The 52,267-nt window shown below is 41.5% G+C and overlaps 1 protein-coding gene across 1 annotated transcript; it reads right to left on the reverse strand.

The window, feature by feature from the left end:
• Positions 1–6,646: 6,646 nt before the first annotated feature.
• On the reverse strand, positions 6,647–51,262 carry fcho2 (FCH and mu domain containing endocytic adaptor 2). Its single transcript, XM_083899797.1, has 31 exons — positions 51,088–51,262; positions 42,203–42,294; positions 38,603–38,677; positions 38,369–38,510; positions 37,674–37,826; positions 37,330–37,434; positions 35,778–35,876; positions 31,836–31,932; positions 27,489–27,533; positions 27,251–27,320; positions 26,329–26,353; positions 26,072–26,128; positions 25,332–25,406; positions 25,061–25,225; positions 22,591–22,615; positions 21,171–21,215; positions 20,353–20,392; positions 19,612–19,697; positions 18,456–18,539; positions 16,989–17,510; positions 16,387–16,502; positions 15,309–15,438; positions 15,044–15,127; positions 14,761–14,820; positions 14,137–14,248; positions 12,767–12,922; positions 11,951–12,083; positions 10,869–11,068; positions 10,197–10,261; positions 9,598–9,762; positions 6,647–8,930 (listed from the first exon to the last, which is right to left on the reverse strand). The coding sequence occupies exons 1-31, from the start codon at positions 51,118–51,120 to the stop codon at positions 8,908–8,910; spliced, it is 3,279 nt and encodes a 1,092-aa protein (XP_083755923.1). The 5' UTR covers positions 51,121–51,262; the 3' UTR covers positions 6,647–8,907.
• Between the last annotated feature and the right edge of the window lie 1,005 nt (positions 51,263–52,267).

The following is a 52,267-nucleotide window of genomic DNA, read 5'->3' on the forward strand; positions in this document are numbered from 1 at the left end:
TGGGGGGAAACCACTATCTCACACACACACACACAGGACCTGTGTGTATCTGTGATTGTACGCGTCTTTGTCGTTGTATATTAGTCGAGACGTTTTTTTTTGTCCACTTCTCACGCTCTGTTCAGGGCTTTTTTAGGGTCGTTTTAGGTGAGGGTTAGACGTGGGATTAAGGATATAACGGAGATCATAAAGGTCGACGGAATGGTTGTCAATCGTTGTCCTCACAACGACAGAAAAGGCAAAAACATGTCTGTGTGTGTCTTTGTTTACGAAAGACTCAGCTCATTTCACTCGGCGCTGATGAACAAAGGGACATAAAACTATACAAAGAATCCATACGAGTGCCGTGTTTAAAGAACCCCCCAGAATTAAAGCTGCACAGATTCTTCCAATTAGCAAAACTCCAAATATTTATGGACTGAACATTTCCTCTATGGAAGGACGGAAGGAAGAGGGAGCGCTCCGAGTGTGTGTGTGTGTGTGTGTCTCCTGTTGATTCATAGTGAGCTGTATTGATCCCCTGAGCCTATACTTTATTTCATTTGACTTCAGCTCTGACACCATCCTTTAAAATCACATAATGACTCATTTCTTCTTCATCTATCTTTGGGGTTGCCACAGCGACACACGTGTCTTGGACGGCTTTTTCTAGCTGGAAGTTTGTAAACAGCTCACTCCTCACACCAAAGTCAACACAAAGAACGTGGTTTTACATCACAGAACACACACTCTTAGAAATAAAAGTGCAACCAAGTAGAACCATATAAGGTTCTTCGGCTTGTCCTCAAAGGATAACCCTATTTGGCTCCAGGTAGAAGCTTTTTATAAAGGTTCTACCTGACACCCTTTTTGGAGGGTTCCACCAAGAACCCTTTTAAAACCCTTTATTCAGGAAAGAGGTTTTAAAAGGTTCTCTGGATCAAAATGGTTCTTTAGTGTTACCAAGAACCTTTGAAAAACCGTTTCTTCAGGAAAGGGTTTTTCAGAAGCAAATGGTTCCAAGTAGAACCTCAGCCCTTGTAGGAACCCTTGGAACCCTTATTTCTAAGAGTGCAGGAGTTGTCAGTGGATTGATATTCATTTTTTAATTTCTATTTTTAAAAGGTGCCATATGTAAGAATGTGGCCAAAAACAGTTACTACACTCAAATTCAAAAGAACCGAGGTATTTTCGTTTTCGTTTTCTCCGCCATTGACGTAACTGGCAACCCCATGGTTGCTCGGCAGCTGAGACTCTACTGACTGCAATGATTGGTATCCGGCGGTAGGTGGCGCCACATGCCAAAACATGATTTCAAAACATAAACATGATTTTCAGTCTGCAAAAGATTTTTTTAATGCAGATATTTTGGCTGTACTGATGAGTTCAGTATGTTATATATAACATTATTCCTGAGTATCTGTGACATATGGATTTTATGGCCAGTAGCTTTATTTTGATTTATCACATAATGCACCTTTAATATTGTTCTAATTAATCTTTAGTATCTCTGTCTGCCCTGGTTTGTGGAGTTTTCTCCATCACCCTCTGCTTTCCATTATATCTTCCTTTTTCCCCCCTTAGGGTTTTTCAGGAGTTCTTCCTTATCCAAACTTATAGGATAAGCAGTCAAAATAAAGCACTCTAAATGTGTGCTGGCAAATAATGTGTGCCTTACGATTGATTTCACTTGACTAGAAAACAACTGAACCTGATTTTTTTTGTTCCCCCTCCCTCCCTACATCATATTTGACGAGAGGCAACTGAATTGAATTGGCACTTTTTACTGGGCCAATAAAGAAAGACTAAAGGGGCAATCATAGGATTTAAAATGTGACCATGTCTTAGTCGCCCCCCCTTCCCCTTCCCCCAAATACACACTCAAAACACTCACCATGACAAATAGTCTGTGACGTGTCTCTGTGAAAATGGCACGGAAGGGTCCACTCCCACTCCTCGGGGCGGGGGGGGGGGTGAACCAGTGGATACGACTCTGAACGTGGCATCACTGCTGCATCTTAATTTCACTTCCACAACGACTCATCACCTTTCTATGACAGCAGTCAGTAGAGTTATTTAATTAGCAATCGATTATTAAGGCGATGATGTGTTTGTGTCGAGGCGATATTTTGTCCAAACCATTTCAAAGTGATAAATTCCCTGTCAGTTGTGTTAAAGGTGCATTATGTAATAAATCTAAAGCAACTGGCCATAAAAATCCTCCTAATATGTCACAGAGACTCAGGAATAATGTTCATATAACAAACTGAACTCATCAACAACAACAGTACAGACAAAATATTTGCATTAAAAAATAGATTTTGCAGACTGCAAATCATGTTTATGTTTTAAAATCATGTTATGGCATGTGGCGCCACCTACCGCCGTCTACCAATCATTGCAGTCAGTAGAGTCTCAGCTGCCGAGCGACCACTGGTTACGTCAGAAAACGGTTCAACCTAAAAGACCTCGGTATTTTGAATTTGAATGTAGTAACCGTTTTTGGCCACATTGTTACATGTGGCGCCTTTAACACTGAATTGTGTTCATATTTTCATAGCCGGGGGGGGAAACAGTTGACAGACCTCTGAGTGGAAAATGTGACAGATGCTTCTGGATGCCAGTGTGACACGCTGAGCATTTGAGTTATTCTACAGAGGTCTTCTGGGTTTTTGGAGTGAGCGGGAGAAGCCGAGGAGAGGGGATTCCATATTAATGCAATAAACTTACACCGTCTTTGTTTGTTCAGATGGTTTTTCTTGTGGCAGAGGGTGGGGGGGGGGGGGGGGCGGGTGGAGGGATCTAATGGGCACATCAATTATAAATTGTGCGTAAATGTTACTGATGTGGGGGCTCGCTCCCTGGATTGCAGAATAACTCATCTCTATGGCTCCGGTGGGAGCTTTGGACAAACACCGCAGCGATGGCGGACAACAAAGACGAAAAACGTCCCCCCGAGCGCCGACTGTTTCACGGAGCTGATTCTGACTTTCAGGGTCTATCAATCGATGCCAGACACAGACGTGTCAACCATCCCAAACGCCTGTTGCAGAGAAGATAACATGATGTGATTATTTTTACATGACAAGATTGAGGTCATTTTAATGTAACACACACCTAACCAGCTTCACTTAAAACTCACTCATCGTGTCAATTGATTCCACAAAGATCCAACTATAAACACATGAAGTTGTGTTTTTATAGTGAGTTGTGTCAGGGAAAGGTCCAACACTGGTGTTACCCCTCATAAAAACCATGACTTTTTTTTACACTTTAACACGTTGTGTTATAAAAACAAAACACAAGGGGTTGATTTGTCTCGTTTAGCATTGCTGGCGCACAGATTCTTTCCACAAGGTTCGCCTCGCTGTTTCTCCCCGTTTTCAGTCTTTATGATATGCTAGGGTTGTTGGAACAGTCAAAGCAAAGCAAAGCAGGCAGGCAGGCACCTGGAGCCCAGGGTTCAGCGGGGGGGGGGGGGACCCCAGAGCAGCTGATCACTGTATACGAGTCCACGGTGGTTTTTCTGAAGACCACCATAAATTTAATGATTTGCATCGTGATCTGTGGGAGACTGGAAGAACGTCATGGTTGGAAAACCTCCAATTGGGTTGAAAGCCATTATCTTGGTTCAGTTTGGTTTGATGATCAGGAGGTTTCTTGAAATGTCCCCAGATGTATGAAGCTAGTTGACGTGGAGCTTATTCCACGTGACCCTCTCTGTGTTTCTCAGGATAGTATTTTTTCGATTTTTTCGACCAAGACTGACGGAGGCAACAGCAACCTGGGGGTTAATAAAGCGAGATGACGAAACAAACTAGGGCCGTCAAAGTCAACGCCGTAAGTCGCTGCGATCGATACGGCCCGAGATTACCCGCGATAAAATAATTTAACGCAGTTAACACGAGGTTGTTTACGCCACGGAAGCCGGAAATTATCCGCGTGAAACGAGAGGGGAGGGATCGTTGGGGCGGAAGGTTTCATTTTAAGAAGCTGTGCGACGGAACCATCGCGAAAAACAAAAGTTACCTGGGTGTCACGGCACAATTTATGAGCAATGACTGGAAGTTGCGGCCCTTTGCCTTGACTGTCAAAAAAAAAAAAACAGATGCGCGACTTATTCAGGAGACGACGAGTGGAAAGTAGGCGGCAAACTAACCGCGCTATAGGCACTGATAGTGTCCGTAATATGATGGCAGCTGCCTGGCGACTTCCGTTTGGACACCTACCACGTGGTTCTCTCTATCATGAAAAATGCGAATGTCTGAGTTTCTAAGGACATTCTCGGGTGGATTTTATTTAGTCATCCATGTTGAGCTTTTATTTTAGGATGACCTGGTTGGCACGTGATAGGCCCGAGTGTCTTAGAAATCACATCGTTCTATGTGTAGTTCTGTGTTTGAGAAGAAAGATGCAATTAATCAAACACACAAACCCTCCATCAGTCGGATCTGATATTTACGCCAACTGCGTGAATACATGCCAAACTATTCCCTCCAATTCTTACAATCACATTGTTCTTTATTACCTGTGACGCCCATGCACTCAGACTCACAGATTGTCCCAAAACGCACGGTCCCACGCGCAAAAAAAGGCCCCGAACACATGCGGACCGACGCAGTTCCAGGATATGACTTCAGCTTCACATATCTCACTCTGGCCTTTCACAGAAAAAATAACATCATACACCAGAGACTGTAAGATCTCTCCACGCTGGTCTGAGTGAGACGGACAGGGAAAAGTCGAGTCACCCGCTGATGGCTCACACATGTTTGCATGTGCGCAGAGGCAGCGCAGACGCCGGATGTCCAACAGCGGAGGAGGAGGAGGAGGAGGAGGAGGAGGAGGAAGAGGTCCACAGGCCCCGGCGACACAAGGCATGACCGAGTGTCTAAATACACACAAGGTGTCGATGTAGTGCTGAGAGCGTATGCACAGTCATGCATACATCCTCCAAGACAAAGCACTGGCTGAATTAAGAGCCGCAGTGCATACAGTACATTGGTAACACATGTGTGTGCTGGTGTTTTCAAACTTTGGTTCCATGCTCTATTATCCTGCATGTCAGACAAAGACGTTAATAGAAACCTTTTGACCATGGATTATGTTCGTGAAAAAGCTGACAACAGATGCGTTGTTTTTATCTCACGACTTCTGACCTTTCAGTTCTCAACATTTCATCAGCAGTATGTGTATATTTTCTTTCATCTGCGCCTGAAACGGATGAATTAAGGTCATTTCAGTGCAACCGTGCAACATCGCAACCTTTTTCCCGAAGCACACCTGCTGAAAATGTCCGTCTTCAGCACCATTTTCAAAATAATAATAAAGAAATAAAGAGGTTTTATTGGGTTTATTGTCATTATTTTACTTCTCCGATGACCTAATGATCATGCAAGGAAGGAAGGAAGCGAGGAAAACTGCCTTTCTATTTCCACAAGCTCATTAATCCATTAAAGATACAATATGTAACATTTCTGCATCAAAACATCTAAACTCATGTTGCACATTTTGTCATGTGGTGCACTTCTGTTTGCCAAATCCATAGAAATCTGGATTTTTGTTCAAGGCAACCGACCGTTTCATTTTCAGTGACGTATATAGTCCTCTTTATTGTCTCTTTTCAAAAAAACTCCCTGTCAAACATCAGAGTAGGGATAGGAATATTTAGTGCTCCTGGATAACCAGCGAGTTGTGTTTTCGTTTTATTGTGCGTCTTTGTAAATAATGGATCAAGACTGCGTGTCTCTCGCCGTGAAGCGCAAACAAACCCGATCCCACGCCGCTTCCCAACACGACGAGGCCCGACTGTTGGATAATGTCACGGCTGACGGGTTTTTGACTTTGTAAAGCTGTGAATATGCCACGGAGAATAAGTAAAACGTCAATATGAGAATCCAGTCGCTAATACAATTACATATGTGACCATGATCACTCCGCATTACCGTAATTACGCGACGGTTTGTGCTATCCGAACAATTTCAACAGTTTCTAAAAGCTGAGAATTTGCATGTCAAAGCCGGCGTGCAGTTATTACGGTAATTTCACTCGTGCAGTTGCATGAAGCCGGAGAATTGGCCCCTTTGAGATGAGAGAGTTGGAAAAAAACGGGTGTACATAGTTTCCATTTTTTTTGTTTTTGCACATTGAGACAAAGACTCTAATATGTTATTTTAAATCTTTTATACTGTTCAAATGTCAAATTCAACACGCACAAATCTGGTGTTTGTTTCCAACTATGGCGTTTCTTATAAATAAAACTTTTTCTACATTTCAGAATGTTTACACACTATTTTAACATGCAGTAAACTGCAAATTACGGATAATGAAAGTTATTCCGGAAAAACAGGCATATAAACACATATATATATCTATCTGTATATATACACACATATATATATACACACATATATATATATACACATCTGTATATATACACACATATACATATATATTTAAATAGACATAATATTTACATATATACATATAATATATGTATATATGGAAATATTATATATATACATATACATAGATATATATATACACATACATATACACATATATAGATACATATATTAGGGTTACAAAAATGACGCAAAACACACTTAAAGTAGTCATTTTCATATATTTGTATATATTCATATATTACACATTTAATACAGGCACAATGAGAAATCATAAGGTAAAGACAACAAAAAGTGGCTGATATTGGTAAATATGTACAATTTATGAGAATCATTTACAAAATTTGTTGCTCTTCATATAGAACATATAAAAGAAAGAAACCAACAAACGTGACCTGAACAAAATGAGCCTTCACAAATTCATCTAGAAAGTTGTTTTTTTTGCGGGGACAGCAAGAACCAGCTTGCTAATACTGAGTGTGATGATCGCAGAATCTGTGGTCTTTTCCTTTATTAAAATAAAAACGCATTAGATTCAAAAATTCGAACTGTGAGAGAAACCACAGCGTCGTGACTCTTTTTTTTTCCCCTGTACAAACGCCTAATGCTACAATGTTTGGATTTCATGTAAACTCATCGAACGACCGAATATTTGGCGGATTTAGGTTCAGCAGACAGAAAATATCTGGCTCTGAAATATCTTCAAAGGCTTCGATTTTTACTAATGTATGATTTCACCAGATATGAGAAGCTGAATGAGTTTAAATCAGCTGTAAAACAGTAGAATGAGTCGTGTTTTTTGCGTCACGGAGGATAAAACTGCGTGTTTGAGGGGACCGACGCTCACCGTATGAAACTCCTGCCTCCTCCTAAAAGGGGTTCATCGATTTTTCTATCACAGCTTTCCAGGCGATTTATTGCATCTGCGCGCATATGCCACATACACCATCAACCAATTTCAGGATCATTGCAAGCATGAGGTCAATGAAGTGACAAACAAGTACTACACTTAGACGTAAGACGGCCTCGACAGCTTCAGCAGCAGCTCTGTGTTCGTTAAAAAAAAAGACGAGACGGAAGCTAAAGCTAATCCCAGCATTCGTTGTGTGAGAGGCGGAACAGATTAGTAATCTATCACAGGGGAACTGGAAATGACAATCGGATGACACGGTGCCGACGAGTCGCGATAAGGCATTTCGATCGTTCCATTTTGGCCTTAACGTGCGCACAGCGAGTACGCGAGAGGTTCGCGGTCGAACGGACGAGAGAAAAGGGAAACGGGTGAGAGAAACGAGCAGAAGCCTATAACGTGACTCGATTCGTTTGTGGAAGACGGTCGTAATAAAAAGGACAAAAAAAAAAAAAGCGTTCCCTTCAGTATCCAAATAACAAAGTAAAAAAAAAAAAACATAACTGGCACAATGTTGGTGCTATTCTCATTAGTTGTGCTGTAGTATAGAAAACACGAAGAGAGAAGTTAAGAGTCAGGCACATCCTCGGGGCACAAATGTAGGATTAAAAACACTGCGGGTTTAAAAAAAAAAGCTACAGCTTGATTTTTTGACTTTTAAAAAGCATCTAACATTTGACACAATGTTTTTACAGTCGAGATGCGGAGCTATTTTATTCGATCAAGAATAAGAATTAAGGGTTTATAAAAGACAAACTACGACTGACAATTTTGACCGATCACAGAGCCCATTTGGGGGCGATTGTTTAAAAAAAAACTCGCCGCACTTTATCACAGAGATGTAGCTTAAATCTGGAAATCGGGTAAGACACTGAAGCACCTTTTTTTTTTTGCCGATAGATCCACAGTCAACGAGGAGGCACTGAGGTCAGGATTTTTCCTTCTGTTTTTTTTTTGTTGTTTTTTTTGCAATTGTTTGAAAGCACTTCAGTGTTATTTTAAAGATAAAGTTTGTGCCACAAGTGTGTGAGAGAGGAAAAGGACGCGGTTCCACCGTCATGGCTACATTTGCACACGATCGTATAGAAAACACAACAAAACTGATTTGAGTGTTAAGTCAGAGCTGAAAAGTCAAGTGTTAATATTTACAGTTCAGAGGGAAAGAAGGAGACGCCTCTTCTTTCCCACACATACATGGTTTTGTTTTAGATTTCAAATAAAGCTCTAAAAGGGGGGGGGGAAAGATAATTAGAAAAAGAGCATGTGAAAGATTGTTAGTGCACTTTTTTCCTTTTTTTTGATGATTTCAAATACAATATAGATTTATATCTAATCCATAAATTGTTTCTGACTATACAAAAGTGAACTGATGAGTTATTAGACTTCATATCTACACAGTTCCTGAAAGCTCATCTTAGTTTTCTTTTATTCTTTTTTCTTTCGTTCTTTTTCTTTTTTAAACAGTGTTCAATACTCAGTGCTGTTTTATTGTAGTGAGATTTTTTTTTTTTGCCTCCTGAGCAAATGCACAGCTGTGCTCAGGTGGGTCCAGAGGTTCAGGACGTCTTACAAAGCTGCAAAATTTGTGTGTGAATCATGAGAGGTGGGAACGCTTCAGCAATCTGCCATATATCGTCCTAAAGGAAAAAGAAAAAAAAAACAGTTTGATTTGATGATACGATACATCCATCCATCTTCTACTGCTTTATCCTCCACACGAGGGTCGCGGGGCCACATAGAGACAAACAGACACATAGAGACAAACAGCCATTCACTCTCACACCTATGTATGTAGCATCCAATTTGCCTAATCTGTATGATTTTGGACTGTGGGAGGAAACTGGAGAACCTGGAGAAAACCCACACCAACATGCAACCTCCGTGCAGAAAGACCCTTGTTTTCCGACTGTAATGGCAAATTCAATTTCTTTGTCTCAGAACTAGAGCCTTTCCCGAACACAGAACACCAGATCCTTTTGTGTATTGTGTATTGTATATTATATTGTGTGCACCTTCCTACAACATCCCTGATACCTGCAGTAGACAAAGAGGTGTGAAAACATGGCCTGGAAAGGCAGACTCCTTTGTCTATTGGAGGAATGCGAAAGGGGAGTTGCCCTGGTATAAATGTGGAGGGCTCGCTATGCTCTGGGTCTTTCTCCAGCAAGGATCACGAGTGTGAAGAATGACCTTTTCTTTGCAAAGAAAATAAAACCCGACCAGGTCTCAAACCCTGGTCTTCATGCTGCAAAGACAAGAGTACTAATCACTCCACCATCCGTGTGGCCCAGCATGAAAACATACCCGTGGCAAATCTCTTCTTGCTGAGGGAAAGTCTGTATCCAGTCCCCAGTAAATCCATGTCCACTCCAGACAGAGTGCTGCTTTCACTCATGAACTGCACTGCCAGAGTGGACGGGTTCGTCGGGCCACTCGACAACTCAAACTTGGCCCTCAGAGAGCCGGCACCTGAGGTCAAACACAAACACAAACAATGGCACTTATACTGATCCTGTTGTTTTTATGGGAGATTAAACATGTTACATTCAAATCCTGGCTTCACTAATAACGTGCAACACCAATAATGTTTTGGTTTGGTGTTTCGGTGAGTTGCACCGCACTTTATCACAGCACGTACTTGGGTCAGAAAAAGGTTTCTATGAGCACTTCTTGGTGTTTTCCGCCACAGTGCTGCTGTATGAAGTTGTTTCACTTTACTTGCGCGATGTGCTTCTTCATTGCCTCAGTAACTGAGCTAAATTGCATCACTCTGTTTGCAGCATGATAATGTCCCAATATTTAAACTGCAATAGTATGTAATCTTTTGACAGGGGTTTGAATTTAGCTTACATTTAAGTTACGTAATACAGCTTTAACTCCTTTCTCAGGAAATCATTTCTTACCTTCATTTTCAGACTTTTCTGAGATGTCGCCGAGCTTCCACAAACACTTGTTCTGCTCTGAATTCCTAAAATTCCGAAAGAAAATGAACCTCAAACCCTTGTGGACTTAAAAATGTAAAGCTCAAGACACCAAAAACATTATGCAAGTCACTCACTTTAAAATTTGAAAGGTGTTTCTCGGATTTCACGTTCACAAAAACAGACAGAAATCAAAAAGTGTGTTTTGTGACGTCAGAACAGCTTAGTCTTTTCAGTTCATTCATGAATCAAAGGATTAACTGGAGGACCATTTAAAAAAAACTCCCTTTTTTTCAATATTGATGTTTAAATCTGCCATCTGTCCTTTTCACTTTTGTTTTGTTCCGTTTAAAACTTTGCTTTCTTTAAAGCACTTTGGCTCAACTCCTGTTGTTTTTAACTTGTTGTATTAACAACAAAACTAACAGAAAAAAGTGTGTTTTGTGATGTCAAAGACTTGAACTTTGAGTCCAAGTTTGAAAGGATTCCCACTAAATGTTCTTGAGAAAACAAAACACCATTAACTGATGGCAGGCGTTCAGGCATAAAAAATACCTTCAGTTGTCGAACTAAGACACAAACATTCTTCAGTGCATCAAACTTCCTGTGCTGCTGCTGCTGCTGCTGCTGCTACAATCAAACATCACATCTCACCACATGGAGTTGGGCAGCGACTGCATGGAGGTGACTCCTCCGTCAACGGGCACTAAGATCTGTACGTTAGTGAGAGGCCCAGGAGAGGCCATGGAATCCGGGTTGTAGCGATAATCGACCCTCAAGTCCGTCGTGGTTGCTGTGCACTTCCAGTACACGGCCAGGTTCAGAGGAGTGGAATGGATCCCATCGGACAGCACCTGGACACGGGCAGCGAGCGGTTAGTTATTTAACCTCTAAAGCCAAGAAACTATGTGAACACAGTTGAAGTGGAATGCAGCAGCCTGAGTCTATACTTAGAACAATCCACCGTTTTTTAAACACACATTTTGGATTTGCTGCTGTGAAAACAGAAATTAGAGGCAAAGTAAAATAAATCAAAAGCCGTTTCCTCAATTTGACACAAACCAGAGCAAAGATTAATTCTTTTTATCAGATCATAAAGGGATTTTAAGCCTTAAATTCATTCATACATAGTGTACAAGTGGACTAACAATGACTGTTCATTTCTCTATCTTTGAATCATGTTGAAAAAGGCAGATTTACACACGGTTATATAATTTAGCTGGAAACTTGTCCACGCTACACCAGGCAGTGCGTCTGACGGCTATTTTGCAGCTAACTTGGCAAACCCATTTCCATAGTTAAGCTAGCGAGGCTACGGTTAGCATTAGCGTAGGGCTAACATAATACAAACACTGTGCAACCTCAGTAGACACAACACCATTTTTTTACCAAGTTTTCGATTAGCATTAGCGTAGCTAGCTGTTTTGTGACTGTCACAAAACATACTTCCTACAGATACCACACTTAAAAACTCACAGATTAATGTCAATCCTATCTGATCCATAACATTTAAAAATATCAGATTATTATAAGATTATTACAAACTGAGGCTGCACGGACAAACACAAACAGCACTTTGACAATATTGTGATATCAGTGTTTGTTAATGTTCATCAAAGAGTCATCAGGTGTCTATGAAGTGAAGCACTTTGGGTAAAATATGCTTTCAGACAGCTTTCTTTCACGACATTTGTTCAATCTGGATTACACTGGCGGCTCAGCGCTGGCTCACAGACCTGGTATTTTAGGATGTCCACATTATAGTAGGAAGCTGAAGGAGTCTGATCTAAGGCTTTTCTGAGGTAGGACGTCAGTGCTTGCATGTTGAACCAGAAGTCCTTGGAATCCGAGTCGCTTTGGGAAGGATCGCTAGGTAAAAAGGCAAACGGTTAGAAAGACAACACACGCACATGCACACACACGGAATAATCAGGGGCTCAATTATTCATCGCGCTGCTTGGCTGTGTGTGTAAAGCTCTGATAGCATGGAAAGAATTACCCCGCTACATCCAACCATCTAATAAATCATGAATTCCATTGAATTCAATTAGGCCAGCCATGTGGTCTTGAAGGAACAAAAATGAACTGGTCAAAACGTTTGTGTTTTAAAATAGGTCCCCCCGTATTTAATGACATGTTAAAAACCTGACTGTACGTGAGGGTAAATACACACTTAAACCTTTGACTAAGACAAAATAGGTGTGAGTGTTAAATGAAGCAGCTGTTAAATAAACTCTCCTGTTCTTTGCTATTTTTGGGCACAAAGTATTTCAGAAGAGACATGGGCTGTTGAGAACCTGGCTGTTAATGTCTGGTGGAAAATACTTCCCTGACAATTTAATGATAGGTTTACGTCGGATTACTAATTGAATTTCCTGCTGCTGACGCAAACTACATTTCCTTCATTCTCACTTGCATCATCGAGGCTAAACCCCCTCCTTCGACTTAACCGCAGCTCAAACAACTTATCAGCTCATCAACTCTGGAACCGTCTTTTCGTCGCAGCGCAAACACGGCAGTTTGTCTTCATCCGTTTCCCGGATAACCCTCACCTGTAAATCAGCTGCTGGTTGGGGAGGATCTGCTCCATCCTGCCGATGTTCTTCAGTTTGAAGGTGAGGACGGCCGGCGAGGGGTTACTGGTGAACACCTTGATGATGCCAGTGGGGAACGACAGCGTCATGTCTCCTGTGATCTTCACAATGCACCTGTAGAGTGCGGCAACAGGAGAACAAATGATGCACCACGTAAGAGGGAAGAGATTCAACTTTTTCACCTTGGGTTACTCTTTATAAATATATTATATTTTAATCAATAAGGAGCTGTGTGAAAATCACAAAAATCTTACATTTAAAGACTTAGACTTAATTTATTATCAGTATTGTTAATTCTTTCAGCTCGTTTTCTTTTCATCACTTTAACTAAATACATATTTAGTATTATATATATTTGTACATATTTTTGTATTATTATTAGCCCACTAATCCACTCTTTATATATATATATATATATATACACACATATATATACATACATATATACACATATACATATATATATACACATACATACATACATATATACACATACATACATATACATACACATACATACATATATACACATACATAGGTATATACATATATAGATATACATACACATACATACGTATATACATATATATCCACATACATACGTACATATATATGTAAATATATATAAACATATACACACATACGTGTACATGTATGTGTATATATATATATATATATATATATATATATATATATATTTATTTATATACATACATTTAAGTTCTAACCAAAGCCTATTTCGATGAGATATCCAGCATTATCATTCAATCTAACATAGGTTCAGCATTTCACATTATGTTAACCTCCACAGTCTCATATTGATCTACTTTCAGAACAGGTTCCGAGAAGAGTCTTTATTAATTTGGGGTCCAGCCTGTCCTGTGGTGGTTAACGACACTCAGCGGGTCTCAACCCGACACCGTGCCTCAACTGAATCGCTTATGAAATGTTCCATTTGCTAATCCCTACAAAAATAAGCTTTTTTTTTTTTTTTTTTTTTGCACAGCAGCAATTTAACAGCAGTTAACTAATAAAAAAGGCTGTATGTTTTCTCTGCCCCAGACTATAATCTGCTCCATGTAGGTTATCCAATCTGAAAGAATGGTGTCGGACTCGCGCAAAACATTCCACGCATGCAGCGTGAGAGGCAGCAAAATGTTCAGCCAAATGTCTGAGTGTAGTGTACATTGGCCACGGACCATGAAACACAACGCCATGTAACGTACAGTATAACTTCCAACGTCTTTTGTGTTGTGCGGGCGAAAAACGTATACATGTGCAGGTCCACGTCGGGACCAGTGAGCAGCAGGAGGTCATGTGAGACTCACTTTGAGGGATCAGCTCCTTTGAAGTAAGCATTAACCGACTCTGTGAAGGCCACGGCAATGGGCAAAGCATCTTGGGATGCCAGGGTCACAGGGCTGGGACCGCGAGACGTCCCTGAGAGAATGGGAAAGGCACAGAGGTTCAGGTCTGTTGACTCAGCTGCGGATCAGACTCTCATAACATTGTGGTCCAAAGCTCACATCAGAAGTAGTAAGGTTTGATCATGCCATGATGCATAATATAATTAAGAATATTTGTATTATTACGTTTCATGAGGTCAGTCATTAATACGTTGCAAACCAGTCAATTTTTTTCAATAAACTGAAATAGGACACGGTTTTAGATCAATTCGTGCTACATCTGCATTAGTTACAATTAAGTACGATTAAACAGTCAGAATGACCTCAGACAGCACATTAAAACGTACTTTAACAAGGACGTACCAGTTATATCATTCATTATTCAAACAAAGAACACATTTTTATGTTAAATGACGAGAGAGTGAGGCAAATGGACATGGAGAACGCACGAGACAGACAGATGTAATCACTGCAGAGCAAACACGTCAGTGTTAGTTTTGGGTTAAACTCAGACGAGAGTCCTGTTGTATGAACTAAAAACCATACCTGCTGGTGTTTCACAGCGCTTCTCAAAGGTAGGCAGCTTCGCTATGAACATGTCATCCTCTTTATGCCAAATTAAAGGCATATAGAGGGAAGGAGGAGATAAACAAAAGCCAGAAAGCACAAAGGTATGAGGTGATGCTGAATGCAGTCGTAAGCTGTGTAATGATGAAAGGTGAATCTTAGCATCGGTGAAATATAAAGAAGCAGAGAGATGATGACTGAAGGCGCCATGGAAAGACATGTCTCTTCGGGGAAAAGGAGTGTTTTGGAAAGGCAGACTCACTTTGGCTGAGTAGAAAAAAAGGAGAAAGGGAGAGCAGCTCTGGCTCTGGGGAGTAGAGGGGGTGAGCAAAGTTGTGCTCAGCTCCTGTAAGGAAAGGAGTAAAGCGAAGAAGGAAGGGGAGTGAGGGAAGAGGGAGAAAGGAGAGAACACAGCACATTGTGGTGCAAAGACAACGGCATGTAGCATATTGGTGAGGAGGTAAGGAGAGGGATAATCAAAAGTCAAAGAAACAGGTCAAGTTACAGAGGAGGAAGAGGAAGCTCACCGACGGTGGGGGTGTTGCCAGCGCTGAGCGAGGCATTCGAGGACAAGGAAGAGGAGCTTTCTGCCCGGGCAAGGGGTGCGGCAGGAGGAGGACTGGCGTTGGACGTTTTGGGCGGGCTGAAAGGTCGTACCTGAGTGAAGGGAGTCATTTCATAATAGTATCAAAGTTACACAATTCAATTTTAAAATATTTGCACAGTAAAATAAATAAATAAATGGTAACATTTAAAACAAAAAAGTTAACCTAGTTCCCTGGTGTCCTAATGAACATGTCTGTGACATGCTTTGGTCAAAATACCATAAGGATGAAGCACCACAGCAGTTCAATCACCCTGCCAAAACAGCCCTGTTCAGAACGCTCTGTTTAGTCTTAAGGTCCACCTTAAAAAAAAGTAAAACGAAACTTAAGGAACAGGAAATGACATCAGCCACAGAGGCTACTGGGAGCTAACAGCAGTTAGCGTTTGGAAAAGTGATCATTTGCAGGCTCTAGCAGGCACATTGCCGTCATATATAACATGTATCCACTGGACAGATAAATCCTCTGAGGACTCTGTGCTGCACTGTGGAGCCAAGAATAGCACTTTGCTCGGACTTTGCGGACTTCCCGTTTTCGGATACCGTTGCCCTTGCCAGCACTTTTACGGACAAAGCAGAGATCCGCAAGACAACAATTCCAGGAATTTAAACGCATTGTGACGTCCCAGTGAGCGCGAAAGTCAACATTGCGTGTTTTATCTCCTGTACTTAGACTGAGGAGGACCACAAAAACATGAGTGAGTCATCTTTTTTCAGACTTTGCTGTCTGATAGGACCTCCAGAGTCCCAAATATAAGGATTTAAATGATTAAAAAGTTGATTTTGCATAATATGGGACCGAGAGGAGGTATGCGTATTGACTGATTAGGAAACCTCAATATTCCTCAACTTAGTGCAAAAAGGTACTACAATAGTAGGTGGGAGCAGCAAGAATACACAATAAAAGAATCAAAATACACTGACTGGTCAAAAAAACAGTTGCCACCTGGATTGTGGTTTCAAGTCGTGATATTGTTCTGCCTGATATCGTCATTACTCACAATCTCATTGATTCCTGTGAGTTTTCCTGTCGGGAGTTTGGGTCTGGAGGAGGGTCGCGGTGGGGGCACCAGGGCTCCAGCTGTCAGCGGTGTCGTAGGTCGGTGCGGAACTGGCACTGCGCATGTAAACAAGGATTTACTGGTGAGTGTACGTGTATACCACAGGAAAAAAAGATTCAGTACACGCAAACATACACGGTACCATCTGGACATCACTCAAACAGATGCAAAACCATCATGCATCAGCCCTTTAACCTGTTATTTGTAAACCATCATAACAAAACATTAGACAAAAAAAAAATTGGATATCCTTCAAAAGAAACAAGGAAAACACATTCCAAAATACATTACATTAAAGTAAACTCAAAGACAAACATGTGCAAACCAGGCAGTGAGTTGAACCAACATATGTCTGCAAAGTAAAATAATGAGGAAAAAAAAGAAAAGAAAAAGAGAAAACATCCAAAATATGTAACTGTCAACTTCAAATATGAAGCAAATGCACAAAAATAACAAGACAAAGTTAAAGCAACACAAAAAAAAATATATATACAAATCAAACTCCAAACCTCAAGCATTTAACAGTTGTTATTGTATGTTACCATTCTCTACTTTGATCGGTGGAGTTGCACCCATCGTCTTATCTGTAATCCCAGAGAAGACATCAGAGAAACCAAAGCCGTCGTCCTCTTCTTCTCTGCCGCCTGCTGCTGCTTTGCCGTGCGTGTCGGCAGAATCGTCAGAGAAGAAGCGACCTGTCCTGCCAGAGGTGGACTGAGGCCTCTGCAGGTCCTTGACGCACGACCCTGAGGCCTGAGGGTGAGGTGGAGTAAACGCGTCGCTGAAAGCCACCCACTGGCTTTGGGACCAGGACACGGAGGAGAAGGCGTCGACGCTCTTTGGGGGGCTGGCAGCAGGCGGGCTTCTGATGGGGTCGATGCGCTCTGTCGGCAGGGTGATGGGGGCGCTCTGGGCCCGCGCTGGCACCGGTTTGGGTGCCTGGAAAGCGTTTTCCGGCGAGTCCCACGGCGAGGACGTGGTCGAGGAGAACGAGGAGACGTCTTTGGTGGATCGGTGGCTTTCTGCCACAAGAGGCGACCGCTCCTGTTGTGGCACCGTCTCAGCTGAAGGGGGTGATGTGATTGACAGAGGCGATAAACATGACAAATGCTGACAGAACTGACAGAAACCCCTTAGACACTGCATCACATATTTATAAATACAGACAAATCAGAAAAACCGCACGGAGCACAATAAGCAAGGACAGCGAGCAGTGAGCTCATCGTCTAAAACCGTCTCCTGTCTTTCCTCAGATTATTCTGCAGTTTGTCTTACACCAACGGAACAACAATGTAAACTCAGATGATCCGTCCTGTTTAGAGTTCTTTCCTTATGTTGCTTTAAAGACACAAACACTGCTCTGCTCACTGCCAGACCTTTTATATGAACCACCTCTGTGTTGCACTTGGTTATAATGGAGCCTTTCAGTGTTTACAATGTGTTTTTTGTTTTTACCTCCTATAATTATCTGAGACACTGAATGAATTGATGTTTTACAGCTACACTGCTCAGAACACAGAAACGGCAATGATTACATTAGGGAAGACATTTTGCAGAATTAAACCCACATACATGTGACTACATTTTTATTTTTCTATCATTACGGCGTATTTTATTGCTGTAACATATGAGGCCCAGACAGTGGGATAAATAAAGCTGGTATAACTTACATTCACATGCAAACAATAGCTTTGTTTTTATGTCCTCCCATAAATACCGTGCATATTGTGCAACTATCCTCTTATCAACAACAAACAAAAGCTGGTTTTAAACATCCGTGAGGACTTTGTCTGACACTGTGAGTAATTAGATCTTGGGAAAATTTACTTTAAAACTCTCGCACATGCATCTTAAATAGAGACTACTCTGAGGTTTACGTAAGGAGAGCCATAACTTGTGCACAAATACCATGCTAAGCAAGTATGATGATGAACGCTTCAGGTTCTTCAAAGATGTTTCCATACTAATCACTGTCTGATGAATGGGCCACACACACATTTCTTTTTTACCTGATGCCTCTGGCAGAAAGACGTCTGACTCATTCATCAAAGAAGACGGAGATGGAGGGATTGAAAGGAAAACAGATGCAAGGTCTAACGAGAGAAGTTCAAATAAATACATCAAATAAAGGGAAATAAAAACAAAAAAATAAATAAGATTCAGACAATGGTATTGAAATTAAACAAAAAGGCAAAAAAAAATTATGAACACAAAATATATACATATGGCTTACAATACATGACTTTTTTTTTATAAATCTGTCCCAGGCTTTAATCTGTATAATACCTCACAGACTGGAACCGTCTAATGCGTCATGTGTGCATTCGGAGGTGGTAATGCTGTAACACTATACACACGGGTTAAACAGGCTGTACAGCGAGACTTAACTCCATCACAACATCTTAATCACGGCACTTGTTGATGCTCTTTTTACTTTAAAGTCGCGACCTTTGACAGAAACAAGACACTGTTTGACAACATACGTGCCAGTGGGCTTTATGGCCCGACCTGCTGACCTCAACTAGGTGCCAATTAACTGTGGATTACGCTTAGCCTAGGCAATGGGTCAGTGCTAATGTCACTCCGTTTAAATGCTGGTGTCAGACACACATCGGACTTTCTGTGCAACAGAAAGTTGGAAAGTCAAAAGTCGCTGTCAGAAGCATGACTGTAAACACTTCAGGGAGGACAAAAACTAAGACAGATCGTGTAGCAACCTAAAGAAAATAATAAAGTTAAAATAAATCTGTCATTTCGATTCCCTGAAGTCCAATACTCGGTTGACTTCAGGGGTGAGTTCCTCCATCTGGGAGAAAAGGCTTCCAACTGAGTCGTTTGGAAGGGAAAAAGAGGGAAGCTACGTGGAGAGACGGTGAGATCAAAGAACAGACAGGGAGGAAAGGAATAGAATGCAGGCTCATCTCAGTGAATGAGGGGAAAAAAACGCTAGTTCTTGTAGCATGACTGCTTTGTAAAGATATAATTCTTTTGATTTTCATTAAATCAACCCCTAATTGATGGAGATACTATTTTTTTTTTTTCTTAAATTGACTGCTGACCATGATTGTTCGATCAAAATTGGAATTTTTCTTCAGGGCACGTTTGTGTCAGCATGATGATATTGTGGAAAACTCAAAATAGTGTGTGGGGGGGGGGGGGGGTTACCTGCCGATGTGGACACAGATGAGGCGGAGCCTGCAACTGGAGTGGGGCTCAGCGGGTCCAGAGACAGGAGGTCGTTGTTTGTCAGTCTGGCAGAAAAGAGACTGAGTTTAGTCAAACTTTTCTGGATTGTTTAAGCAGACAACAGCACAGTCAAAAATAACAAGGACTATTAAAAGCCCAGAGATGACGTAAACATTTAAAGGGGTCATATTATACCCTAGTTCAGAACGCTCAGTTTAGTAGTATCTCTTTAGGTCCACCTTAAAAAAAAGTAAAACAAAACTTAAGGGACAGAAAATGAGAACCGGAAATCAGCCACAGAGGCTACTGGAAGCTAACAGCAGTTAGCATTTGGAAAAGTGATCATTTGCAGGCTCTAGCAGGCACATTGCTGTCATATATAACATGTATCCACTGGACAGATAAATCCTCTGAGGCTGGAAGTTTGTGTAGAACTCTGTGCTGCACTGTGGAGCCAAGTATAGAATTTTTCGCGGACTTTTGCTTTTCGGATACTGTTACTCTCACGTGTTTTACGGACAAAGCGGACCACAAAAACATGAGTGAGTCATCTTTTTTCACACTTTGCCGACTGATAGGACCTCCAGAGTCCCAAATACAAGGATTTAAATGATTAATGATTAATTGATTTTGCATAATATGTCCCCTTTAAATAAATAAAATACATTGCATTCAACAGACATGAGTTATTAAGAAAGCCTGGGTGACTCTAATACTCACTCGTAAGACGTTGGCACTCTGGGTTTTGCCAGCTCATCACCTGCAGAGAGAGAGAGAGAGAGAGAGAGAGAGAGAGAGAGAGAGGAAAAATAAACAAAAACTAAAAACCCAGAGCAATGAGAGTGGACACACTTTCACAGCCAAGTCAAAAATAAAGTCAAATCCCAACACGTGAGGTTTCACCAAGCAGATTTTCAAAGACACTTGCCAGCAATTCATCACACCTTAAACCAGAAATATAAACTGGGGTTTTGACAAGTGAGAACCACCGTCTGCCATGAAATAAAAAAAAATCATAGAAACATATTTGCAGTAAGATTTAAATTTGGTGCATTTTTTTTTTTTTCTGCCTTATTAAATAAAACCTTACTGCAAACTGTTTAAACTCAGCTGGCGAATGTGATTTTGACAAGGTGGTAACACTTTTCAACAGGGGGGGGGGAGGAGTGATTTAGCGACGACAAATACGGAGGATCGCTTTTGTTGTTATTGTGTGCCCCTGCGTAAAGTGTTACTACTAACTCATACAAGCAGAACTCAAGCACCAGGGGGTGAGAGGATGAAACTGAGAGAGGACCCAGACTGAGAACTGTACTGTGTGAGTTCAACCCTTCAAATTAAGATACTGCTGAACGTTTCTGCAGCGGGAGAGAACACAGAGTCAGTGATGTTAGCTGGTGTCGGCTGGCTGCAGCAGCTGCTCCAATGAGACGACAGAGATGAGAGCCATGGCATTTAAATATATATATATAGGGGGGGAGGGAGGGAGGGAAGGAGGCAGGGTTGAAGGGGAACTACTGTAGTGAAAACATACTCACCAGGACCCTTAGCTTTAGAGCTTAATGTAGATACTCCTGAGATCCCTAAGCGTATGTAGAGTATACATCTATCAATGCACTTATCGTGTGAATATCGATCTCAACTCTATCAGCGTGTCAGCAGCGTGACGTAAACACAATAACACTGATCAACACCAAATGTATTGTTTTTTTTTTTAGCTGATTTAGGATCATTTTGATGTGCTGAATCCATTTTCACGTCATCTGATGCAAAATTCTTTTATATTTCTTGCAATAAACAAATTCTGAAGATTTTGCATGTGCCAACTTATGACTAATTGTTTATTATTTGTATTATTTACAATTAAATGAAATGGCTTCGACTAGAAAATCTTGAAAAAATAAGCCTGATGCATTCTGCTACATCTGCGGCGAATCCACCATTGTTCCTAACAGGAATTTGTTAGAAAACTTTTTTTTTTCTCCTAAAACCTTTTTTGGATGAGAAATATGGATAAGAAAAATCAACTGATAATGTCACAAAAATGGAATCAACTTGACATTTTTGGATTCAGCGGTGCAAAATGGTCCTAATTCAGTTCAAAAGACAAGCTTACAATTTTTTATTTTGGTAACCCAGTGTTATCACTTTATTTCAGAATCTGAACGTTTATAAAAAATAAAAATAAAGAAACGTATCTTTAAGATCATAAAAATCATTCCCTAGATAAAGTCTAGGATTTTATGCTTTCTTTTAAAGAGAAAAAAAAGTGTATTAACCCTTTAAGGTACTACTCAACCATTTGGTCGACCACATTTTAAGTCACTATATCTCATTGAAAAATGCATCAGGCTGAACTCACTAACACTTAATGTGACTTGTTCTGAATCTTGTACTTTATGAATTATGCAATCCAGTTTTATTATGAACAGACGTCTCAACCGTTTGGAAGAGGCCTGTATCTGTAATACTGTAGGGTCTCATTTAAAAAAAATGAATACATAAATATTGATTGTCGTTATCATAAGTCAATTTTGAAAAAAAAGCAAAGAAATAATTTTTCCTTTGCTTTTATCTTGGTGCGTACCTTAAAGGGTTAAGACCACAGGGAGCATGATATATGGCTGTCAACACAGCAAACAAGCACTTAACTGTAAAGCGAGGCTCAATTCTGACACGTCACAAATCCAAACAAATAATTAAGTAATTAATCGTACTGGCAGCACGGGCGGGGGAAAAAACCTTTCGCTCACATTCACAGAAGTGAACAGTTATTTACTTTTTCTTGGGATATGTTGGCTTTGGCGACGTTGGTGGATTTTCCTTTTAAAGACAACCTCTTTAAAAACATCCCAGGCCAAGACAAATGGAGCTCAGAAGTTGTACGGTGGTGGTGGAGCCCCCCCACCCTCCCCAAAACACAGATATACACAGGTCAGACAGAGGAAAAATACTCACTGGACTGGTTCCTCCGCATCTGTCCCTGAAAACAACAATAAAAGAGACATTTATTCATCAAACATCTATGTTATCTCCATCTATGTTTTTTCGAAATTAAAAAAGTGACAGGGCAGAAATGATCCTTTTCTAACAGGATGCAAGAAACTTTTTATGAAGAAAGTCATGTCTAACATTTAAAAACACAATCATCAATCTTTTTTTTTTTTACGTCAAATAAGTCTTAAATAGTATTTATGGAATAGGGATTATTCTAAATACATAAACCCAAATAGAGTTTAAAAAGCTTAAAGAGATGACAACTATATTATTAATTATTCCCAGTGGCAGAGGGCATTTTCCACTTCACAGTCAAAGCCAGTAAATCACAGGACTACTCCCAACTCACACATACCAGACGTTAAATGTAGGGTAAAAATATTCAGCGGCGCAAAACTGTGCATCCAAGCCCGTACGCCGATCAGTCAGGGGACAAGAGAGTGCGTGCACCCCCCAAAAACTTCCTTCCCAAACAAAGTCTTTTTGCAGGGATCTAAATCTGCCGTGTCATGCTGCGTAACACAAGATATGCGAGATATGCTCCTGAGGGCCACCAAGCCAATGGAAACTTAGAGCATCAATTTCAATAAAGAACTCCGTCTTACTAGGGGTTTGGGGGGGGGGAGGGATGTCAAGGGAGGAGGGGAGAAAAAGAAACAAAATGGGTTTAAGGAACATAGCAAAAGCGTTTAACCGCCGTAGAGCTGTGAGGCCAGGGTTTAGTCCCACAGGCGCTAAGCGGCAAATGGGTTCAATTACGTCTCTTGCTGGCCACACACACACGACTTCCACTGCTGTTTCAATAAAGGGAACACCGTGGAGGGAGAACCAAACAGAAGAAGAAATGAAAAAGACAGAAAAATGAGCAGCAAGGGGGGGGGGGGGGGGGGAGAACGAAAGAAAGAAAATCTCTGGGTAATTCACACCAGATGATGCAACATTCGTCACCACCTTGGATGTATGCTCAAAATTTAATCCAGGACTTTTCTGTGAACATAAAGCAGTCCACGAGTTCAGAGATAGAGAGGAAATTAAATGCAATGTAATGATTCTTTTGGTATTCACATGACAATCAGTCAAACACACAGACAGCGGTTTGTGTTTTCTTTGTATTTTTTTTTCACTCCAAGGATGAGAAAGTAATTGTGGGTCTGAGTCGCGAAATAACCAAAACCAAGCAACAAAGTTTAAAGTTTATAAAAGAGAACGTGTTTCCTCCTGAATCTTGTTACGCCAAACAAACAAAAAAAAACCTGTAAACTTGCAACGTATCTTCTTTAAAATTCATTCCCAGGCGAAATAAACAAGCAACTAACCCTATAAAGTATTCATAAATAACCACAACAGAGTCCTGTCTGGAACAAGTGGGCTCCAATAAAAGCCAAAGAGTGAAAGCAAACAAAGAAACAAGGGGAAAAGAAAGAGTGAGGTCGAACACAAACAGTGAGCAGGAACGGCGGCGAGAGGAGGGGGGAAAGAGGGAGAGGCAGAGGGAGAGAGCGAGCCAAAGCTGAGCGGAAGATGCCGTGACATTCGTTTAACGTGCAGCCGAGGAGGGCGGTGGGCGCAACCCACCAGACCCCATTCACGACACAAGAGCGTGCCCTCTCAGACGCTCGGCAACACCATTAACAACAACAACGACAACAGCTCAGTGCACACACGGTGCATGTTTGCACACACAAAGCAAGTCGTGGCGGGTTTTAAACTTTAATGGCAGTTGCTATTTTCATAGAGCGGAGAGTGATTCAGACTGAGTGATGCCGCGCGACGAGGAGGTGAATGAAGGGCTCCGTGACTGAGGTCACACAGATCTGACCGGGCTCTCACACTCTCCATATGTGTGTGTGTGTGTGTGTGTGTGTGTGTGTGTGTGTGTGTGTGTGTGTGTGTGTGTGTGTGTGTGTGTGTGTGTGTGTGTGTGTGTGTGTGTGTGTGTGTGTGTGTGTGTGTGTGTGTGTGTGTGTGTGTGTGTGTGTGTGTGTGTGTGTGTGTGTGCGTGTGTGTGCGTGTGTGTGTGTCTAAGTGTTGCTGGATGGCAACTTCTTCCAAAAACCTCCAAGTGCAAGTGCCTGCACTGTGTGGGGCAGTCGCTCTGCTGTTAAGGCCAACAACATCACGTACTTAACTTAAAAAATATTATCTCGGAGTTTTGTTTCTTCAACACAGAACTGAGCTCTCAGTAAAAACAGAACATGAGTTGTGCGCAAACAGGAACAGCACTGAATCACAAGGCAATCTGGCATATTAAATAAATTGGACGTAACGCACATGGCCTTCCACTTGTAAATAAAATAAGCTCCAAGGAATGGTGACTGATGGCGAGTTCACCGACAGAGGTTATGTATTCTTCTGTCGCCCTCTAGTGTTGCAAAAGCAGAGCAGCAGAGGCAGCACTGCAACAGGTTTGTGTTGTTAAAAAGACACATACCGAGGTCGAGGGCGACAGAATGATGTTTCCGATGGAGGCTTTCAGCTCGTCGATGGTGGCTCGGTTCTGGTGCGTGCCGTTGTTTGGCTGAACGGGCTTGATCTCGACGTGGAACTTCCTGGGTTCATCCTCGTCCTCTGAGTCGCTGGACGAATAGAAGGAATTCTCTTTGGCATGTGAAGCAGGGAAAGGTTAAGGAGACAACGACGATGAAAAAAACGCAGAAAAAAATCAGGCATCAGTTCAGCACCTGTGGACCCTAAATTCAGACTGTGATGAAAAGGATATCATTTTCATTTGCTTCTGGTCTGATACAGAAACCCTCTGCATCGACTTGGGGAACATTCTAAAAACAAACACAAACAATGAAGAGGTTAAAAGCTAACGTTTTACAGCAGATAAATTGAACATACACAAATTATATTTATCGACAAATGAGATTTTATACATGTATGACAACTTTTTCTTTTAATATTAGACGGAAGAAGGAATGATATCTAAGTGCTGGAAATGAGATGATGCAAATTCTGTATATGATGTATAATTCAGGTTGTTTTCTTTCTTTCTTCATGATGCAAACTTTTGCCAAATCAAATTTAAAGCAGATTTCTAAATATTAAAATAATTTCAGTCATCAAAAGCCAATAAAAGCCAATTAAATCAACTGATGTAGAAATTTAAAACTAATTTAAATATAATATCTTACGTTCTTCTACAATCTTTATAAGCTAAATGAACATACACACGGTGATTCTGCACCATGCTGTTGCATCATGTGTAACAAGAGCCGAGTGGTGCACACTAATATTTTGACGTTTTGACATTAAACACTCAAGGAAAACGGGTTTCACAGTTGAAATCCATAAGCATGACAAAAACTCTCCAGACTGTTTAAAAACCCACATTTCGACACATATTAATTATACGCATTTATTTACACAACAGTGAGAGTCTGTGGATGAATATTTGCTTTGAGTGTGTGCATGTGTGTCTGGGTTTAGCTTAGCTTACAGCGTTCTGGATGTCTATGGCCCCGTAGTATCCAGGGGGAGCGCCGTTGGCAGTGTTCTGCAAGCACAAACGGAGAGATGTGGATGAATGAATGTACAACACAAGAGAGAGCGAGTTCTAACAAAGCAAACGAACAAGGATCTTTTCTACCTCCTGCTGTTTGAGATCAAAATAACACACAGGGCTGAATGAATATTTCAAGCATGAACTGAAAGCGTTTTTTCGTCATTAGCTGTTTTGGGGAATATTATACTCACAGCAGCTTCAACTTCTGTAGACTCCCTGAAACACAAAGTGATCACATAAGGATGAAACATTTAGTTTTTAACAGGAGACAAAAAAGACAAAAAAAGACAAAAAAAACACATCATGTTAAAAATCAAATCAGTTGATAACAGTGGTCAAAATCAAATTTATCATTTAAGTTTGTTTTTTTTAGCTGATTTAGGATTATTTTGATGTGTTGAATCCAAAAATCACACTGGTTTTGCTCCATTTAGTGTTTTTTTCACGTCATATGATGCACAATTCTTTTATATTTCTTGCAATAAACACATTCTGAAGTGAATGAAATGGCTTCGACTTTGCAAATCTTGCAAATATAAGCCTGACATATTCTGCTACATCTGTTCTCCCTAAAACTTTTTTTCGGATGAGAAATATTAACAAAAATCAACTGATAATGTCACAAAAATTTAATCAATTTAGTCAGAATGTGATTTTTCTAAATCAAATTAGCATAAAAACCTGACATGATTGAGACAAATGGATGTCATTTTTGGATTCAGCGGTGCAAAATGGTCCTAATTCAGTTGAAAAGACATAGACAACTTACTTTTTTTTTTGGTAACCCAGTGTTAAAGGTGCATTATGTAATAAATCTAAAGCAACTGGCCTTGAAATCCTCCTAATATGTCACAGAGACTCAAGAGACTCAGGAATAATTTTCATATAACATACTGAACTCACCAACAACAACAGTACAGCCAAAATATCGGCATTAAAAAAATATATTTTGCAGACTGCAAATCATGTTTGTTTTAAAACCATGTTTTGGCATGTGGCGCCACCTACCGCCTGTTTTTTGGCCACATTCTTACGTATGGCGCCTTTAATACTGTTTTTATCAATGAATTATGAACGTGTTGGTGGACTGAAGATGAAAATGTCTCCACTCACGTCGAGTCCGTGTCCTTGTCTTTCCTACGACCCGGGATGCCGAATGGTTTTCGCTTTCTGGGTTTAGCGCCTGGTAACAAAAAACAGAGCAGTTGTAAACATGGAGTGAAGACATGATCTAAAAATTGTGGCTTTGACAACTGACGCATGCATTATTTAAAAGGCCACATGCGGTGTGTGTGTGTGTGTGAAAACTCGTCTTGTATATCTTTCATTTTTTTTCAGTAACGGGACCCACCTTCAGTAGCAATAGCTGTGTTGCACTCTTCAAACTCAATGGGCCCTGATGAGACAAAAACAAAATCATTGAGGTTCAGTTGGCAGGGAAAGGGTCAACAAGCCCCTGCTGTGAATGCTGTGAATGTGCATCACGCAATAGTGTGTGGCGTGCCATACAGTGTGTGTTCGTGCACACACACCCCCCACCCCCCCCACGTCCCACACACACGCGGGGCTCGGCTGGTCCCAGAGGGCAGACGGGGTCAACAGCAGAGTCAATTGTGTGTCTGGTGGCGCTCAGTGAGATGTGACACTCGCTCTCGGTTACATAAAGCGACGACTGTACAACACAGATTCTTTCTTACAGAAACACACACACAAAGCAGCACTGGATCAACACAATCATTGTCCGATTCTAGATCTGTGCGTCTGTGCGTGTGTGTGCGTCTGTGTGTGTGCGTTCACTGCAAACAGCAGGTATGTAATGAGCTGAAGCTAAACCTGCCCACATGGGACACGCAAAGTCACTAACCCTATTACAATAAGACAAACAAGTCCAAGATTACATGCAGAGAAGTGTTTTAAGCCACATGCACAAATCTGCTCTCAGGCTTAAGAGATGCCCTTTACTCCTCCTCCACATGCAGAAAGAGAAAAAAAGAAAAAGACATGTAAAGAAGGACACAAATCGCGTACTTGCTGCTGACACAACAAAGGGCAACAAACCCTCACATCTACTTCCAACGTGATATCACTTGGAGCACGACCAGCTTTTTGGTTACTGGGATACATCATTCAAAAACAACTATGTTTACACTTAATTTGATGCTCATCAATTATACACATATATACCTCCGAGGCGCTGCACTCGGACTGTCACGCTTTCAAGCGTGCCTCCGGAAACATTTATGGGGGGGGGGCTTTTTAACATACACATGCTAACGCATAATATTCACTCACTCACTCACACACACACACAGAGAGAGTTTGAGTCGTAGGAAAACCAGAGGCAAGACATGCAATGTGTGTACGTGTCAGTCACGGAAATCCAGGAGGTTGGTGTGTGTTTTTCGTGCGTGTGTACGCGTGTTGTATATGATAACACTGGTCAACACCAAATGTATTGTTTAAAGGGGACATATGATGCAAAATTAACTTTTTAATCATTTAAATCCTTATCTGGAGGCCCTATCAGTCGGCAAATTGTGAAAAAAGACATAGACAACTTACAGTTTATTACAAAAAGTGAAAAACAAACTGAAATAATTAACATTAGTATAATAGTACTGCGATATGAAACACGGTGTATGGTCTAACATGTTAAATTAACATTTAACATGAAATGGGTGAAGCGAAAGACAGTCCACGTAGAAACAGTTGAAGTGCAGATGAGTAGAAAGCTTAATGGCTTACAAGATGAGAGAGAGAGACAGAGATGAGAGAGACGGTGCAGGACCCTCGGGCAATATTTCCCGATACACTAACATGCCTTGACCTGAAAACAACAAAGCTAATGATATTTTAACTCTAAATGTACACACATTAGCAGTGGTCCAATGAAGTCTCCCCAGAGAATGCCAGTCGCGAGGAGAATTGACACATTGTTTGGCGTGCGCGGCGCTGAGTGAAGCGCAGGGAAGCGGCGAGTCACGAGAGGCACGCATCACGCCAAGTGGAGTGGATAAAGTACACCAATGACCGATCTACTCCACTGTGCACAATATCGAGCCTCTTCACTGCCCGGCAAGCGCACAATGAAAAGCACGAATGGCTGTTTGTGTGTGTGTGTGTGTGTGTGTGTATGTGTTTCATGCCAATCAAAACAAAAGTGGCATGATCACTCAAGAAGCTTTCTCTCATGGGAGGAAGTAAGCGTGACACAGAGACCGTGATGGTTTCATAGTGCCCACTCTCTTACTGTACTGACACAAAACAGAATGTATATATTTTTTTAGTGCTGGGCACTCGTTAACGCACGACACGTTTCCATGATGACTGACCGGAAAAAGACGCGTGCGGCGTTTACATGCCGCCGGAGTCCAAGCACCGTTTACCAGTTAGCTCCGTTAGCCGCATTAGCTCCTTTTAGCACGCCCACAGTCGAACTGTAGCGGTCTGTTTGTTAAACGAAAAGAGCAGCGCTACAAATAATCAGCGTACCTGTATACTGCGTATGTGTGCCTCTGTTTTTTTTTAAGTTTACTGTTACTTTAGTGCGTAATGCGTTATCCAACTGTGTAACCACGGAGACCCCTCCCTTGAGCCTTCAAAGTTCTCCGTCGTGGTGCCGGATACGCACTGCAATTTCCCGCCCGATCACACAGCAAGGGCTGCGATTGGTCTGCAGGACAGGCCGAGATAACGCTGATCACCGTCACTGCAAAACCATAAATACATCATATCTTAACACACAAACCACATGTTTAGACTCTAAATGGCTAATTTCACGGCTCAAATTATCTTAAAACTGCGTTCCGGGAAAAATATTATATAATATATATAAAAAATATTTATTTCAGGTGAGAAACGGCCACTGTTTTAATGTTATTCAGCTGCAACAACAACAATCGTTCTCTCTCGGACGCCATTGCTCACTGTAGCCAAAAGCACAACAACCTTGCGTAGCGACCCCTACTGATCGGGCGGGAAATTGCAGTGCGTATCCGGCACCACGACGGAGAACTATGAAGGCTGGAGGGTTCTCCGTGGTTACACAGTATGATAACGCATTAACGTTGACGCCTTTAACCCAGCACTAATATTTTTCCTCACGATCATTATCTCACTGGACATCGTCCTTCATTAAACACATCAGCTGTGAATACTGTCAAAACGAAATGCATTTCTTTAGAAAAACGAGGGACCCAGAAAGGGGTAAATTACTGGAAAATTACACATTGCATTCTTTATCCAAGCCCTGGGATGTTTAACAAATGCTGCGGGTCCACGTCAGGCCAAAGCAGAGCAGGAACTCTTTGCCACTAGCATCCGGCGATTGCATCTGACAACATTTATGCACACAAACTGCAACAACAACAACAGAAGAAAAAAAAAGCCTAAACACCAGACACATGAATATTACCTAAATCTGGGCAGACATTAGGAACTGTTTAAAGATCTCCTAAACAGACAGACGACTTTGTTTATACAGGGGAAGATGTTTCTTTTCTTTCTACTCTCTGTGAGGGGAAGCATGCAAGTCACGCATGAGCGGAGGATGGTTTTTTAAATTGCATATGCTTCACATAGCACTGGGAGTGGGACAGGGGCAGAGGGGGTTTGCGTGTCTGGCCCGCCGCCAGTTGACAGCTCAGCTGGATATCGTTGAACACTCCAAACCCCCCCCCCCCCCACTCCCCGCTTTGCAGTGTGTCACTTTGGGATTGTTTCCGCAATAGAAAGTTTATTCAACCTCTCTCTCTCTCTAAAGGCACCAGAGTGGCCATCAGTTCAGCTGTTTAATCAGGGGACAGACAGGTTATTTTTCTGACAGGGGCCGAAATCCTAATTAACAGCTTGATACAAGAGGAATTTTCGGACCGTTTTTTTTTTTAAAGCCTCAATTAATTCTGCTGCCCAAACAAATAAAGGCCACCACTCGTTGGGCGCAGCGTCTGGACACAGGGGTCACCATTTGTGTACACACAAACACAGCAGAGGTGAAGCCTTTGTGTCTGTGACGTGATGTAATCCGGTACAAGTACAAGGAACTGGTGAAGTAAATGGATAAATACAATAGGGGCCTTTTAATTGTTCACAGATTTGCAAATTTCACACATTAACAGCTGACGATAGGGCTGAACAATTTGGATGAAATAGGTACCGCTGCAACAACCATCAAATCAGTTTCTTTACATCTAGTGTTTAGCTATTATTTTTATAAATGGCATAACATATAGAAAAAAAAAATTAAATTGCATAATTAGAGACTTTTATTCCATTTAAAAATCATTACTTATTGAGCCTTAGCTGATAGCATAACGACACAGAGCTCAGTGAATGAGCTGTGCATGTGTTTGAAGGAGTATTCCCTCGATTATTGTGGCACGGCAAAAGTTTACACAAGAGCCATTGTTGAGCTCTGACCTCCTGAAAAGGTTGGTTCTGCCTGCTTAGTCTGCGAGCGCATGAAAAGCTCCCGTGTGTCACATGCTTACTGGAATGCCAAGCCTGCCTACCTTTATAGCAGATTATAAAGATTGACTCTGATGGCCCTCTCCTTCTTCTAATTGCCCCTCTCCATACACCCCCTCCCATACCCACGAGGCAGGAACAGGCAGAAGGGCCCATTTACCCAAATTTTATGCGACGCATGCGCCGACAAACACTGAGAATTCACATCTGACGTGTGTGTGGAGTGACTTACCTGGTCTTTCCTTGCCCGTTCCTTTGCTCTCAGCCAGTTTTTGTATTAAGCTTTCCACGGAGGTGTTCTCAATGTTCCTCACAAATTCCCTGTGGAGCTGTGAAGTCAAAAAAAGGGGGGAAATAACATTTACTGACTCAAACAAGTTCAGCTGCAGCTCATTTTTGTTCCTTTCAGCGTTGAGCCAAAGGTCTAGTGTGTATGATCGCTTAAAACAATTGTAACCCCCCCCCCCCCCGACTAGGTCCACTGCCATTACTTTTGGTTTAGAGTCCTTTATGCCTGTCATGAGCAGGCACCATGTCCAACTTCAGCAGTAAAGAAGGAACAACACTCAATAAATATTGCAGTGTGTTTATCCAGTGCCCTGAACCTGCCTGAAGAATGAGACATTTCCATTCCATTTACTTGAAAATCTGAAGCATCAAACAGACATTTCTTCTCACAGAGCTCATAAAAATTTACTTTTTCCAGGCCGTCACATCTCAGTGCATAAAGCTTGTTGCTGATGTTTTTAAGTGATGTTAAGTTCCACGAAAATGTATTAAATCTATTATTACGTGGCTCTGTTATTATTACTATGATGTAAAACCAATTAATTATGTTCCTTATCTCACTTTGTCAACCAACCTTCATCTAGTCAGGACTTTTTTATTATTATTCTACACTATATTTAACTGTGTATTTGAACATATTTTGGTTTCTCATTATAACTAATAACAACACTATTAACTGATGATTAAAATGTCGGGACTGTGAGAGAAAGGTAGTTAGATCAGACAAAGTTCAGGAAGCCATATTTATTGTCCTGTAGCTAATTGTAAATTTAATTTGCGTGATAGCTCGGTATAATTGTGTCTTTTTGTAGACTAGGAAAGTGCAATCAGTGCCTTTTAGCATTTACATTAAAAAGTTGGCGTTAACCTGGCACTAATTTTTAATGATTGGCGATCGCCCCTCACACGTGCAAATGTCTTTGCAACAGCATCATCACTCGTCACAACTCTGCCCAAGATGTCTGTGACAGGTTTGAAGAAAAACAAAAAAAGCCACAGTGTTTATTTTCACCAAAGCAGAATGGCAATGGCTGCAGTCAGACCATTCTGATGTGAAACACTGTTAAAGACTATGTCATAACATACCCAAAAATGTCCAAGCATGAAGAAAAACAAAGGATTACTGTCACTTGTTTGGTGCGACTTGTGATATACAGGACTGGAGACACGTTGCACTGTTTTGACTTAATCTTAACAACATTTATTTGGTATTTGGCCTGTGGAGACATACTTCAGTTCATCGTCATTCTATTGTGTCGTGTTGAAGCATCGCTGGTGCCGAGTTCTGCCCTTTGGGGGGGGAGTGAATTATCAGAGGAAGGATAGTGTCTGTTTGCTTGTTTGTTTTGGAGGTGCATGTGTGCTTGTGTGTTTACTGGGGGGGAAGAGAAAGCGATGTGTGTGTAGGCACGTGGATAAAGAGCAGCGGCTGACTGCGCCGTCTCACCGAACCATTTAGATGTGCGTGATACTGGAAGCGCAGAGTGGCTGCTGCTATCAAACAAACACACATATGTGTGTCTGCCCCCGGGGCCCCTGTAGCGAGGTGGAGTGCATTAGCCTTCTGTGCCCTGGCAGGAGAGGATGTTGTGTGTGTGTGTGTGTGGTTGGGGGGGTTTGCAGCACACGCAATAAGTCAGGTGCTGCTGCCATGATGGGGGGGGGGCACTGAAGTCATCAACCTGCGTGCCCTGCTCACCACACATTCACACACACACACACACACACACCCACTCTCGTCCACATGCTTGAAACACGCATCTGCCTTTAAGGGATCGTCGCTCTCACAACACAAATGTTCCGTTTAAACAAAACAAACACAGCACGCACACTGGCAGACTTAAACTGCACTTTTTAAAGCTCTCTGCGCGCAGGGAAACACTCACTGCACTTAACTTAAATAACTTCATCTGGTATTTCCTCTCTTAAGACTGGCAGTTTTGCCCCCCCCTCTCCCCGTCTCATCCTCTTTCATTCTAACCTGATTATCCTTCATGCCCACTGAGCTGTAACAGGATGAGCCCCGGTCTGAAAACGCCCTCTTATCACTTCTTGATTTCAGTGACACATTTTCACACACACAGGTAGCCCTCTCTGGCGAATATCAACCCGCAATCACGTCTCGTGTGATAAACTGACACGTATGAGGCACTGAGAGAGTCTTGCCACCAACCCTCAGATGTACAAATCTGTTGACAGACATCCAGCAGATATCATTAGTGTAGAGACAAGGACATGAATCCATCCACCAGCATTCCACCAAGCAAAACTACAGAGTACAGGTTGACCAATATGTGTTTGATGGGATATGATGGGAGTCGACGCATGTGTGATTATTACAGTTTAATAATAATGCAATGTAAAGGTCGATCTGTGATGTAATAAAGAACTTAAAGGGCTGTTTCACCCATTTTTTTCCCCACTTGGTCAAGTGAAGGATAAACGTATGATCCTTGGGATGCTGCTGCTCTTAGAGTGCTGGAATATTATATGTATTTTCTTATTGAGGATTTTTTTTTTCCTTTGAAGGAAGTGACATTGACGTTTAATTGCAGGATGATTGAAAAACTACTCAAGACATTTCTATGACTTTCTGTCAACAGGTGGGCTATCACCCGAGAAATAACACATTGTTATTTTTGTGTATCCCTATTAGGAAATGTGTGGTGTTATGTCTGTCTTATGTTTGTCTTGAAATTGTTGTGGCACTGTTATTTCCTGTAAAATATTAAAGTATCTATCCATCTATTTGTTTTTGTTTTTTTTACTTTACTTGATGTTATTTTTATTTTGGTCTAAATATTACTAATGGATTTAATCTCAAAAAAATATCTGTGCATCTTGAACTATGGGCCGTATGTCGTCTGTTTGTGATGATGATGTATATGTGTACGCACACCAAATTGAAACAGCCTTCATATTTGATATTTTACATAACAACATACATATGTATGGCTGGTTATGCCTATGGTCTCTGCACAGTGTATAAGACTGATCCCACCTCTCTCAATCTCGCCTCACACTCATGTAATAAGGATATTCCCATAGTCCCTCAAAGCACGGTTTTAAGAGCACTTATCACCAAAATCACTATTCCTTAGACTCACTTTGATAATCTGGTTTGGAAAAAAAACTGGGCACTGGGCAAAGCAGTATTTTTTAATTTGGCTTGGCAACAGGCAGCAGTGCTGCAGGAGCTAGAGCTATGAGACTGAATAACCTGCAGAAGCCTGTCGCTCTGCATTCTTCACTCGAAGACACTCTGGCAGTGGAGCTGCGTCGCCCTCTATGGGCAGGAAAGGAACTAAAGCAGTGGCTTTACAGTCACTTGCAGACAAGAGCAGCTACACATTCATGAGGACAGAGCAGTGGGAGTTGGTCCGGAGTTATTCTATGCTATACTCCAGTCAGAATGAAACAGACCCATTCAGAACATTTCACCATCAGATGCAGCTCTTCTGGGGGTGTTTTAGTCAGGCTGAGAGGGAGTTTTGGATCCATTTTTAATTTCTCAGCACAAGAGACTAAATGGGTCATTTCCTGCTTCTTAATGAAATGATTGGCAAGATCAAAGGCGACACTAATTGACGTGACACACAGTGAACAAAGTGAGTTTAGACTGAGGTCAACAAGACACCGACTCCACCCGCAGGAATGTTACAGTGTGTGTGTGTGTGTGTGTGTGCGTGTGTGTGTGTGTGTGTGTGTGAACTTGAATTTGTTCCCTCTTTAGGCATTAATCTTTCTGGCATTAAATGGAAATGGTTAAGTAAAGGGCTTTTATCTGAATTGGGGTTAGGTTAAGGTTAGTTAAGGTAAAAAAAAGAAATTCAAAAATTGAAAAAAATCTAAATGAATAGAAGTCAATGCGTGTGCATGCACTCACCTCTCCTATTTGAATGTGTGTTTCGTCGACCGACTGCGAGTATGACCGGATGATCTCCTTCATGTGGAGAATGTGGCTTTCTTCAATGTCTTGGAATTTCTGTAACACAGAGTGAGAATGCATTGATCAGCCGTGACTTTAAAACCAATGACCCGTTTCATACGTTTAAAAACATATACATACATATATATGTGTATATACATACATATAAACAAATAGTATATATGTAAATATATGTATATGTCATACATACATATAAACATATGTGTATATATATATATTTACGGTTTGCATGCAACACGCTCCTGACCGCTAGGTGGCGCACAAAGAAACTAGTCTGTGGGTAAACAGGAAGTCGACAAGGTTTGCCAGTGATAAAGTGGCTAAATCGCAAATGTATTTGAAAATTTGAGAGGTGCGTGACTGATCATTGATACAACCTTTGAAGCCCTTGTGTGCAATGAGTCAGAGAGATGACATCACGTCTGTGTGATAATAGAACAAACTGGCTGTTGAGTAACTGCACCCACCGTTCACCAAACTTGTTCATCAGGTGATGTAGTTAAGAGAGAGAGGAATGCTCGTGCAACAACAGACAGGCCAAAAGATGACATCCCTTGCAGCAGCATTAATGCGGCCCGTGAAATTTCACTTCCATATTTTGCCTCCTCCACTTCCCACGAGCCTGTCTGTGAGGTCTATGGCCCTCACACGCATCAAGGTCATCAGTAATAAGCTCTAGTAATGTGTCGTCACAACCTGAAATCCTATAGGAGTGTTCAAATTTGACTCCATCTCTGGGCTTGTGGGCTGAAACACTGACGATGAGTTTAAATAATCAGAAACAGTAAAGGAAGAAGACAAGTCACTTACCGCAAACACACACACACACTAAAAAGACTGTACTATGTCATTTACTACAATCAGAGCCAGCATGCACTCACACACAGACACACTCAAGACAAAGAGTACACACACACACACACACACACACACACACACAAAGGAGGCCCAGTGATGTCAGAGAGCACATGCGGTCAGTGTTTATAACTCATGTCCACATGTGCCGAGTTTGAAATGAGCCGTCGACTGACTGTGATGCCAGGGAAGCAAAGCTGCGACACCACTTTCTCTTTGGAGGGGGGGGGGGGGGGCAAAAAGGGGGGGTGGGGAAGGTTGGGGGTGACCGAGACCACTTCTGGTGGTGGATGCTGCTGTGGCAGCGGTGGCGGTGCAGCAGGATATACGGGCTAACTCTCATCTGATTTTAATTCCGAGTTTATCTCATCGGTTGCTCAGATGGATCCAATCAGAGCTTTCCACAACGACTCAGGCGCAGAGGGGAAAAAAAAAAAACAAAAAAAACAATCTGGAGATGATACAGGGTACAAAAAACGTGGAACACACACACTCACACATGAGAGTGACACATTACACAACGCAGAGTGTTGCATAGCAAAGAGAGACAGACAATGGCCAGGATTCATGAGCACATACTGTATTGTATAGCAACACATGCGTGCAGCGCAAGGAAATTCAATTATCATGATACCTGTGCAGTTTCGGCCATCTTCTGTTCAAAGTCCGACTTCGCTGTGGCATATTTCTCCACATATGCTTTGTAGGTCTCTGTGGCTTTTTTGGCTTTCACTCCAGCCTGCAAAGCATAAACAGACAGATAAATGGCTATAAGATTATATACTGTAGACAAAGGGCCCCTGTTTTCCGAGATCAAATGACGAATCAGTGAGGAAACTGAACTCCTCTGAACATGTGAAGGAAGGAGACCTCCTGGGGTTAAAGTTTCTGTATAGACTGGAGTGTTGAGGCACTTCATCATGCCTTATTAGCATACCATGATTACATGTGTGTGTGTGTGCGAGCGTGACCTCCCACCTTGTCCACGTCTCTCTGGGTGGCCCCTTCTTTGCGGAGCCGCTCCTGCTCCACTGTTTTGGTATTGTAGATCTCCTTGGACTTCTGCAGAGCCTGAGACGTGGTCTGGATGTTCTGGACGGCCTCCAGCGTGGACGCCACCTCTTCTTTTGTCTAGCAACGCGCAAATGTCTGATACGGTTACTCGGCGAACCACAGGCGAGTGTCAACCGTTGCAACTTTCGTTGAACCTTAGGCTAAGACACGATCAACTTTTGTCCTTGAATACCCTTGTTTTTAACGTGACTTTGGGAAAAAGAATGGATTGTTCCTTTACTATTTGGGTAAAACACAGTTTCCCCCTTCTCTCCAGCATGTGACAGAAAACAGAAGGAAGTGATTAAAGCTAAAATAAATACAACTCCTCAATTGTTCTATTTTTACAGCTCTGCATTATAACTGGAACAGCTAGAGGAGATAAAAAAAAGAAACGGATGACTAATGACTTACAATTAAAGAGACCACACAGTCCGCTTTTACTTACTCTTTTACCACCTTGTTGCTCATCTTTAGAGTCATGCACTAGGGCTGTAAGTGTTTTGCATTACGTGCAAATACCATTCTGCGCAATACCATAGCCCGTGATATCCGAAAATAGGAGCTCAACAAACATAAATAATAATTGCCATAGCTTCTTTTATTCTCCATTTCTCTACCTTCTTGTGTGCTTTGGCCTGCTCGTCCACATACTTCTGGACCTCTTTTATAAGTTCCTGCAGTTTCCTCACGAGCTCCATGTGACAGCTGGCCAGCTTCTCCGTCGAGCTCTTGAACACATCCCACACTGGAGCGAACGTCCTGGTGATAAAGGGTGATGACAATCATCATCATCATGGCAACACATCCAAAACATTATTTAACACTTGTCTACAACTCCGGTTTCCACTCACCCGAGCTGAGAGAAGTTGCCAGCTGACTTGGCGAGTTTGGTCATAGACCTGGCATAGGCCTCTTCAATGGTACTCCTGGGACAGAACAAATGCACAACACACACCAAGAATTTAATTATCTTATTATAAATGAGCAAAAAGTAGTGGTTAGCCCTCTTGACTTTGCAACAAGAAGTCCTGGGTTCGATCCAGGTAAATTGGTCACTGTTAATTGACTGAGTGTGAGAGTGGATGGTTGTTTGTCTCTACGTGGCCCTATGATGGACTGGCATACTTGTCCAGGATGTACCCCGTCTATCGCTCTACGTCAGCTGAGGTTGGCACAGCACCTCTGCAACAACCCTCATGTGGAGGATAAAGCGGTAGAAAATGGATGGATGGATAAATGATCAACTAGAAAAGCACTCGGAGAGCGCAGAGCTCCGCCAAGGCAGCTCAGTGCCTACAAAATACACCAGTAACCAGTGACAGCGTCTACGCATCAAGGCCAAAATTTAAGCACTTGTTCCTGGTCCCATTGTGGACATTTCAACCAAACTTTCATCCAACATAAACATCCAAATCCGTCCATGACTTTTCGAGTTACGTTGGTCACGACCAGACAAACTCCGGTGAAAACAGAGGATAAAGCAGTATAAAATGGATGGATGGATAAATGATCAACTAGAAAAGCACTCGGAGAGCGCAGACCTCCGCCAAGGCAGCTCGGTGTCTACAAAATACACCCTGCCGGCAGGGATCGCTGCCAAAATTTAATCACTTATTCCTGGTGCCATTGCGGACATTTCCAGAAAATGTCATCCAAATCCGTCCGTGACCTTTCGACTTATGTAAGTCACTAACAGACCGACAAACTCTGGCGAAAACATGGTAGGAAAGGAAAATCCATAATGCCAAGACAGCAGCTCTACCGGCAATATACTGTCAGTCTGACAAAGTTTTTCTTTTGTATTTATAAATTGGTAATAGGTTAAAAAAAATCAAGCATGGCACTGAACAACTGCAGATCCCAGCCAAAACCAGCCGCTTAGCGCTCACAACTTGTATATATTCGACCACATGCACAGCACACTGTGTCCAGGCAAACAAAGATTTGGTTTGTTTGTAATTTGTTACAAAAAACCTCAGAATGAAGCTGACAGAGTATTAGAAACACTGCTTCTTTCAATTCCTCCAGAATAAAAACGAGTTTAAAAGGGAAAAAAGTAACTGCAGCAGCAGAGTTCGAGTGAGAGCTTGAATTATGAATGTCTCATTTCGCCAGCCTCTCTTCTCTGTGCAGTCACAGAAACAAGGTCAGCCAGGGGGGAAAGGGACAGACAAAGTGCACATAATATCCACAGGTACACACTCACACACACACAGCAGTACAACTGCACAGACAGGACAAGCAAGAATTAGGTGACTCATCCACTTATACATCTTTGTGTGAGGCCAAAGGACAGGATTTTTTCCCTGATAGTAAGTAAGGCCACATAATATTTACTCCCATTCTCTCATCTCAAGAGTTTTGAGCACACATGTGATTGAGATGAACCGACCACAAGACGGCCATCTGCGATCAAAGCAACCTTGATCAAAATGTTGAACACAAACGGTCTCGGGTGTTTAATTCTTGACCTTTGAAACTGCCGTTTGAAACGAGTGACTTGTCCCAAAATCCACACGACAGAGTAATTCTGAGCAGGTTTTCAGCGCGGAGCCTGTTTGCAATCACGACATTGAGCAAAATAAGGCGATTTTTTTTCAAGTGTGTTGCAAGACAACTGTTCTCCAACGAGGCGACGAACAAAAGAAACGGCTGCTCGCAGCTGGAAAATGTGAACGAAATGGTGCTGAGACAGCGCTGGAAAGATGTTGGGAAAACAAGAAATAAGTATTAAATCTTATGAAAAACATTGCTCTGTGTCTTTGTGAACTCAAACCGACTGTGACACACAAATTGTATTATTTATTATAACTATAAAAGCTAAGTATGTTGGTTTTTCTGTGTACTAATTGCGAGAACAGTACGAGGAGTATGAAGTACCTAGTGTGCTGCAGCTGGATGTCGGGGATTGAGCGGTTCATTATTTTCAAATCAAAATCACAATTTGAGACAAATGTCGATCAGCGTTTCTCAAACCTGGAAATGATGATGTTCTTAAATGTCTGGTTTTTGTTCATAAAACAAAATGATTCAGTTTTAATGATTTCTTTGTTAAATGGGGCAAAGAAACCTCGAAAATAGTCACATTTAAGAAGGTTGGGTTAGGGTGAAACCGATTAATCGACTATGAAAATAGATGACGTAATCGAGTAATTGTTTCAGATCACACTGTTTATATTAAATATAATATTAAAATACAAATCTATATTGGAAAACAAATGAAATACCTGTCAAAAATCACAAATGCATTTTTGCTTTATATTGTTTCTGATACACAAACTTGGGGGTAATTTTACACAGTGTATATAGCACTGTCCTGCCAGCAGAGGGAGCCATAATGCAGTATTTTGAAGGTGGGTACATCAGAGAAACAAGAAATGTCTCTGAATTCAAAAGCCCTAGTCAACGAAGAAGCTGGCACAGAGAAAAGAGATTATGATAAACCGCAAACAACATAAGCAATTAGAATACAATTCAATTAATTCGACTTTAGCTTCTTTCTCATTTATCAATCATGAAATGCTTCATTTGTGTTTCGCGTAAACAGCCTCAAACGGTTGTTTCTGGACTGACAAGGTGACAACCTGACCGGTTGATTTGGTGCGCACTAAAGTACCAAGATTACACTCACACCTACGCAAACGAACCGAACCAAGGGACAAAACACATTTGGTGCGCACCAAATGCTGTAGGTGTGATCTACAGTTCGGCATCGTTCAGTTTGATTCCCGTATCGGATGTCGCAATTCCAGTGCTGACACTCAGCCAATCAGTGGCCAGCAGTCTGTGGGCGTCACGTTTAGTATCAGTTGAGCTCGCTGGGAACCTCGCCAGAGCAGGTAAAAAAGTACCAGGTGCCAGGTACTAACGCTAATGGAAAAGCAAAAAAAAAGTAGAGTAGAGTTGAGCCATGTCGGATCAAGTCGTGCTGGAACTGTTTAGTGGAAAAGCACCATTAGTCGGGTGGATTCCAGTGGCAGACCATGTATTATAGAGTTGGTTATGAACACACAGGAACACAAACAAAGGTTAATCTTCAAGGCGGTTGGAAAAGTTTTAAATAAAGCTGTTATTATGAGTCACTAAGCTATAGACACTGAGGGTGTGTAACATAACACAATGACAAGTTAAATGTGGATCAAGGTTGATGCCCCACTAACAAAGAACATTTCAAAATTACCACGTTGGATTCTGAGAAGTTCTGTGTGGTATTTTTTTGAGCATTTCACAAAAATAATAAGAGAGGGTTGATTTCTGATGAAAAAATGGAACAAACCCACGTTTCAAACTATTTGGTTGTTTTACAAGTACATAAAAAAAAAGACCTGGAGCTGCGGGTGTCGACTTGGAAATGAATCGAAATACCAAGAAAACCTCAAGACCAGAAAGACATGTATTCACAAGCCATGATAATGTGTTGTTTGTTGTAGATTGAAGACATACGGCCTTACCTTTCTCTGATGAAGTCTGTCAGCTCCTTAGAGGAAATCTGGCCATGCTTCATGTTATGGTAGAGCACGTCAAAGCCATTATTTTTTTCCCCCTGTATTTCAAAGACAAAAACAAACAGATTGGTCAGCAGCAGTCTAACAAACAAAGCCAAAACATCAGTAGTGGTCACAGATTATTACCCTGAAGCCTTTTTCTAGCAGCAGTGTTCTCATCGTCTGCATGGCTTCCAGCTGCATTTGCAGCAGCTTCTGGTCAACCATACTTATCCTGGCCATTGAGAGTGTGAGTATAATGAAATGTTGACAAAAGCTGTAAATGATGGTCGACGGGTCTCGGGGTCTCGAGCTGATAATGTAAGAGACGGTCAGGCAATTCTCTCTGACTGTGTTGCTGTAACCACGCAACTGGCTAACAGTGTCCAGTTGCACCAACGCTTTAAAAATGCAAACGTGCCTCTGAATAATTAATGTGAAAGAGAATTTTTTTTTGGGGGGGGGGTTGAAGAAAATGTTCAATAATCACAAATAACAAATGGTAAAAATGAACAAGGCAATGAATAAAGCATACATTGAATAATACATACACCAAAAATTCCATTCTGTTGACATCTATTCTTATTTTTATTGTATGTCAGTATCATTGCATGTGGGCCATGAGATAGTTTGTCCAGCAAAAAGCAAAGACAGGTGGACATACAAACATAAACATGGAAGCATCAGCCTTAAATATTCAGTGTCTGTCCGCTTACATAGGCAGCACGGTGTTTTGTTGATGGCACTGGTGGCTCACAGGTGAGAAGCAGGGATGTCAATGATGAACTGTTGGCATCTCATATGAAACGTAGTTGTGACCTAATCCAGCAGAGGGCGTACATCACCCAAAACACTGACATAAGAGGTGTTACAGAGTGCAAGACGGGCTGAACAACGCCCCCCCCCCACTTACAGTCCTGCCCACTTGTAGTTCTGCCCCCCTCTTTCGCAGTTTGCACAGCCCTGACCTTACCTTTAACCTAACGTGACGATAACCCTTGTCACGTGAAAGTGATCTGTCTTTACTCTTGCCGACTTCTCGTGGAGTTCTGTGTGATCTCTTTTAGTTCCAACTCCTGCTTCCTCTCTTGCAGTTTGCAGAGGAATACGATTGAATATATTAAACAGGACAATCAAGCAAAATGGTAGTGTAACCGGGGCGTAACACTGTGACTCGGGCAGAGGACAGTGCAGCCACTATGCTTACTACTTCTACTGAAAGTTCATTTTCAGAATAAATAAATTATATGATCATTTCTGTGTATCCCATAATCATATGTGTCATCAGAGAGTGTTTCTCTGCAGCCTGACTAATCAATTTTCCAAGCGACGGCCTTGTTGTTTTATTCGGCTCACATGACTTCAGTGCTGATTATGTGCAATGTTTAAAATTTAAATCAAGAAAAAAGTTGTGTGTTTCAATAATGCATTATTAACGCTTAACTGAATTTGATTTATTTACGAAAATTTTAACAGTTGAAGAAAGTGCACTGGTTTCGTAAAAAGTAAAAAGTTTCCTGGTTTGAATTCTGGTTCGACAAGTTCTTTTCTGTGCAGAGTTTGCATTTTTTTTCTTTGTGTGTGAGTGTTTCTCTGAGAACTCCATCTTCCTCCCACAGTACACAGACATGTAGAATGGGATGAGGTTTACTGGACTCTTTAAAAAGTGTGAGTCTGTGTCCCTGTATGTCCAGGGTGAAACACACTGCCACTCACCCGGTAACAGCTATGATTGGCTTCAGATCCCTCAGGACCCTCAAAGGATAAGCAGACGAGATAATGGATGATTGAGGCCAGGCAATATCCTATATAATTACAAACTGTCTGAAATGAAACGCTAAGGCTGATTTAAAAAAGCTGGCTCACGTAGACTAAGCAAGCTAAAGACGTCAACAAAGCAGCCTGATGACAAATCAGTTCATAATACATGTCTTTTATTTACCGAACACTACTTTCATTGAGTCTGTATTACTAATAAGAGCTCTGTTGGTTTACAAAAATGTGATCGTCTTCAAAGCATGTGTTTACACAGAGTTGACATCTGAGGTAAGTAGGTTATCCCACATTTCACACTGCAGCTTTGATTTGGCCATTTCTGAGAAAAATAATCGCTTACGCCATTCATCTTTCATTGAAGGACTCATATTATACCCTATTTCTCCAAGTTAACCTAGTTCCCTGGTGTCCTCATGAACATGTATGTGACATGCTTTGGTCAAATTACCATAAGGATGAAGCACCACGGCAGTTCAATCACCCTGCCAAAACAGACCTGTTCAGAACGCTCTGTTTAGTAGTATCTCTTTATGTCCACCTTAAAAGAAAGTTAAACAAAACTTAAGGGACAGGAAATGACATAAGCCACAGAGGCTACTGGGAGCTAACAGAATTTAGCATTTGGAAAAGTGATCATTTGCAGGCTCTAGCAGGCACATTGCCGTCATATGTGGATGTTGGTGTAGGACTCTGTGCTGCAACGTGGAACAAAGAATGGAACTTTTCGCTGACGGTTTTCGGATACTGTCTCCAGCACTCTCGCGTGTTTTACGGACAAAGCGGAGCTCCGCTAGACAAACATTCAAGGAATTTAGCGCATTGTGACGTCCCAATGAGCGCGGAAGTCAACAATGCGTGTTTTATCTCCTGTACTTACTCTGAGGAGGACCACAAAAACATGAGTGAGTCCTCCAGAGTCCACAATATAAGGATTCAAATTATTTAAAAGTTGATAATGCATAATATGGGACCTTTAAACTGCTGCATCAGTGTGAGGGGCTACATACAAACCACAAAAGAGACGGATTATCCGAGAGAACAGACAGGTTACAGGCATAGCATCACAACAGCATACTGAAGTAGCAGCCAGTTTTCATTGCCAGTTTTCATTGTAATTGATTGATTTTTGCCAATCATTACCGAGAGGACTGAAGCACTCCCTCCACCCAAAGGTCTGATCACAAAGACAAAATATGCAAAGTCATAGTTTCGCTTCAGCAATGGCGGACGTCGACATGATAACGTCTCTGTCATTTAAGGTTCCTCCACATTCCTGTCTCAATCTGTGTGCCAACATTCTTGTAAAGCAACCCAAGACACTAGTCACAGATACTTCCTTATTCCTGAGGCAATCTGCTGTCAGCAGTTTGGTAGAGAAGCAACAACAGACAGCGGTGCCGGTGTAACCCATGGGTTCAGTCTTGTTTTCCCACACAGACAAACATGAGAGGTTAGGAAGTTTGTGTCAAAATAAAAATCACAGCTAGTTCCAATAGCATCGTGTTTACAGAGCAAATAGACATGAAAAGAAAAGCATTCTTCTCATGTCCACAGCTCACCAATTCGAAATTTTACCCCACTGAGCAGACCACCGAGATGTGTTTCCTGCTATGGCGAGATAACCGTTCATAAAAGGACAAGTTCAGCTGTTTCGCTGCCTGCAACAAAGAGCAAGACAGGCAAAAAACTACTGTGATGATGACATGACAGGAAGGTGAGACAGATCATAACACTGACCCGCACTAGACTGCGCATGAGAAACACTGGTGATTGGCCAATCGATCTGAAAAACAGGGAAGTGATCAAAGTCACGCGGCTCCAAAGAGAGCTCAACGGCCACAGGAAGAAAGTCCATTCTGTGCTACCAGTGTGCTCATGTGGAATGTGATGTCGATGAATACAAAGAAAAATAAAAACAAACACAGGAAAACAGCTCTGGGCGTTTTTTGGAGTTTTTTCGAGTTTGCACAGGGCAACAATATGCTGGAATCAGACGTAAAAAAATTCACCCAACAAAGCAAAGGCTGAGAACGTGAAGACCTCACCTTGAACAAACCTAACATAACGTCATTTACTGCATTAGTCAATAAAGAAACTGTTAATTAGTTGCTAGGTATCGATGGTCATGAACAGATATGAACGGTGGCAGCGAGAGGTCACACCAGAGTTTGCCAGTGTTTTATGGAGCATTGAATAAACTCAGAATCTGGCTATTATGTTTGAAGTGTGGGGTTGAATAACAAGAGTTGATCAATTCTGGCTGTGGCACACTGCACTATGTCCTGTAGTCTACGCAAACTGCAGGACACTCGGCAGGTTTGTGTGCTTAAGGCTGGAGAGGGAAAAAAAATCTAGGTAACAGCCTGAGGGCTGCAGAGATCTCACGTCATAATTGAACAAGCACTAATGTTTATGCTGGGAAGAGCCGTCTCACTCATGAGCAGCCCGGGCTGGATGGAAAAAAGAAGCAGCAGCAGCTTCACTATGAAATGCAGAATTTAATATAGAGCAATAAACTATAGCTCCGGGTTATACAGTGGTATATAATAACAGAAAATGAAAAGCAAAAATGCATTGTATGCTGGTTGAAAAACCAGACAGCATGACAAGGAACACAAACAGAAAAAGATTTTAATCTTTATTTTGTTTGGGGGTTTTATCTTGATTTTGCCACCTGTTTCCTGAAGTCTACGCAACCAAACTTTCATCAACAATGTATGATTTGTTTTGTTGTGAGTACTGTGGACTGATGCCATGTGCTTGTAGTAGATTAACATTGTTAAAGTCTGCATACTTTTGGGTTATTTTAAGTGCACATGTAGAATGGTTGGAGTATCTTGGGTTTTTTGTGTTATTGTCATGCAATGACAAATTTTACACACTAAAAATGTGTTGTCTGATGATTAGTTCGTCTGTAGTGTTTTACTCTATTTTAAAGGTCCCATATTATGCAAAAATCACATTTTTAAGCCCGCAAAAAGTTATATTCTTGGCTCCACAGTGCAGCACAGAGTCCTACAAAAACTTCCAGCCTCAGAGGATTTATCTGTCCAATAAGTGATTCTTCAAGACATTACCTTGTTCTGCCTACTGAACTAACATTTGTGTTGTTGTATGGTAATACATCTTTATAATTGCTCAGGAATAACACATCAATAGCTAATGAATGTCGCGCTCAGTTTCAGCAAAAGAAAGTAGACTCCTGAAGATGTGCATTATATCAGTAGCACACATTGCCTTCAACTGGTCTCACATACAACACAATTATAAAGTAAAATCAATGCAGTTGAAGCTGCTACATCGCCGACACCTCCTAATCTAAAAACACCACCTTTAAAGGGCAGTTAGACAAAACCACAGTGCTGCGGTTTATCATGTAACATCTGCCGAGCAGAGGACACAAATTCACCCCTTTTTTTTTTTCACAGCACAATACCAGTTTCACTGTCCAGTGTTTGATGCCTGACAGGCAGTAATGTAAGCCACGACACACAGGAAGAGTCCTGGTGAGATCGGTATTGTGCGGTTTTCTGGCTCAAAAAACAACCGAGTTTGTGTTACTGAAAGGGGACATGTTATACTCTATTTCTCCAAGTTGACCTAGTTCCCTGGTGTCCTAATAAACATGTCTGTGACATGCTTTGGTGACATGCTTTTACCATAAGGATGAAGCACCACAACAGTTCAATCACCCTGCCAAAACAGCCCTGTTCAGTAGTATCTCTTTAGGTCCACCTTAAAAAAAAAAAAAAGTACAACAAAACTTAAATGATAGGAAATTACATCAGCCACAGAGGCTATGTGGGAGCTAACAGCAGTTAGCATTTGGAAAAGTGATCATTTGCAGGCTCTAGCAGGCACATTGCTAACATACATGTATCCACTGGACAGATAAATCCTCTGAGGCTGGAAGTTTGTGTAGAACTCTGTGCTGCACTGTGGAGCTGACATGCCAAATGTCCAGGTGAAGGCAGGAGACACAGAGTGAGCACACACACTCTGAATGAGGAATTTAGAAGCAGCCTAACAAGATTACAAGATGTGGACCCCAGAGCTCTGAGCGAGCAGACAGAAGCATGACATCAGGGTGTCTGCCTGGGTCACGTGATTGTTGAGCTCTGGGAGCAGTGCACCGGGTCGTCCCAGCTCATCAGTTGGACAGCAACACATACGTATGCAGCAGCATGTGTGGTAAAGCACGCACACACACACACAAGGCTGGGCTTTGTTTGTGGTCTAAACACAAAAGTACAAGAGCTTCACCACAACTTTACACCCAGGGATGTGGTGTCAAGTTCACAGGAACAATCCCAAATATAAGGATTTAAATGATTAAAAAGTTGATTTTGCATAATATGTCCACTTTAATATTCTGGCTGATCTATGCAAGAGGAAAAGTGTCACCACTGTCCAATTCTTCTTTCTTACTTCAGCTTTTGCTGCGTTATTGTGGCCTTAAGTTTGCACACTCTGACTTGTGTGAGAACCAAATAGACCGACCACACACACACACACACACACACACACTCACTTACTCTCAACACAGACACAAAGGAGAAGACGGCTATCCTGGGGCTATTGGCTGAATCAACACTGTTTGCTTATAATGCTGCCATCTCATTTCCCCATGACAGGCTGCAGGCTAACAGACTCCACTCTAAACATAAGCTCATCATAGATATATGGTGGGTCCAAAATTAGAGCAGTGCATCTTCTACAAGTTGCCATACTTATCCACCGACAGACACTTTAAGTGCAAGAGTCGGACAGGAACACACAGTGCACTCACTCTGCGGTTATGAAAGCTTATATCCGCATGGCTGAGTGAACGAACCCATCCATGCACATTTCACACACATCAAAAAAAAAAGGGGAAATGAGAAGTTTAAGACCATGTAGCAAGCGGAAATGTTGCAGCCAGTGACCAATCAGGTGCTGGAGCTTACATGGAGAAACGTGGCTATAATATGTCTGGCTCCTAATGCCACAAGAACTTGTTTATTCAGCTGAGGGGAGATGTCCACATCAGAGATGTGAGCCAAGATTGCAGACAACAAGGAAAAGAACCAATAAAAATGTCTCCACAGTGAGAACAGGGTGGAAGCCCTGCATGCGTTGCAAAAGTGAAACAGGTGGACTAACTTCTAAAAATCTGACAGCCTATAAAGTGTGAGTGTCTGCTTGTGATTTGATGATTTGTAGTCAAAGGGAATTGAATGCATGACTGAATGCCAAGTGTGTGCGTGCATGGCCTGCATGTCAAGCGCACAGCTGATCTTTGCCATCACTGGATCCTCTTGTGGGCCACAGCAGGGCACAAAGGGCAGATTGAAGAATCAGGGGCATCTTAGCGCTGCTCTTTTCCAATAATGATGAAGTCCCCCATTGAAAGAAAGGGCTTTGGAGGTTGACAGCAGGACACTTATCTAATTACTTCAAACACTTTGCCTAATGCGGTTTTCATTCGGTAACTAAGTTACACAGATAGGGCTGTATTTTCCTTCCTTTGGGAAGAGAGCAGACTTTATGAATGGAGGTTATTCCTCTGTGACATACTCTGTCTGGATAATGTGTGTTTTTACATTTCTTCAGACTTCATAAGACTTTTAAGGGCAGAAAATACATGAGAACATAGAAAAATAACACATTTATTAGCATTAGTGCTACAGCATGGCGCTTCTCTGTTGACTCATGCAATACTTATTATCAGTTGCTATTGTGCGAAACTCTAATGACTCAAAATAGAGAATAATTATACGTAATGATCAAGCAATCATCATATAAAGTCAGTCAACATGCTATCACACATACTTGTCTATAATGTTATGGAATATTAGTGTTTTTAAATATCAGCATATATAAATGTGTGTATATATGGAAGCCCATTTCCGCCAGTGTCAAAAAAAAAAAAAGATCCCACTATCTCAAAGTAATGAGATAGTATCTCAATATATTGACTTAGTGTCTCAAAATAATGAGATACTATCTCAAAATTATGAGATATGACAATATATTACTATATTATTATATTATATTACCAAGTCAAAATATTGAGATAGTATCTCATTATTTTGAGATACTAAGTCAATAAAATGAGATACTAAGTCATTATTTTGGTATAAGTCAATATATTGAGATACTAAATCAAAATATTGAGATACTATCTCGTTATTTCGAGATACTATCTCATTATTTCGAGATACTATCTCATTATTTTGAGATAGTGGGATCTTTTCTTTTTTACACTGGCGGAAATGGGCTTCCACATGTAGAAAATAAATGTGTTTATCAGTTGTTTGTTATACCTTAGTAAAAGTGACATTAGCTTAGAGCAGTGACTCTCAATTACGAACATGACTTCTAATAGCAGTAGCAGACAGGTTCGTGATGGCCGAACGTAAACATGGAGCGTACTTTCACTTTTTCAACCTTACTCTGTAGCCACGTCAAATGACTATCGCAGGGTTAAAGGCCTTGAGACAACACTTAACAACATGGACGGCGTGAGTGAGACCAACGCAGGGACAACAGCGTTAGCTCCATGAAAACATTAGCTCGGTCTCTGTGGCGGTGACAGCGTGAATTCGTGGTTTTAAAAGCGCTTCCTCGAACCCATTAAACATTTTGGTCTCTCACTTCAACTTTGTTACGGAAGAAAAATGACGCGCACGGCCGGAGAGCTGTGAGTGACAGGCGCAGCGTCCAATCACATTCGTGGAAATAACCATCAACATTCCAAGCAAATCCCAGACAGCCAATTAGCGGAAGCTGGGGGCGGATACTTGGGAGTTTCAAGTTAGATAGGGGTTACCGAGGCCCAAATCCCGGGGTGGCAAAATAATAATTCTCGCCGGAGAATCAACTAAGGCTGGGGGGGGGGAGACGCTGGTCAGTGACTCCGGTGTCACTGGACAGCACCGTTTTAACCGAAACAACGCCACTAACCAGACGAGTGCCTCTGAAAAGTCACATAATTCCTCGTTGACATGAACATGATAGGGAGGGAACGTAGTAAAAGAGGACAGGGAACAGCACCGGTGTAAACACGGCGAACAAAAAAAGAAGGCACCACCTACCCAGAAATTCTCCAGGAAGAATGGCGTTATCATCTTGTTGTATTCCTCTTCGCCGGAACTCTTTGACCCTGCCGTGATACAACTTTCAACGCATAAATCATCCACCGTCCCTCTCCGTTTTTGCAGTTTCTGCCTTTCCCCGTTTTCCTCCTCTCCTCTCCCCTTTCTTCTCCCTCCCCACCTCGAGACTCCACCTCCACTCGGCGGCTTGGTCGCGTCTCTCTCTCTCCGGTTTCTGCACTCTCGTTCACAGACAGACGGACGGACAGACGAAACAGCGCTGCCGATGGTGGACACCGTCTCTGTGCTGCTTTCAAGTGCTCTACGGAAACTCCAGTACTTCATGCACACCGCTGAAGCAGCGACACAGTGGGGGGATAATTATGTGTGAATGCGATATTCAAACAAAATAAATATAAACATTTAAAAACGCACTCAGTTCGTATTATTACGCTGAGAATTTCCTGCAGAACGTGCCTTTAATCCGCGCGATCTTAAATTTGCTCAGACGCACAGATAAAAGGAAAAGTCGTCATTCATTTTCAATGACAGGTAAACATGTCAGACATTATTTGACAGAAACAAGCTGAATACAATGCATTTTGAGCTATTTGTTTTTGTATGTATTTAGATCAGTTTCTGCTTCGTTACTAACGTTATGTTATTCTTTTTTATAATTAAATAATTTCAAGTGTTTCCTCATTCATTCATTACCATGTTTATAGCTTGTTACCGACACCTGTTGATATTTTCCCACTAGTATTTTGTACTTGAATGCAGCACACGTCCCATAGAAGTTATTAACTTATTCAATATATATTATTATACAATAATATAATATTAATATACTGCTGCAAAAAGGTAAAAAAAAATCCAAAATATGAGAAAAATACAAGACAGAAACTCAAGAGTAATGTAAACAATTTATTGGAACAATGTACAGACTCAAGCAATGGTAACCGGTCACTTGAATGCAGCACAGGTCCCATAGAAGTGTAAATAATGTGGCAGGAGAAAATTTTATCTTATTAATTATTAATCACCCACATTCATCAACATAATAATATATATATATTAATATACACTAATTTAATATTAATATACTGGTGCAAAAAGGTTAAAAAAAATGTTAAAAATATGAGAAAAATACAAGACAGAAACTCAAGAGTAATGTAAACAA

This window comes from Microchirus variegatus, assembly GCF_963457635.1.
Source record: "Microchirus variegatus genome assembly, chromosome: 1".
Lineage (NCBI taxonomy): Eukaryota > Metazoa > Chordata > Actinopteri > Pleuronectiformes > Soleidae > Microchirus > Microchirus variegatus.

Excerpts from the sequence above, each read along its gene's own strand:
- fcho2 (XM_083899797.1), bottom strand. The coding sequence starts at position 51,120 with ATGATAACGCCATTCTTCCTGGAGAATTTCTGG. Across the intron at positions 38,511-38,602 it reads GGCAACTTCTCTCAGCTCGG|GACGTTCGCTCCAGTGTGGG; the intron begins GTGAGTGGAAAC and ends CTTTATCACCAG. Across the intron at positions 19,698-20,352 it reads AGAGTGCCAACGTCTTACGA|ACTGACAAACAACGACCTCC; the intron begins GTGAGTATTAGA and ends CTTTTCTGCCAG.